Consider the following 72,089-nt stretch of genomic DNA (forward strand, 5'->3'; position numbering starts at 1 on the left):
ATTTTACTCATATTGATAAAATACCCTTAGACTGTAGTGCCTGTATAGTCTATAATTTTTAAATGCAATTATATAGCATACCAATGGTGACTTGATAGTAGGAAGCTAGTTAATTTTACAGCCCCTTAAAAATCTAAATAATGTTTGCAAAGTAGATACAACAATATTTAAATAAATTTACCTCAAGTTTCTTTGCAATAAAAGTCCAAATTTAAGTCTCTTTAAAAAATTATTCTTAGAAAATTTTGTTTTGAATGGTTATGTCTACGTGATGCACTGTTATTTCCAAGAGCTGTCTACTTGACACCCAATATTTCTGGTCACAGGTGTGTATGGATTAAAAGCTTTCAGGTAAGGCTTCTCAGTATATAATAGGATCTTAACCATGTCCTAACTTACCAGGTAAGAGAAGAACCCAAAGTAAATGGGATTCAGCAGTAAACAGGTTGGGTCGTAACTCTGGCTTCTGCCTCGGCCCTAACCCTCTTGTTTCCCCATATGGTAAAATCAGAATAATTATACTGACCTGAGCTGATTATTAAGCCACTCTCTCGGTTCCAAACCCACCTTTTCGTTCGCCGCTGCGTCGTGTATGACGGGATTCTGCAAACCGCATTTCCGCTTTAGCAACAGGGGGCGCTGAAGGGCACCGGAAAACTAGAGGAGGGAGAAGGGGCTTGCTCCTTCCTGTTTGCTTCCGGTTTCTGTAAGTATCACCTTGCCAGTGATTCTTATCACTGACTTGTGGCTATTGGATTGCAGTTCTCAGGATTCACCCCTGCTCCGACCTCAACCTCCCAGGCCCAGCCTAGTGTGTCCCCTCACAGATACCAGCACCAAGCCAGAGCCACCTCCTCAGAGGTCCGGGTCCAGCATCAAGAGGCCGTAATCTAAGTTCCTGGGGCATCCGCACCAGTCAAGCCCTTTCCCTCCTCAAGATCTGACCGACCCTTTCTCTGAGCTTCTGAGGCAGCAGCTTCTAGATTTTAAATACCACCCCCACCCCTTCCCCTCATTGCCTCTGCCCTAGGAATGCTAGCTATGTCTTGCAGTTTTTATCTTGGTGTTAGCTCGGTGTTGCTTTTTTTTGCCTTTTTCAGTTCCTTATATACCAATGCTTTATAATAAATTCTCTTAAAGAAAAAAGCTGGTCCGGTTACTGTTTTCCTGACTGGTCCCTGACCAATACCAGCTGACTCCCAAGAAACAGAATCTCAAGGTGAGAGTCTGATCACACTCTGTCCTTCAACACAGCGCTGATCCCTAGGTAATCAGGTAATCATCTGTGATTGATTACAATGAGGTACCTAGCGAAGCAAGTGGCTTCTGGGACCCCCTGGCTGTTGCGTTTAACCATCGAGACTGCAAGGATATGGGATGGGATGATTACAGGACAAAAATAATCACCTCATCCAAGAACCACTTGATAAAGAACCAAAGAACTTCAAAGGCCGTTCTAAAACAATCTCTTAATTCTTATGACTGCTCTATGTAGGATGCGTCATTACAATGCAAGTTGAATTCACAGGATTGCTCAGTCTCTACAGTGAGAGCTAGGGCATTGATTGGAAAGGAATGAGACCCTGTGGTTTGGAATGAGGACACCTGGGTGGACCAAACAGAAAATCTTGTGCTGCCTAGTCCAAGCTTCTGTATTCTAGCAACTCCAACCTTTGCTCTTTATCCTCCAGCCCTAAGGGAGAGAACTATTTCCTGCGCTCTCGCTTAGGGGTCTTCTTTTGCATGCTCACTTCTGATAGCTGTTCAACAAATAATATCTTTGGTAAAACAAACAAACAAAAATGGTCTGATTTTTGTTTTTCTGACTGGATCCTAAGGGATACACTGCCCCACAGGGTTATTTTGAGGATGAGATCAAGTGGCACATAGATCCGTACACACTATGTAGAAGACTCTAAACAGATAGCACCCTTTTCCTGCTGACCACATCTCTTCTCTACTCTATTATGCTACTTTGAGTTGGATAGGTCATAACTTCTCTCTGAACTTGAACATCAAACTTATGAAGAAATAATTACTCTCCTCCTACTTACCTCTCACAGGGGCTCATAAATACTGAAGCCACCATCTGATGCTAGCAATAAGGAAGGCCTGCTGCTCACTGTTGCTGAGTCTAACAACACTGTCTGAAGGAAAACATAGTTATTGTCTGTTATGGGACATTCTTAGGATAATGTTCTAAATGGGGCCTGAGACCACTGGCATCACAAAGAATTGTTTAAGTTCATAGGAACTGATGGGACTCATAGATTGTGTTGATCCGAACTAAAAAATACTGAGTCGGGGCCATTCTTGATAACAGTGTGATCATAACACTGAGGATAGAAAAAAAAAGAAACCCCTGCAAACCCCATGCTTTACCCCTCTGATATATATCTATGAACCCCCAGGGTCGAGGACTCACCAAATAGTCATCAAAATAGCCCACTTTCAGCAGTGTGGCATTGTTTGTGAGAGAAAGAAAGAGGAAGGACACCTTTGATTTGTCCTACTTAATATCCTCCTATTTCTCATGGCAATCAAGAGAATCAACATGTGGTTCAGCCTAGGACAGGCAAGTGTTTATACACTTTGTGTACACACATGTACATATACTGGGTTATATATACACATGCATACATACATGGTCTTTTCTCACAAAATAAACTTTCAGCAAACAAGTTATAATTAAAATATACTTTTAAGGATACAGCATACATGGGAAAAGTTCCTGTGAAAATCCTAATCCAAAGATATTAATTTTTAAAATAGAACAGAAGTATCAAGCTGTATTTTTCATTTTATACCTCTAAATCCCATTTAGGATTTTGAAGTCACGTTATAGCACCCAAGTCAAAATAGGTCGCATTCATCTAGTTAGGTTTTTTTTCCCAATGAAGGAAGTAATGAAAGGACTGGAATATGTACCTAGCAAAGAGTTTTTACTAAATTAAGATAGTAGTACTTAGAATACATAGCAATATAGCAGGTACTGTATACCATACAACTTCTAGACATATACCATTTATTACTTATTGTGTGAAATAGCAATATATTATTTAGGCATTACTCTGTATAGCTTAAGTTGTTGCCATAGTGACTTTTCAAGGTTACATTTATATATTTTTTTCAAAAGACTGAGTTCAGTTTTAAGTTTTAATTATTTCAGAAGCATAAATGCTATGAACTTATATCCAAGTTTCAAATAAACTTTAAAGTTTAATGATTTACATTTACTGTACATTTGTGTAACTCTCCTAATTTTGAAAAATTTTTTAGTCATTTTTAAAAAGATTTTTTTTTTAGACAAAGGGAAAGAGAGGGAGAGAAACATCAAGATGTGGTTGCCACTCCCGGACCCCTAGTGGGGACCTGGCCTGCAACCCAGGCATGTGCCCTGATTGGGAATCAAACTGGTGACCCTTTGGTTCACAGGCTGGCACTCAATCCACTGAGCCACACCAGCCAGGGGTAATGTTTCAGCCCTTTTGGTTGAAGATGGAGAATATTAGCTGAAACAAAAAATTAATTCTTTTGGGACAACCTGTTTTCATTTTGTGCTTATTGAAATAGTTAATAAATAACTTCAGGACTGTGGCTATGGCCATTACCAAGTTTGAAAGAAGAAAAAAGATTTGAAAGAAAAATACATTGCAGTTCTAAAAAATTTATTTTTAATTTATTTAATTACAAATTTATAGAGAAGTTAGAATTACAGTAAAAATATGTATTTTTTCTGCATCAGTAATATTAAGCAGTTACACGCAATGCCCCATTCACCCCTTAATTGTATTTCCCACAACAGGGGTTTTTTTTCCTACATACATACAACATAAACATCAAAGTGAGGAAATTTACATTGATACATTTGTAGTACCTAATTCTCAAACTCCATTTTAATTTTTCCAATTGTCCCAATAATGTCCTTTACAGCAAAAGAATCCAGTTCGGAATTGCTACATTTTGTCATCACGTATCTTTAATCTCTTCAGTCTAAAAGTGTCTTCCATCTTTCCTTGACTTTCATGACTCTGACACTTTCGAAGAACATTTTTGTGTCACATAACTCAAGTTTGTCTGATGCTTCCTCATGATTAGATTCATGTTATGCAGACTTGTCAGGGATATAACAAAAGTGATGCTGTATTTCTGTCATTTCACTTTACTAAACGGAACAAATTCTTTACTTATCCCACTGTGATGATATTCACATTGAGCTTTTGATTAAGATGATGTCTCCCCAGTTTTCCACTGTAAATTGCTTTCCCTTTGCAATCTATTAGTATTTTGAGGAAAGTTACGTTGCAATTATACATGTATCCTTTTCCTCACCAAAATTTTAATTTATTCATTATTTAGACATATAAGTATAGACTCAGCAACCCCTATTTTATTGCATTACTGCCTTTTTTTTATTACGATGCTCAAATTTTCCCAGATTTGACTGAGGGGCCCTTTAAGCAGGTTTTTGTGCCCTTTGATATGTTCCCATCATTCTTTGAGAAATTCCTTGTCTTTTACAAAAAAGATATCCCATCTCACATTGTTCCTCTCCTGTCCCACCCCTGAAATCATCCATTTCCCTAAGAGACCCTGGTTCTTTTATTTTTTAGATTTTTTTTTTTTTTGAGAGATAGGAAGGGAGGGAGAAAGATAGGAAGGGAGGGGTAAAGAGGGGGAGAGAAACATTGATGCAAAAGAGAAACATCTACCAGTTGCCTCTTGCACATGCTGGGACCAGAGACCAAACCCACAACCCAGGCATGTTTCCTGACTGGGAATCAAACCAGCAACCATTCATTTTGTGGGATGACGCCCAACAAACTGAGCCATACTGGTTAGGGTAGAACCCTGATTCTTTTAGCAGAACATGGCATTCAGAAGCCAAGACCTGGATACTAACTGTGCTTGTTGTTATTAGCATGTTACTACTCTCAGGTTCTCTCAGTTGAAAACCTAGGGTCTATATCTAATATCTATCTATCTATCCATCCATATATGTAACTATTACTACATATGTATCTATATAGAGAAAGAGCAAGATATGTCTACAAACACATTTACACCTACATGTGTAATCTATCCATATATTGAGAACTATGAGACCTGTTCACATCAATACCTTCAATTCTAATCCAAAAACAAAGGGTTCATTCTAGTGTTTTTCCCTGTGAATATCTGCATCTTTCTTCTCCAATAGTAAGAAACCTGGATCCTATTATCACATATTTTCTTACTTGACTTATAACCCTGTGGTATCCAAGCTCCCATCCCGCCTCTCCCCCACGCCATGCAGATGCCCTCCTCACACTCCTCATGCTCCCCAGGCTCTGATATTTCATGCTGGGCCACACACCCCTGGTCTAGACCTCCTCTTTATCCACTAGAACTTGTCCCCATTCTCGCCCTGTTTGGGCTTTCACTGCTCATGTCGATGGCGCCCCTGTATAGATGTCCTCCTTAACCTGTTTGGCTCCTACCCTTCATGTCATAAACCCCCTCTGCACACTGTGTGGTCACCCAACTCACTCTTCCCAGGCTCTGACACCCTGTACCAAGCTGCTCCTACTATGCGGACTCCCTCTTTGCCTCATGCAAGCCCTCACACCTCATTCCAGGCCACGGGCCAGCACGGCTCCCCCTTGGCTCCCACTGGTGTAGGAACCTACCTTGCTCTGCCTCACCTTCATGACTGACCACTTTATGAAAAGAAGGGAAGAGGAAGAGCCCAAATGACTCCTAAATATGTGTGTTGTGAAGACTATCTTTGCTGAATTTTGTTGAATTAGAGAGATCAGACTGAAGACAATATAATATGGTTTCACATGCTGCTGACTATGTTATATAACTCTGCATGTGGGGAGGCAGTTATATGTAGTTGTGAGGCCCCTTAAGACTTTGCTTGCAACACTATAACCCGCTAAAGTTTGGCTGGAACAAAGACAGCATTTACTGAGGTGAACAGTAAAAGTTACCAAGTAGATCTCCCTTTTAAATCTTACCTTATTTTGCCTCTTCATCTGTTCCTCAGAATAATTTGCTGCACCGTTCAGCCCCAGGGTTCTAAATTAGAGGATCTCAAGACTTCAAGAATAAGGCGTTTGTTCTTTCACTTAAAGTCAATAATGTTAAGTCACTCAATGTGTTTGAGCAGAAAAGCATGAGATTGTGAGGAAACTTTAATTTCTAATTACCAAATTAAAAAAAATCATGAGTACATCATGCATATCTTTAACTCTTCTTAGAATGAACAGCATAAAGAAAAATTGTTTTATGGTTGGGATCCTAATATATAAGCTGGCTTCTTAGTTATTAAAGCACTTACACCATTTATTCAAATCTGCCTCTGTATCACTCTCTGACTTACTGCCCTCACAGTAATCAATTAATAATTACTTCTTTTTATGTTAAGTATAAAGTACAATATAATAAATGTTTTTCTTGTCTGGAGTAACTGGCTTTATCCAAACCAGAAAAGAATGTACATTATTCAAACTTCCTTTTCATATTTAGAGGAAGGACTATTAAGCAAATATTTGAGCATTTGATTTTGGATAAACACTTTCAGCACTGTTTAGTTACTACAGAGCTAAGATATAATGGGACTTTAATTTTCAAATGATGGTCTGGAAAGCCCTGCCAATATACTTCTCAGGAGGTTCAGGCAGTGCTTGGCGTCACCCAACAATAGGCACCAGAGCCTGCTGGGGTCCCAGGTGTCAGCCTTCAACTGCCTCTGGAGGAATGAGAACACAATAGGGTGGGAAGACCAAGGATAGAGGACATGGACACCAGGCAGAGGTCACTGGAAACAGAGAGGGAAGATGGGAGCCCAAAGGAGAAAGGGAGGAGATGGAAGTGAAGGAGGGGACGAAGAGAAAGGAAAGCACTGGAGTTGTCATCTGACATGGTTATCAAAAGATGAGACCGATAATCAGAATACAGGAAATATAAAAAGAATGTTTAAGAAAACATAGGAAGATCTCTAGTGCACAACGATTTGAAGACAAGGGGATATTTTATTGCTTAAATTTTAAATTTCTAAATTTAAAGAAAAAACTTTCTGACCTGTGCCCCAAGGTCAAATCTGAGTAGACTGTGCTTTGTTTTGTCCCATGGCCAAATCTCACACACTACCACTCACATTCAGGGAGCACTTCATGTGAAGCGAATATGAAAGTGAACTTTTATAGAAATTTTAATTTGTGGTTCCATTAAATTATACAAGAAATAGGCAGGGGGGAAACCTTAGGTCACATTGTCTTGAGCTCATATAACATATTTAAAGGCCTTGAATCGACATATTCCTTAGTCTTTACATTATTGTTCTGAGGTAGATAGGAGATGTGTAGTTTAATTCCCATTCTACAAAACCAAAATCAAAATTAAAACAGAATTAAATCATGCATGCACAAACTCTAGAGTAGAATGATTTGCCTCAGCTGTCCTATTTAATCAGGTGTGATAAGATTAAGCTAATTCCATACATTGTTACTGATGAAAATGTTTAAAGTTGTCCAAACTACAAGCAAGTTCCATTTGGCCAAATGCAACCACATTTCAAACTTAATCCCGAGTGCAAAGCTGTAAAGATTATGCCGTTTAGTTCCATTTCTCTTTATTTAACCATCTCCTTTTATGCTGAAGATTACCCCATAACTGCTACTGTCTGTTGACATCATTATTTTTGCTCATAAACTTTGGCTAAAAGGCTGTCCATTCCCATAAGCGAATAGTCAAGAGCTGCAAGGCCAGGGGGCGAAAGACAAATACCATATGATCTCACCTATAAGCGGAACCTAACCAACAATGCAAAGATGCAAGGAAAATATGACCAGCAACACTGAAAGGAAAAGAAATCAACAGAGACAAGAGAGAAGGCGGGGGGCAGGGAAAGGGAAGGGAAGGGGAAAGTCAAGGAACATATAGCAAGGACTCATGGACAAAACCAAAGGGGAAGAGCTGAGGGAGGAAAGGTGGGAGGGGGCAAGGGAAAGAGGTGGGGGGGAGGCAGAGACAAATGTATTTAAAAAGTGAAAAAAAAAAAAAAAAAAAAAAAGAGCTGCAAAGCAGAGCCCTCCTCTCCAGTTTGGCCTCCGCAACGGCAAGCCTAAAGGCACTTCGCAGATCCTGCCCTACTGGGTCTTCTAGTGACATCATACAATTCAGCAGCCAGTAAAGCCTTAGGCACTCTGGGGAGAGAAATATGCAAAAGACACACTTCTTGCCTTTAGGGCACTTCACATGGCTGATAAAATCGTCTGGTTCCTTCTTTTTAAAACTTGCTCGTTAGCTTTTCTGTGGGAATATTATTCTTCTGGTTTGTTTCTTTACACAGTTGTGTTATTTCCTCACTTTTCATTTAAAAGTTGAACAAACTAAACTCTAGAGTATTGCAGATCTGTATTTCCCTCAGAAAAGAATGTGCTCATTTAGCCAATTATTTACTATTCCACTGGCCTTCACAACAGAATAAGCAAGACAAGACTTTCTAAGGTAAATTTTTTACAAGTTATTTAAAGTGATTCTCTGTTTAATAGCCCAACTTGCAGTGAAATCTTCCCCAGAAGTACAGCAGTTTGGCAAAATCCTCAGCCATCACTGAGCCACAGAGCTAACATGACAACATGGGAGGAACAGGACTCTGAGTAGTATGTGTGACTGAAATACAAATAACAAAACATGTGGTTTCCTAGTCTCACAAAGTATTAGAAGACAAAAATGTCAGCAAACTACTTTATAATATGCAAGAGGAATGCCAAAAGTGGCCACTGAATTATGTGTTTTTCCGTAGCCATGCAGCTATCCTGGCACTTTGGTTTTTGTTTTTCAGATTTTCATTCTTTATTGTCTGTAATTTGGCATGAACTGCGAGCTTCTGGTGCTCCTCCAACATGGGATTGAAAAACTGCTGCAGCTGAAAGGACAAAGAGATGGTCAGGGCGATCTAAGTTCTTATTTAGATAAAACAAGACAGAGTTCATGCCAAGTTGCAACATGATTTTGCAAAAGGCCAATGATAGTCAGAATGGATAGGAATATGTGAAGATCACCTACCCTGAAGAATCAGATGTAGACTGGAAGCTTCATGAAGTGGGAAATTCATCTATTTTATTCACTGTTTTAGTCCCCAAGCACCTAGTAGGTGCTCAATTAAAATTTACTAAATGTATATTAGATATTAGACAAGATTTGTGGACAGAGATTCAGTGAGATCTTTACTTGTCTCAAAAGAAACTTTGCAATGTTCAAAGCTCAAAACTGGTATGCAACATTTGTGTCTTTACAAATATTATCCTTAATTTAAGAATATTTAGACAGTGGATTTAGCCAGCGGATTTAGCCTTCATTGTGTCAAGCATTCAGCTATAGGAACATATGCAATATTACGTATAAGCCAGACACCAACTGATTAATTAGTTATATTCCAAGTCTATTTCTCCATCAATGAATTAGAACACAGAACATGAGAGATGACAGTGTAACATGCCAGCTCACAAAATATCACTTAAGCACTACTGCACTTGAAATTGAGTAGTAATAGGGCTATCAAGGTTAATTACAATGTAAAAGAAGAGGAAGGTTCTAGGAAAAAGTAGGTTAAGGAACCAGAACAAACCTCCCGCCCTCTCTCACACCTGCCTACACCTGCCAAGCAGTGGGAGCCACGTGTCCACAGCCCCACAGGATTGTGCACCTGCAGTGGGTGGGCAGGGAGTGAGGGTCTGTGGTGTTGTAGGTGGGGTTTTCTGAGAGGCCAAGTGAGAGCCAGGCTCCCGCAGGGCAGAGTATAAGGAACAGAACAAAAGCAGCAAAGAGTGTACAGAAACTGTGCTGGCAGGGAAGGAGAAGGGACTCAAGTGACTTTCTTTTCATCCTCTTTTTAGTAATTATTTTTGATATTATCATGTGAATTAATACATTATAGTAGGACTGTTGGGCATCAATAGGTTTTTGACAAGGATATTCATAATAGCCAACTTACTTGTTTTTAAAATTGCAAAAATTTAATCACTGCTAAATCCACTTTTGCATTTTTTAAAAATAAACTATCAGTGACTATAGTGTTTTGGAACTTTGAGAACTGTTAAATTTACATGACCTTCATGCATTCATTAAACAACAACAAAACTTGGTTCTGTGGAAACAAAGAGAAACTGATGCACATTAGAAGACACTCACACAAACTCAGTCTTGATTCTAGAAGCTTCCTTTCCAGCATTGCTGGGTGTGCCCTGCACTCTCTTGTCCAGGAAGTCCCTGATAATCAGGTCCTGGCAGTTCAGCCTCAGGCAAGCCCAAATGAAACAAAGATAATTCCTTCAGGAATTAGCAGTTCTTCCTCTTTCTCATAATAACTACATAACTGACTGATTCTCTTTTTCTTGTTCAGGATCAAATTTCTGGCCTTTACAACCTACACATTCATTTGTTTACTCGCTGGGGTAGGGAAGTTGATTTTCCTTTCTTATTTACACAAGCCCTTTCTATTTTTATTAATGTAGTTCCAGGCCACGGTTAATTTGTACTCTTGCATTTTTTAAAAATTTGTAATCGGCTTTATTGAGATAAAACTTATGTCGAATAAACCATTCACTGAAAGTGTACAAGTTTGTATACACCTGAGAAACCATAGCAACAATCAAGATACAGCCCATCAGCATCACCCGCAAAGGTTTCTTCAGGCTCTCTCAGGCCTTCCCTCCCTCCATCCCAGGCAACCACTGATAGAGCTTGTGTTACTACAGATTAGTTTGTATTTCCCAGGAAGCGCCTGGTTTCTTTTACTCAGCATAATTATCTTGAGATTCATGCATGTTGCTACACACTCTTGGTTCCTTTTTTTTTTTTTTTTTTTAATTGTGGGGCAGTATTCCATTGTGTGGATATATTACATTTTCCTTGTTAATCCATCTATTGATGGACATTTGGATGGTTTCCAGTTTTTGGCTAATGTGAATAAAGCAAGCTATGAACATTCCTGTACAAATATTTGTGCGAACATAGGTTTCCATTTCTTTTGAGTAAAACCCTAAAAGTGGAATTGTTGGGTCACGTGTATCTAATTAACATTTTAAAATATCGCCTGTTTTCCAAAGTAGTTATACCATGTTACTTACATTCCTACCAGTAGGGTAAGAGAGTTTCAGTTGCTTTACATCTTTGCTAACCTTTGGTATTGTAAATGATTCTAATTTTACCTATGCTACTGGGTGTGTAAAGGATGCATGTATATTTTATTCTTGTTTTATTTTGTGTGTGGCTTTTTATAGACATTAGGTTTTGCCCCTCAGTTTACCTTGGTTATAGGATTCCCCTTTTCTTTCCAAAACTACCCCTCTCCTATCCCAGTGCCTGTCGTTTGGGTGGGGCTGGTTCCAAATGTGGACACATGACCCAGGCTAGGCCAGAGTATTTCATTCCCCCTGGACCCTGCTATTCCTGCATGGGATCCAAGCAGGGCCAACCAAAGCACTTCCCTCAGGGCTCAAACTTGCAGATGGGTGAGGAAGCATTCCTCCTTCTACTACTGAGGGTGCTAAGAGTCAGGAGCCTGGAGCTATGCTTGCCTCCATGTGGAGAATGCCTGCCTAAGAAGAAACTCAGCCCTAGGAAAGAAGAGCAAGCCCCATATTAGGTTCTAGAACACAGATAAAATTAAAATATGGCTCAGTCTTCAGGGAGCTCATTTTAGTCTGATGGAGTAGACACATTTACACACTGTTTACTGTAAACGTGTGGTAAGTGCTATGATGAAAATATCGATAGGGTACTTTGGGAGTATGGAGGAAGAAAGGGTATAACTTGGTTCATAAAAATGTCTAGAATAGGTGGTTGGAACAGGGTCTTAAAGAATGATTAGGATTGTCCAGTAAAAGATAGGGTTGGGACAAGCACCCCAGGTGGAAGGTAGAGTGTTTCTGAAATCTAGAAAATGTAAAACAACATGAAATCTTTTAAGTGGTAGAGTACAGCTAGAGGAAAAGTATTTGGAGGTGTCTGTCTCTCCTGCTTTCTGAGACTCAGTGGTGAGGCGGGCAAAAATGAAGCCAGGGAGTACGGTAGGGGCCAGGATAGTAAGGGCTTCCTGTGCTAATGAAAAAATTTAAAAAGTTCCTAAAACTGAAAAGGTACTAAAGCTTTGGGAGCAGAGCAATGACCGGCAGCAATGTGGAGAATGGATGGTGCAAGACCAGCCTGGGGCAGGGAGCCTGAGCCAGAATCTACTGCAGTAATTTAGGTGAAAAGGAATGATATCCAACCTTCGAGAGCAAGATAGAATTAAAAAACATCTCACGCACAGTTATAATAGCACCAAGGGAAGCACAGAATGTAATAATTCAGATAAGCATATTATTTTTAATGTTAGTAACTCCAAATGACATTAAAAAAGTGGCTTCCAAATTATTATAATTCACAATATCTAAAGTACTTACCTCCATCATCTGTAAGTCTGTATTTATGGTTCTCCCTATTATATACATTAGAGTAACCAATGACTGTGTTCCATACCTGCAAACAAGATGCTAATCAGGGTTGGGAAATGTATTGCAAGACAAAGCTATGTTTTATTTGCCAGATAAACGCTAAGTCCATAGCCCCTTTTAATTTTTACCTCCCAAATCTAAGAGAAAACATGTATGAACTAGTTTACCTTCATTTTTTAGTAGAAAATCTATTAGTACTAAATAGTATTTATAGTTAAATACTGATTTGTATAACACAGTTTATAGTTTACTTAAATGTAAAAAGCTCTTCTTAAAAACAATAACACCAATAACTGTTTTTATCTTTTTAAATGAAGTGGTTAGAATAGATGTCACATAACCCAAACTAAGAAAATTTGTAAGGGAGTAAATAAATATGCAAATTGTGCCCCTTAAAAAAACAGTAGTTAATGTAGGATCAATTTCAGAAACTCTGACTAAAATACCCTGAAAGCTCATTTAAAATTTTGTATTTGCATATGCTTTTTTGGAGAGAGGATACATATCATCTGCGATTCTCCAAATGCTGGTGATCATTCAAATCTAAGTTCCTGGCTCTTCTCTGCTTATGCTCCCTCAGACAAGTGTGGTCATGGAAACTTCCTCCTTGGTTTAGTGTCCTTGAATACCCAAGGAAAATCATCTTTTAAAAAGCCACAAAGTGTTGCTACAGAGAAAGCAGATACATACCTGCCCAAAGTGGTGTGGTAGCTAAAAAAGTAAATAAAGACTTTTGGATGCATTAAGAAAGACAGAAAATTAAAATAGGGTCAATATGGACAGAACAAGAAATGGTTGAAATGTCTTCATAGTTAATACACACAATTGATTTATTTAAAATATGTATACTTGAAATTAAAAATAGTAAGAGTTAATGTTGGCATAATACACAAACAAGGGTGGGAGAAAACAGTGCCTTTGTTCTTTTTAAGTTCCCAGCTATAATGTAAACCATGTCTACTTAAGCAAAGTGGAGGATGAGAGGCAATCTACATGTAATTCAGACAAGCAAACTTGTTTCTATGGGGAAAATGGGAATATTTCTTAGTTCTTCATTTTTATTGGCCAGATATAAAAAGCCTAGGAGATGACTCAAGAAACTTGGCAAACTTTGCAAAGAAACCAAGTTTCTAACCTTTTAAAAAAAAAGTGGAAAACTACCTAAGGTGATAAAAGTGTGATTTTCTACCAGATCCAGGAGAAAAATTACCCCAGGAGGCAGGGCTCAATTTGAAGTTACCTTGGGCAACTTACAAACTGTAAAAATGGGGAATAACATATAGTTAGATGCATTGTTCTGGAGAGTAAGCAAGATAAAATATGTTGAGGCATCTATCAGAGTCCCTGGCGCATCTCATTCTTTCCTGGTCTTGCAAGCTTCAGTAGGAGATATTTTTTAGACAGTGAGGATTTGTCACTCTTGTGGAGAAGACAATCTTTTTGAAATATTACCGAACAACAATATACACTTTACAAATAGTTTATCTCACCAGTAGTCAAATGCATTCTAATTATTACAAAGACAAAAGCCAGTGGGTGTCAGCATAGTTACCCTTTTAAACATATTGATAGCATTCAATGCCAGGGTGGACACAGTGATTTGGGTACTCTAGTCTGGCTCACCTTCTGCCTCTCTGCTTTTTCACATTTCCCCTCCCCTCCTCTCCCTCTTCTCGCCCTGCCTGACTTCCTGTGGCAAGTATGGGAGCACCAAGGCACCCAGCCAATCCAATGACAGGCGGTGGAAATGGGCCCACTCCAACATCTCAACTTGCTCAGTTCTCTTGTGCTCCTATTTAACCCTTTCAGCTCTGTTCCTTATCATAAAATGCAACAGAATGGAAGTGAAAATAAGTACAGGTTTCAAGCTTAGGACTTTAGGCAATATAATAATATTTGGAGAAGAAATCAAGTGTTCGGTTAAAGAAAAGAGTAAGATTCACTTCAGATCAGTTGAGTTTGAAACTCAATATATATTATATATTCAAATAAAGCTAGGTTTTTCCTTGTAGGCTGTGAAATCTGCATTGATTTAAGAAAGCCAAAAACAACTTAACAAGGATGATAAGGGCACAAATATAATTTCTACCACATTCATTAAAAAATCCTATCGTTCCATCTCTATTCATACATTCTTAGAATCTACCCACATCTACATGTACATATTGATTTTCATGTAGCCTGAGAGATGTCTTTACAGTCAGTGAAGGTTCCTTCATTTAGATCAGCGCTCAAAGGATCATCTTTGGTCCAACAGTTAGCTAATTACTCCTCACCAGCCAGTGCAGTGCCTGCACATGGGGGTGAAGGCAGGACCAAGCTAAAGGTGTTCTATTCAATCAAATACTCCAAAATAAATGTTCAGATTAGGCTTCCTGAGATTTCTGGGCCTGGTTGAAGGGGGCTGATGTTCCTGAACGGCTTATTGGCAGTGTGCTCAACTTTACCCCTTGACCAGCCCTGTCTCCTCCTTTCCAGTGCCCTAAGCTCCAGCCAGTGATTGTGACTAGTGTACCAAGTGAGTCTTTCAGACCTTCCATGTGGAAGGTGACTTCTTCCAGCTCTACCTGTTCAAATCTCACTAGTTCCCTTTCTTCCTTTTGAATCCCCAAAGCCTTCTCCATCTCGATCTCCACATTCTAATAGCTTTATATCCCCAACAACAGCTTAAACTAACTGTGCCTTGGCATAGAAAAACAAAATATTTTATTACTGGAAAGAACTTTAATCAAATACACATCTTTCATTTTACAGAAGAGGAAACCAAGGCCTAAGTGTTCACAGGCAAATGATAAATAAATGTTGTTCCAGTCCCACTTCCAAATGAGAGGGTTGGAGGACGTTCTCATCTGCCTTTCTCTTGATACAACTGATCTACTAGCAAAATGACATTTTGTTTACATTAGCACATACAGCACGTAGCAGGATTACAGATGTAAGATGCTAGGTAAAGTATATGGAAAACTCCACATTTCCTCCCACAGGGCTTGTTGGAGCCTTTACGATGCTAAGATATACTGTGAATGTGAAAAAGCGGAGTTTAACACTGATAGTTTCCAAACTGATTGGGCTATCGTCTTCTTGTTAACAGAAGGCTTATCAACATCTTCCATGCATGATGCTCAGTGGAACATACTGCAGAAATGCTAATTTCAGTACCAACTGACAAGTGATCAGTCACATTTTAGCAAATTTAAAATAAATGCTTTCTACATTATTAATATAAAACTTAACTTGTCATAAGCATTTGTTTACTTATACTTTTATACTACCTTTATCATTATATGAAGACAGGTGTCATGCATATATTCATGTCAAGTGTAACTGTTTAATAAATGATAGTCTGATGTACAAAGAATTAAGCATTTTTCTGCCATTTTTAGTGTATCACATTTTAATTATTAATTTTTAATCTGCTATATATTTCCCTCTAACAATTCATAAATATTATTGCTGACTATTTAAACAAAATCCTTTGTAAAATTCAGCAAGATCAGTGAATATAAATTGAACTGTAAAAATAAGTGTTATTAGATGTAGAAAACACATTTATTTGAGTGTGAAAGACCTTTTGTACCAAACATTAGTGTACAAGAAAAGGAAACTGAGATAAATCTGCCATAAACAAAATAGACATCTATTTTATGAGCATAGCATTTTTGTCTATAAAAGGAAAATATTCAAGCCATGGTTAAAAGTTCTTGCACTTATACTTCTATGAACTTCTTTGGGGATAAGGATAATAGCCATTTAAAGTTTAAAAAAAAATTTCTACTCTTATTTAATAGAGTTATGTAGATCATTTAAATAAATTGCTACACAGTGGATTTTTCGGAGAGTGCTGCCAACGTGTTCTTGTTCTCTAAATGCAGAAAAAAATGTTCTTCTGAGGAATAAAACTTAAAACACACTAAGGCCCTTAAATTAAGCGCAGTGTTTCCATGGGTTGCTCAAAACCATCTAGGGGGGAGGCCTTGATTGGCATATGCGCTGTCTATGGTATAAGAAGAGGGGAAAAACTGAACGGAGGGCTTGTTTACCCTTGAGAACAATGCTGTCCGGTTGAACTTCCAGCAATGATGGAAATGTTTGATATCTGAGCTCTCTAATATGTAGCTACTGGCCATATTGAACACTTAAAATAGGACTAGTGCAACAAAGGAACTGAATTTTAAATTGTATTTAACTTTAATTAATTTAAATTTAAATATCCACATGTTAGCTAGTGGTTACCACATTGAGTGATGTAGCCTCAGATAGTTTTTAAACCTAGTGTCATCTGGTTCCATGTTAAAGTATACTGGAGACCCCTGGAAAGCGAGCAAAAGGTACACATTCCCCGCAATATTTGGGCAGATTACTATTTTAAAAGGTTAGGTGGGTTTTGGTAGTCTTAGGTTACTTAGCCTCTCCAGGTGATTCTGAAGCTCTGCCACATTAGAAAGTGTCTGGTTTGTGCTTGGTATGAATATGGCCTGTGGCTGACAGGCACCATGTCACCTTGAGCCACAACAATATATAACAATCCTTGACACTTAGAGAGCACCCCAAGTGCCAGGCACTAGTGAATACTAAGCCTGGGAGTAACTGTGAACCTGTGTTTGCCGCAGAGTCCAGCAGTACTTCCAAAGGAATGGAGAATGTGACAGCCTGTGGTCATTACAAGGCCCTCAGGCACACCATGTCATATCTCTTTGTTGCTTTTTTGGGGGTATGTGTGGCATATTTCTTAAAGAGAATGTTTGCTCAACATTTTAATTCCAAAATCACTACGGGGTTGTTCAGCAGAATGTTCTGGAAGAAAATAGTCAAGGACGGTAGCTGTGGGGAATGACCTTAGGCAGCAAAAGGGCAGATGGCTTCATAGACCTGGCAAAGCCAGGCATTTCAGACCTAGAGTGAGCCTACGGATGGGGCTTTTGTTCCAAGCTCCAGGGGGAGAGAACAGAAACTAACACACAACCCCCATGAGTTGGCATCTCTGAAACCTCATGGAACAAGGGGACCTGTAGAAATAATTCTCATTTATATCCCAAGTCCCAAATTCCCAGTGAGAAGTGGTACCTAGGAAGGAGAGGATTACCTTTAAAAATTTTAAGCAAAAATGGAAATACCATTTACCCTCAAGGTCTTAGGGATCCCAGGAATCTTAAGGATTTTGTAAGGCCCTCTGAAGCAATAAACCTAAAATGATGAATAATTTAAAACAGGAGGTAGAGACAATTTTCTCAATATGTGAGTAGTCTATGTGTATTTTACTGATGAGCCAGTAAATGGTAGTGTACAAATAAGCTTTTATCTACATGTTTTAAATTTCTGATTTAAAACCACATTATTTGGTTTTGTAAAGGTGATCAACAAATGTCCACACAAAAACAAACCAAAACACTGTATCCCACTTCATTATTTTGCTCTTTTAGAGAGCCATATTCACATTCTAAAATATTTTTTATTCTAAATATATTTTGTTTCAACAGAACCTATTTACAAAAAGTATCTTCCAACTTTACAGGTGTTTGGACCTGAACTGTTACCTACTTTGTATCTGTTAATGCTATGGTATGTGATCATTAGGGATGTATGACTAAATAATGTTCTAGAAAGACCAGCTATCAAGGGCATGCTGTCTGGTATTTGCATGTCAATATATATTTTACCCAAAAGAAGGGCTAGGAAGCAAGCAAATTAATCTTTAATGATGAGAAATATAAAAAAGCTCAAGAACATGGAGTTTAGATGTATAAAGGGAATGTGACAAATAAAACACATGAACAACATCCACGCTGAAGTAATAATGGGTATTGTTGTTTCTTAAAGATACAGTGACATCATAAAATATGGCCTATAATGGTACTTCATAAAATAGATGAATGGATGATATGCATGTATACCAAAAAAACAAGACTTGCTCTGATCTGTGTTTCAAACTTCATAGGGGCACAGTGGGGAAATTGTGGTGTAAAACTATCCCATGCAAATCTGTTTTCATACAGAAAGCCAAAACTGAGGATAAGTGACCTTCTCTTCCATAACACAGCCAGTTTGTAGTGAGACTGAGTGTAAGAAAACATCATCACTTTTCTAGTCAGTGCAAAGGACTTTTGTGACCTAGCCAGACTTCTAGCACCAAACCTGAGACCTAAATGAAAGCGTGATCTCACATTTTCTTCTTACCTTTCACTCACAGCTTGCCAATTGCTGACTAAAAAGTCTTTTGCAACATAACGGCCCACTTCAGATGCTGCCACAACTTCAATTATATTTGTGTAATTAAAATTGAATAGAGATGTAGAGATGGCGTATTCCATAAATCTGAAAAAATACATTTGCAAAAAATAAATATGTAAAAATCATCTAATATAAAAAGTTAATTTAAAAGAATGGAATCAAAATCCCAAATGATTCTGTTAATGATGCACAGTTCTCCCTTCGGTTTATTAATTGCATTCTTCTGCCAGGAACTTTTTTTTCTTAATCTTCATCCAAGGATATGTTTGTATTGATTTTAGAGAGAGAGAAATATCGATTGGTTGCCTCCCCTACACTCCCCAACCAGGAACTGAACCCACAACCTAGGTATGTGTCCTGACCAGGAATTGAACTAGCAACCTTTTGGTGTATGGGATGGCTCTCCAACCAACTGAGCCACCATGCCAGGGCCCATCAGGAACTTTCAAGGTAAGTTGACCATAGTCACCTGTTAAGTATCCATGGATCTTTACTGCAGCTCATTGCATAAATAAGTTGAAGCCTTTCTTCTTCCTTTGTGTTATTGGTGTAGATATTTAACAAAAAGTCCCATTCTTTATCACTTCCCAAGGCGATGCCATAACATAAAATCACAGTTTTTATGGGATAAGGTATTCTGTAAAGTATAATATGCAATTATATTTCTCATAGTAGTTATGTTTGTCTAGAACTATATACCTAGAAAAAAATGTTGAGATCTCAGATATAAAAATCAAAAGGAGAGATCTAGAAAGGCAACTGCAGAAACTGTCATTAGTATTCCTATCACAAAACAAGATCATCAAATTAGTTTAGAAACTAATGGTTTTAAGGAAGAACTAAATTAGAATAGTACAAACAGTACTGTATGCTGATAATGTTTGGTCTTATATCACATTATCACATTTCCTAACAGTCTGAGTGATATTCTAGAGGTAATATAATACAATCAAAATAACAGAGTCTTAGTCTCAACTCTCAGAGAGGGAGCAAACTCACAGAGAAAAACCACTGGCAAGACAGGAATACACTGGCAATGACAGGTCCTGGGTGACATCACAGTCTAAATTCTCATCTACTTTTATGCATAGACCTACATTAGATAACTTTAAAAAAAAAAGATACTTGAAAAAAATTGGAGGAGAGAGAGAGATTAACCAAGTGAAAACAAAAACAATCACTCCCAGAGTGAAAGCATCAAAAAGGTAGAGAAATTGACGGTGTTGAAACAGGAGAAAAACAAGGGCAATTATGGTATTACTCTTACTCATTCTCTGGGTGGATCATCCAGTTTTTGAAGAGTTCTCTTGACAGCTGAAGACAGTCTTCAAGGCCCAAGAAACATATAGCTCCAAAAAGGTTTTCCAGTGATATTCTTGAAGGAAAAGTAAAAAAAAAAAAAAATCATTTTATTTTATATTACTACATTATTTTTCTGTCTCCAAGAATATGTTTCATAAAACTGGATATTTTAAAATATCCTCCCATAACATTGGATTTGCTTAAAAAAAAAAAAAAAACCAGCTTCGTGGATAACAAATGTGTTTAAGATTCAGAGAAATGTTTGCTGAGAGGCTCTCAGGCACCAAATAAGCTCCTAAGGTGGTATTTTTTGAAAAGTTAGAAATAAATTACTGCCATCCTTCATCTCCCTCAATCATACTCAGTGTACACACACTCCACATCTGTTATCAATTTATTTTTTCTCCTTTTTACAATTATTGCCTTGTGGATAAAAAAAAAATCACTTCAGAGTTTTTGATCTAATACTCTTAAAAACAAAGTTTTTTATACATGGAAAGGAAAGGGAATGGTTTATTTCTCTCCTTTAACAATGTGCTTTTCCTTGCTTAAGCTTCTTTTTCTTCTTCAACTCCTCCTGGCTATTATATTTATGGCCAGAAAGAAAATAGAGGTTTTCATAGCTGAGAAGGGGTACACATTATGCCTCAAAATGAAGTAAGTTCAAAAGACTACAGTGAAGAACAATAATAAATCCAGGTAAGCGGTGCCTGAGGTGTGTCTTCCTATACTCCCCAACTTAGGAGTCACAGGCAAAGGAATTCAAACTGTCCGTAAGTTTCCAGAAAATGCAAGAGCCACATCTTTATTGCTCCACCCTCTAGTTTCAACCCAGCTTGACCTGACCTTCTGATAAGCAGAGGTGGAATGTCCAAGCGGGGAGGCCCTCTGAGAAACAGCTCTGAGCATTCCCGTACACACACATACTCCCTCTCCCTACCCATCCCAAGCTGGCTGCGGCAAGACTGCTCCAAAGAGAACTGGTCTTGGGATGCTACAAAAAGCAGATTACCTCACTGTAACCAGTTCAAGAATATGGCTAGTTAACAGGTGTGCTGCCTGACTGCGCACACTTTTGCCTTCCCGTTTATTTGCACATGCCTACACACTTACTACCCCAGGTAGTCTTCCCTGTCTTCCATCTACTTGTCTATTCAAGCCTGTGACTGGCAGGACAATCGCAGGCCAGTCACAGGCTTGAATAAAAAGTAGATTTCCTCGTCTCTCAGAAGGATACTCAGAAGAGATATTTGCATTTTGTGTACCCTGTATTTCTTGGATGGTCTAATTGATTTCAGCTTGATTTGACTAGTACCGTAAATACAATCCCTATACCAGTGTTGATTATAAACTCCCTCCCTAAATCTAGAAGCCCACCATACACACACAAACCTTGGGTCCCAGGGAGACTGGTGATACCACAACTGTATTTTAACTTTCACTCCCTTCCCAGACTATCACAACCACATGCTTACTTCCCTCACCAAACCAATGATGTGAAAATCATTTGCAACATTAGGATCACACACAATGACTGATATATTTCACTGTCAACTTCTCTCATCTGATTTGCACAATGGTAGAATTTCTGTCATCAATAATATACAGAGGGAACTCTTTTCCCCTGTGGTCTTTGCATGCCCTTCAGTTAATTGGTACAGGCTGACTTTGCTTAGCACAAAACCCTTCACCAATAGTACGACACTCTTAACAGTTTCAACCAGTAGCGTAAGATTTGAGAATATAGAGCTATAAATTCCTCTGTATACACATATGCACTTTTCAGGTAAATGAAGATTGCAAACTATTATTTCCTATTAGAATACATATTGCTTACCAATCTCAAGCTACTGTTCTAAAAATCACATTAAAAATCTCTCAGTGAATCATAGTTATTAAGATCTTATGTAAATTTGAAAGCCTATTTATTAATATGAATCATTATACACAAGTATCACTGTTCAAAAAATACTTACAGAGCTAAATAGTCATCTTGCAATGCTGCCACATTTTCGCGAATTATAGTTGAATAAATATTCCATACTGAGATAAATCTCTTTAATAGATACTTCTATAAACAATAAAGAAAATACACTGTTAGTTTTGGCTCAAAACACTGAATTTGCACTGTATTTCTCTTTATCTGAAAAGACATTAATAGTGACAGATAGTTCTTCAAAAATGATCTTTATGTGTTAGTAATGTGTAGCTAGTTTATTTTTTAACCTCCCTAGATTCAGTTTTCTCATACAAAAAAATGGGGTTTACAGTAATACCAAGTTTTGGGGAGACTAAACAATGTATGTAATATTGTGCCATACTGCCTGGCACATAAATAAATAAATTTTAGCTATTGTTATCATTTAATATCACCCCACCTATTTCTGGTTGTCTTCAAAAATGTAAAAATTCAAAACTATTTAACTTTCTACCTTAAAACACCCATGTTTAATATATATACTGCCAAGAAAATAAGGAAAACTGATTTATGCCTTAGACAAGTTTAAGCCCTAAATCTGAAATAAAGTTTCTTCAATTGAGCTAACAGCTGGTAAATAATAAAATTATAAATATATATTTACAATACATGCCTGAGAATAAATTAGATGATATTCACTGAAATTCTTTAATAGGTAGTTACAGAATAGCCATGGGGATGTAAAGCGCAGTACAGGGGAGTAGCCAAAGAGCGTATACACAGGACCCATGGACAGGAACAATGGCAGGGGCACTGCCTGAGGGAGTGGGGGGGTGCTGGGTGGAGGGGGGCAAAGCGGGGAAAACCAGGGCAACTCTAATAGTATGATCAATAAAATATAATTTAAAAACAGATACTTAGTTTTCACTTATTTACCCAAAACCAGTCATCAGGTATTATCAGTGAACCACCTCAAGCCCACAAATATTTAAGTGCCCTCTATTGGTACCATCCTCACATTCAAGTAAGTTCCCATGAGCACTTTGAACAGTGGGGAAAAAAAGTCTGGAACCCTGAGGTATTTGCAATCTTGCCCTCAAACTGCCCCAGAAACTCACTCATAATCACCACCACCTAACTTACTTTCTGGTTTGTTTGTGTCTCTTAGCTCTCTGAAGAGCTACTCCCTAACTTTTGTTTTGATTTTACCTGTGCTGTCTTTTTTATGATCACTGTTTAAAACCCAAGAATGGAACTTTTCTCCTGTTATATTGTTTATGATGGCATGTTATTTCTTCTTTCGTTAATTCTAATTTCCCCCTCTCTCTCTCTTTGGAACTTCAAAAACAGTTTTGAAACTTTTGTTTTTTCTGGAATACACCTCTCTGGTGTTAAGTGCTGGCCCTGTAAATCAGAGTATTTGAATTGTGAACATAGGATTGTTAAAAGTCATCCTGTTGAACAACAATCTTTCAGCCCTGGCTGGTGTGGCTCAGTGAATTGAGCACTGGCCTACAAACCAAAGAGTCACCAGTTCAATTCCCAGTCAGGGCACATGCCTGGGTTGTGGGTCAGGTCCCCAGTTGAGGGCACAAGAAGCAAATACACATTGATGTTTCTTTCCCTTTTTTCCTCCCTCCCTTCCCCTCTCTCTAGAAATAAATAAGTAAAATCTTTTTTAAAAAATCTCTCAGGAAAAATAGTTGCTAATACATACTATTCTTTTCTGTAAGAAAAAAAAAGGCATATCATTTCTATCCACTGCTGGTTTCTTAGGGTTAGGGTTAGGACATACCACTTCAGTAAGAATTAAGTACCTTTCCAAACTTCTTTTTTTTAAAAGATTTTATTTATATTTTTTAGAAAGAGGGGTCAGGAGGGAGAAAGAGAAACATCAGTCGGTTGCCTCTCCACATACCCCCAACTGGGGACCTTGCCCGCAACCCAGGCATGTACCCTGACTGGGAATTAAACTGGCAACCTTTTGGCTCACAGGCCAGTGCTCAATCCACTGAGCCACACCAGCCAGGGCTCCAAGCTTTTAGCATACTCATATCTTAGACCAGGTTTATGACTAAGGTATTTTTTTAGAAAGAATAATCAGTCATTCCTAAAAAAAAAAAGAATATATGTATGGAATTAATATAATAGACTATTACTTTTGAAAAGGACTGTTTCACAGATGCTCTTTAGAATATAGAAGGAGGAAGAATGAATTTTTTTAAACCACATAACAAAGAATGAAATTACCTTTAATAATGGGTATATATCATAGTTGCTCACATCAGAAACAAAATTCCTGGGTAGCAGGTTCATCAAGACTGCATGCCATACTATGATTTCATCTTCTTCAGCAAGGTACTTGGTTAAATCAAGTGCTGTTTCAATCTCAATATAATTGTTTCTGTTCGGTTTAAAAACAAAAACTAAAAAACCTTCACTTGCTAAATAATTTGTACACTTTCCATATTTGTTCCATGCTTCAAGGCCTGACTTCAATAAGGTATGTGGAATCAGGAAGCTGGGGGGTAAAAGTCCTTTCTCCTTGATAAGATGGGAACCAAGCAACATTGAAAGACACTTCATTTCAATTTGGCAAAGGAATATTTGTGCATTTAGTATGCATTCTTATGAGTATAATTTCCAATCAACAAGTATTAATTAAAAGTAATTCTCTAGCTAATGTTCTATAAGCAAAAACTAGAATATAGGATGTTATTTTTACCTACCACTGAGGAGCTTATTTGTTCAGTGAGGAGCTGAGATTTACACATAAGCAGCTGTTAATAAAAGGTCCTAAAAAAAGCAATGAATACAATAAAGTAGCAAAGAAGGAAACCATATGCATGTGATGAAAAAGTCAGTGAAGTCCTACTGGAGGAAGAATTTGAGAACAATGAAAGATGGGTAGGATTGAAATGGGTGATGAAAAAGAAGAAGACAACTTAGGACAAAGAAGATAAAGTGGGAATTAATATGATGGGCAGGCCAAGATAATTGAAGGAGAGGATTTATTTTGTGTATAGTTGAGAGGCAGGGCCTAAATAGGAAAGGTGGATTAAAACTGTGGAGAGCCATGAATGTTGGGATGAAGAGTTTACATGTGGTGATAAGGTATTTAGGCAACTGAGTAACACCATGAAATTGATGCCTAAAAAACATTATTGCACTTGTGCTGAAGAAGATAGAATGTAATTCAAAGGAACTATAGGCTAGAAGCTAATACAATAGGCCAAGCAAAAGACCATGAAAGCTTGGCTTAGTTTGGAAGCAGTGAAGGTAGTAAGGTGGGAATCCAAGACTTTCCCAAGAACAAATTGATAAGAAGATGTGACTACTTGGGAAATGTAGAGGAGTTCAGGATATCTCTGATGTTTTAAGTTTGGGTGATGGGAATAATAGTGGTACCTTTGACACAGAGAAAAAAATGATAGTAGGAACAATTTAGAGACAGAAAAAGTTCGGTATCTTGGGTGCTAAATTTAAGCAACCGCAGGCTAAACAGACGACATGAAGAGACAAGTAGATACGTAGATTTAGAAGTCATCAACTATCTTCCACAAACAGTTATTGAGTACTTTATATCTTCTAGGCACCGTACATGTACGTAATAGAACAATCACTGAATTAAAAAATGCCCGAGTTATCCACAGGAAAGTAGAAGAAAATAGCGGAGCCATCACTGGTCTTGAGGATGCTCCCAGCAGCAAGAAGAGGAGAAGTCAGATACAGGAGGAGAATTGTTTTTGTATATTGGAGTCTCAGGAAGCCAAAAATGAAGTTTCCAGGAGGATGTAGTCAACAGTATCAAAGTCATAGTAATCTTAGAGAGGAGTTTCAACAAAAGTAGTGAACAAGGAAGTGTGCCACAGGTCACAGGGGGGAAAAAATAGTTAAGAAATGAGGGATGAAATAAGCAGACATTCATTTAGGAAATATGACAAGCTTAAGAAAGAGAGAACACACTAGATAATTTATCATGTATATTTTCCTTAATTTTATTGTCTGAAAATTTAAATTCTGAACATATATTGATTTACCTGGCTAAGTACTTACCAGCATTTCATATTTCATATTTCAATATGAACTTCAAAATTTCATATTGAAGAAATATGTTATAAATAAAATCAATAATTTTTAATATGTTAAAATACAGGCCATATCTCATTAAAATTATACCTACAGCCATCACTTTTGGGTAACATAAATCACTTCAAAATCTCAGGTTATGGTCTATTTATTTCCAGCAACTCTTTTTTTAAAGTGTGAGCTATCTTATTTCCTTAACCCTCAATATCACAGAAAAATATGAAGACATCTACAATCTTCCTAAATTTATCCATTCACTAGAGTTTACAACATTTATAAAATAAATGTATAACATTTACTAGAGTTTACAAAGGCAAGCCTGAATCGCTTGTAGTTTCGCTAAATTTTTATTCCTGATTGATAGTTTAAAAATAATGATTCTCATACTTTTTGTAATAATCCTGTAAATATTTAAACACTATTATCTTGTTTCTATTTATATCTCCTCTATTACATCCTTTTCAAACTTTTCCTTTAAAGCATTCCTTTTAAAACACTGAATCATCTTTGCTGATCTTTTAAGACCCTTTAAAAAAATTCTCCATAATCATTTTTAAATCTTATTGCACCAAAGTCAATTTCATTTTGAAAATATATAGGACTTTGATATAATTAACTGCCATGTTTTGACTTGAGAAAGAACATATTCTTCCTCTCAAATTGTTGGCAAAAGAATTGCTTTCTAATTGTAATAGACATTAGTGCTCTTTCCTGATAGGACTTTTTAAATTGTGTTTTTTCTTTTTTATTGTGGAAAAATACACATAACAAATTTAACATTGTAACTGTTTTTAAGAGTAAAGTTCAGTGGTATTAAACACATTCATAATGTTGTGCAACCATCACCGCCATCATCTCCTTAGCTCTTTTCATTTGTAAAACTGAAATTCTCTATCCATTAAATAGTATCTCCCCCTTTCTTGTTTCCCCTAGCCCCTGAGAACCACCATCTGACTTTCTGTGTTTATAATTTGACGACTCTAATGACCTCATATAAGTGGAATCATACAGTATTTGTCTTTTCGTGACTGGCTTATTTCACTTAGCATAATGCCCTCAAGTTTCACCCATGTTGTTGCATATTCCAGGAAGTTTTATGTAATAAAATTCCACTACAACCACAGAATTTGATGCTAATCTTGATAAATTAGAGCCTGGATATAATAAAGAACCAAATTCATAGTGATGAAGTTCATAATGATAAAGTCCTCAAGGCACAATCTGAAACCATGAGAGAAGAAAATATACTCACTTAGACAAGGAAAAGGCATCATCAATCAACTGTAGTCTGTGAATAACAGGAATAGCCTACAAATTAGATCCCAGTATGTGCAGAAAAAGATAAGAACTTTTTTTAGTAAAAAAGTAATTTTCAAAAGAATAACAACATTGAAAGATCATTGCTACTTACAAAGCACTTCCACGTGAATTGTCTCATGGGCAGAGAAATGATCATTACTGAGGGTAGTCCCCATAATTTCTTTATTATACATCTGTTTTTGATAAATGATCCCTCTAGACATGAATCATAAAGCTTAAATAAAGCTGAGAGTTTTGCCAAAATACTCCCTGAAAACAGCATGTTAAAAAAATAAAACAGGAAGCCAAGTTTAAAAGACCCCTCCAGAACAGAAAGTATACATGAAATTGTATTACAATGCCCAAATTATTGTCAGGGGAATTTTTTGGCATAGGAGACCTTAAATAAATATTATTTAGTACTATTTTGGTAATCTTGAAGTACTCTTTAAAAGATCTCTCTTTTCTCAAGTTTTTACTACTTTGACACAACACTACCAACAGAGCCCTTTGAATCAGGGAAAGGCAGGGGTAAATTGCCGACCTAACTCCTAAGGCTTTGGTCTGAGCTCCTTGGCATTGCCAGGCCACAGGACTCTGTCTCTGCGTTAGCGTCCTAAGGATGCACAGAGCCTCCCACGGTATTCCTTCAACAGCTCCCAGCATTTTTGTATATGTATCCTAGAAAATGTATCTTCACTCCATCCCTTTCAACATGTGAGCAAGCCAAGCTTAATTCTTTCCTTGGTAGTAAACTCATTTCTTTCCTGGCAAGTACTCATTTTATAGATTTAGAATTGAAAATTTTTTTTATTTTCTCATCAATTATGTTGTAGGAATAACTGCCCTCAGTGTTAAAGTAAGTAAATCTACAGTGGTTTCAAGAAATCATTGCTACAATGACGTGACCTAGTGCTTCCATAGCCAAGAGTGCTCTTAGAAATTAACAGGAATTTAGCTACTCTGAAAAAGATTTTAGAACAAAATATCTTCATAAGTGGTTTTTGTAGCTTTATTCAAAAGTGCAACAATAATTTTTAAAAATTACTGAACATGTTCTGAATGCCTGAATTGTCAGTCCTTTGTTAAACATAACACATGCAACACTTTATTTAGTCTTTGCAACAACCCTTTAAGGTTGGTCTGTTATACCCATTATGATACAGATAAAGAAACTGAAGCATGACTGGCCAAATAAGAGGCCTAAGGTCACACACCTGGTAGATGATGAACAAAAATATAAACACAAATCTACCTGACCCAAAAACCCAAGGTCTGGACCAGTGTTCTTTATTGTCTCTTCTGGTAGAGAGGAGGCTGCATGCGTATCTCAGAGAACTTTCAAAGAGGGAGACACCTAAGATTTTTTTTTTAGTTCAAAAGTCTAGTTTTACAAATGGAGTCTCAACGAACTGCCCAAGTTTCAGAGCTGGGCCCGCTTTGTAGACTTCTAAGCCAGCATCCATCTCCCTCAATGGAAATTTGGTTTAATTCAACCAATTAAAATCTTACCAATTGGAGCTAGCCAACATTTTAATATTTACATATTGAGTAAAGACTTAGAGTTGTTTCACAATTTAAAGTATTATTAGATTGTTATTGATAGTTTGTGGATTAAATTTACCCCTTTTTAAAGAGTAAGAGCATAATTTGTATAAAATTAACATTTTCTAGCATATACTGCACATCTATAATGGGCTTAGAAATTTTAAGTGTATGCTTACCTCCTACTTGTCTCTAATCCTCATGACAAATAAGAAAGATATATTATTTCCATTTTAAAGTGAAGAAATGAAAGTAGAACACTTAAGTAACTTGCCTAACATCATAAAATTAAAGGTTAATAGGAAAATGTGTTCTTGATTTTACCTAGAAAGGTAAAATTGTAGAAAGGCGACATTGATGTTCAAAAACACAATACATTCAACCAAAATCTCCCTTTTCTAAGAATAGGAAATGAGGGGAATGTCTCTTCCCAACCAGACAGGTTTATAAAAGCTCAACTCTGAAAGACTAGAGAGTGCAATGTTAATGATATTTACTTAATAAAAGGTATAAAAATAATCTTACCTTAGGATCTTTTTCAAGCTGTTGATTTAATTTCTTCCAACCTAATTTGTCATAGTTAACTCTGTAATATCCAGTCATATTCACATTTAAAATCACCCAGTCATGATCAGAATCTGAAACTTGCATTTCAGGGAATAATTCTACAAAGGAATATGTGAAACGTTTGAAATGGTACATTTGAAAAATATTTCAATATTTGTCTATGTGATATCCTCCTAATTCTAAACATTTAACCCAATGAAACAAAAATTAAAGGAATTCTAAAATATATATAGTGGTCTTACCATACAATTATATTTTTATTTATAATTATATTTTATAATTATATATATAATTAAATTTTCTCACATTAATAGCTTTAGTTTTGAAACTTTTCTTTGGATCTGTGTGTTCAGCTAGAATAATGTAATACTTTAGTTTTAAACAAGATAGTTTTTCAAAAGCTAAATATTTCAACTTTTTATAATATATATTTATGAAGATATTTTTAAAATGTGTTACTTACTGGTGCTTTTATCTAGCCAGACTAAAGACTGTGTAGTTCCATTTTTCATCCAAAGAATAGGTACAATCCATGTGTTACTTATTGGGAAAAAATTTTAAATTCAGTTAATTTTCACATATAAGAATGTAAACACTGAGCCAATTTTAAATGAGATGATAAAATAACAGACAGAACTCAAAACCTTCAGTCATTCCCTCTGGATGTTTAGGACTTCACTCTTATGATTATTTACTGTTGATTTTTACAAGCCAGTTTTGCTTTCGCTTTTTGTTTACTCTCTCATTATATCTTACAGATTTACTTCTTATAATTTAAGGTAGCTACTAAAGCTGTCTTCTATCTGAAACTTTAAAGGCCTGTTTACAATAAATTATAGCCACCTGGCCTTTTCAGAAGTGGTTCAAGTGCTGCAGACAAAACCAAGTCCATCCTTGCTAAAAGAGGTAAAGAGCAATTTAAGAAGAAAAAGTTTGGCTTCCTGGCTGGTGTGGCTCAGTGGAATGAACACTGGCCTGTGAACCAAAAGGCTGCGAGTTAGATTCCCTGCCAGGGCACAGGCCTGGGTTGCTGGCCAGGTCCCCAACTTGGGGTGAGTGTGAGGCAACCAACTGATGTTTCTCTCCTTCTCTTTCTCCCTCCTTTCGCCTCTCTCTAAAAATAAATAAAATATTTAAGAAAAAAAAAGGTTGGCAAACATTTCAAAATGTTTTTTTGGCATCAAGCTTTCTCCCCATCTGAAAAATGTTCAGCATGAATCAGCCAGATTATTCGTATTTACTGAATGCTGACATTCTTCCCGAGTTGGTGATCATGACCGGGATGAAGGAGCTGACCACAGGGCAGACATTAGTCACCTGAAGGAACATGCTACTTGGAGTTTGGGCAAAATTTCCAGCCTTGCTCAAATGTTCACAAGTCTGGGTTCTTAAAAACAATAAACTGAAGGTCTGTGTTTCGCCTGATAGCTAAGCATACCTCTTCTCAAAAGACACAGTGAGAAGAGACCGTTAGGTCTCTTGTTCCTCTTCCATGGGGTTTTGAAAAAAAGAGTAGGTCAACCTGAAAATTATGGGGGTGGTATTTGAAAACTGATTACTCATTGGTGGTAATGCAGCAATGAGTTGTAAGGATAAAAACTGTATGAAAAACAGTTGAAAATTATCTAACAAATTAAGACACAGAGGGGAAGGGAAGGAGAAAATGACGAATGCTAAGCCACTTTATACTCATCATTTCATTTTTACAACTATTTCCTGGGATACATGTTATTACACTTACTTTATTGATAAGGCAACTGAAACACAGAGATTTTAAATAAGACTTACCTAAGGTTTGAATTTTGGTGAAGTCAATATTTGAACCCAGTATCTAAAGGCCATGATTCTAATAATTCTAATATTATAGGTATGACTACAAATACATACACATATGCATGTGCGGACATGCACAGAACTATTCCTCAAGGACATAGTTACCGTTCAGTGCCATTTCTAGGGAAGAGAAGACAACCTTGCAATGGGATCTCCTTTTCCCTTAACTAGCATGAGGTCATGCACAGGTCTATCATATTGCCTATCACCCAGAACCCTTAGTAATTCATTATTTCTGTCTGAAGGACAAAAAAGAATACATAACACCCAAAAGCTTTGGGGCACTGGCGTGGGGGAGGGGTGCTGCCTTGAATCCTTAAAGGCAGGTCTCTGGCCTGGCCCTGGACATCAGGGGCTTTCCCTCACGCAGTGCCCCAGTAACATCCTGCATGGAGTCCTCAATCCCCATTCCAGGGTCACTCCGCGAAAGGGTGTGTAGCCAGCAGGGCTTAGGCTTCCTCACCCACAGGCTGGCTTCCATTTGATCAGAACTCAAGCCCAAGGAAGGTAAAGACAGAGGAGCAAAACCACCTACTTGTGGGTTAGAAGAGTCTGATTTTTAACTTTTCCAAGATAAAATGGCTCCTGTTTCATGATGCCAGTAGATACGTTTAAGGTGATAACTGGAAAACCACTCTGGTGTGTCCAACTGTCCATTATGCTTTTTACTGTTGCTGGCAAAACAATTTTTCTCTGGTCATCTATCGCCTATTTTTAAAAATCATCAGAAAAGCAGATATTTGTCATCGAAACTTTTTGAGGTAGCAATCTCCTAAAAGAAAGTATATAGCAATTATACAGTAATTCCCAGTGGGTGATACTCTGAACCAAATTCAGAACTCTGTTCAACTCTGTATCCGAATGGCTCCTTAGTTCATTCATTCATTCACTCACTGAACACGTATTATTAGATCTAATATGTGCAGGCTCTATTCTAGGCACTGGGAATAGAGTGGTGAACATTATAGAAACAGCCCTGACCTAAAGGAGTTTCACAGACAAAACTGTTCTGTGGCATTGCCGTTCATGCATGGCCACCCTGTCTTGTTGAACTCTATAACACAAGTCAGCAAAAACATGTCAGGAAGTAGGACAATACCATTTGAAAATGTCTCCATAGATCATCTTGCTCAGCATTTGAGTAAGAAAATTTCTCCAAATACGACTGTAAAAACAGAAAAATTAAGGTTAAAATAAATCACATCCTAAAGCAATTTATGTTTACTGCCTTCTAGATAACAATTTTGTAAACTCACCTTAAGTGCGCTAATAAATACACTCTCGTTCAGGAAACTAGAAAGCATGCGGGCCATCGATGCTCCCTAAGACATAAGAAGAAGTCCATGATTTGAACAAAATTCAGTATCTAAATACTGACACATTCCATTTTGATTAACATTATTCTGGGCGGTGCTCCTGATGGCATTGTGCGCTTTAGTTGAATGTTTCAGTTATTCCAAAACATTTTAATGAAATAGTAAACTGTCATTAATTGATAGGTAGAAGAAGAATTAATGTCCTACATATAGAGAGTTCAGGGTACACAAAATCTTTTAAATTAGTATATTTCCACAGCAAGAATAAATTTGCACCAAGCAGAAGCATTTACCTTAAAAATAGCAAGTGTCTAAGTCTATTTATAATAGTAGATGGTACTGAGCACCTAATATCAGCTTGATTAATATTTACTAGATTAAAAATATTTACTAGGTAAGAATTGACTTAACATTTTCTGAAATGTATCTACTGAATAAAATTAAGGTTATTTGGATCAAAAGTTGTACAGGAGCATATACGTCTATGACTCTTAGAATCCATTTTATACAACTTTCTGCAAGAGTACAGAACAAAAGGAAATATATGACCGATTTTACCTTATTGTAAGTAAATGAGTCAAAGAGCTCATTTATTTCATTAGTTTCTGTGAAATTTTCCACCTTCAGTGATACAGCTCTAGACACCAGGGCATGGTCTTCTCTGAGAACATCATGTAAAATGTTAGAAAAAAATACCTCATTCTAAAAGGAAAAATATTGAGCCACATTAAGTTCTGAAGTACCACAGAAACACAAAATTCAATGTTGTCAAAATACTTTCAAAAACTGACACTGAAGAGGGGACAAACAAAATAATAATTGAAAAGTGCTGTGTGAGCTGCAATATGCCAAATGAGTCAGGATTCCATGAATAACCAAATGCTAGGGCTTCTTCCTTCCTATTTGGTGTCCATTTGTATTTCAATTTTTTAAAAAATCAAATACAAAAGTTAATGTGTTTTCCAAGAGATCTAACCACATGCCCTAACGAGGTCCCTGGGGAAACAGCATCTCTTGGTGATTTTAATCCTCTAGAATTTTACAGATAATTTTATTAGTAACCCCTTAAAAATTAATTAATCTCTCTTATGTGGCCATTTATAAACTAAAAGCATGCCATATTTATACATTTGCAAAGATGCAGATGTCATAATTTGAAATTGGAAATAAATCCACAGACAGGACGCAACAGTTTATAGCTCATGCATTAAAAGAAGGCAATTTGTTATATTTTAATGAAAAGTATGGAACTCCCCAAAAGATTAGATCTCTCTGACACCTGACAAGGGCTGTTTCTTTCAGAACGAAAGCTAGGAAGATAACTAAAGTGCAGACAGGAGGTCCGTGGGATGGACGAGCCACAGAAAGGGCAGTGGAGGAGCTGCAGGGACAGCTCACTCACTCTGGAGAGCTGCAAGAGCCCCTGGTAACCCACATTAAGCCTCTCTCAGGGGTCCCCTTGTTGCCTTTCTCACCCCTGCATGTTGTCAAATAAACTTTAAAATCCTGCTCCCATTAGCCAATGTTCCAAACAACCCTCTCCTACCAGCACATTGTTTTTATTTAGATTTATTAATACCACTGATTAGGCTATTATGAAACTCTGAGAAAGCCTATCATTTAGGGCAATACATGTCAATAAAGACAATCTCTAATATCAATAAATAACTAGGGATTTTGTCAAACTCATATTCTAATTCAGTTGGTCCATTTGGGGGCTTGTATTTTTACTAAACTACCAGATGATGCTGATATTGCTAGTTCAAGAATCACACTTTGAGTAGCAAAAATTTACGGGAGACATCTGCATAAGTCTGATTTTATTAAGTACAAGTTTTATTAATTTAACACTAAAGAGTTCTGTTTCTGCATATGGTTCTCTGGTTTTCTTACTCAATTTCAATCTAGTGACTAGATTAAAGGTCCATGATCTTTTAAAGATCATTGAAACAAGGCCTTAAGCTTTTAAAACACAAAGCTTGTGGCAATTTTCTCAAGTGCCAGGAGCTGATGCTCTTCCCGCAAGGTTTATATTCACTCAGCTCCATAAGCAATTGAGAAATGTAAACACAGAAAAAAGTGATTAAGAACCAATGATGGAAAAAAAGTAACTAAGCAGCCCAAAAAAGCTTATCTTACCATCTGAGCTTCATAAACACCAGTAATATGTTTTCATCAAGTTTTACCAGGTATGACAATACCTTAGCCATTTTAGTTGCATTTAGAGGTACTGACTGATGTTAGTATATTCAATTAAGAACACAAGAGGGTAAAGTTTTAAAATGGGTATAAAATAGGTGGAAAACTTCTCCAAAGAGGACATCCAGATGGCCAAGAGAAATATGAAAACATGCTCAACATCATTAGTCATCAGAGAAATGCAAACCACAATGAGGTATCATTATCACCTCACACCTGTCAGAATGGCCATCATCATCATCAAGTTAAGTGTTGGTGAGGATGTAGAGAAAAGGGAATCCTAGTGCACTGTTGGTGAGAAAGCAGATTGGTGCAGCCACTGTGGAAAGCAGTATGGAGGGTCCTCAATAATTAAAAATGGTACTACCTTACGACCCAGCGATTTCACTTCTGGGATATCTTACCGAGAATTATAAGGAATTTCCTTATAAGGAAATACATTCCTTATTTCATTCTTCTGACCTATACAGTGATGTCCGGTCCAGGCGAGGAAGAGCAGAGGCGCCCCGGAGCAGCCAGACTGCAGGGTGGCGGCATTTTATAGGATGTCTGCAAACATGACGGGGGGGGGGGGGGCACCGCACAGGGGCACTCAGAGGCTGCTCTATCAGTGCTTCCCAGGAACTGTGATTTCACAGATTAAAAAAAATTTTAAGTTTCTGTGGGCACAAGGTAGGTTTGTCAACTTTTTATTCTGCCAATTTTTTAAACAGAAACCAAATACCATCTATCTACTATCCTTTCAATCCTAGGAAAGGATCCTAGCATCCTTTCATAAAAGAAGAAAAATGGGAAATTTTACTACCTATATAATAAAACATAATCTTACAGTTTCCTTCAAAGTAAATAAATTTAGCCTGTAAGGGAGATCTGGCTAGTGGAGATGTGCTGCTTTAAACTTTAGGCTAGGTAGGAATATGTGAAAATAACCTAAGCTCTAACAGTACCTTATAAGGTAATATGATAAAGTATTAGGCAACCCATAAAAATAAAAAATAATTAATGATTTGTGGAAATGCTTTTGATAGAATATGAAGTAGAAAAGGCATTATTCTTTTTTGTGTGATTCCCACTTTTATGAATACTTACAAAAAGCATGGAAAAAGAAAACACATTAAAAAGATAAGTCTCTGATATTACAGGTAATGTACTATCCTTGTATTTTTCTGTATTTTATACATTTTCAACAATGAATATGCATTACTTTTACAAGTAGGAAAAAAATATTAATAAATTTAACAGACATACTTACTCCTGGGAGTTTAGGATTGAAGTAGTTAATTATTCCAAGCTCAAAATAAGATGCAAAACCTTCATTGAGCCAGATATTGTTCCACCAACTCATGGTAACCAAGTTTCCAAACCACTTTTGGAGACGAAAGGAGAAAGAGCTTTCTCAAATTTAATTTAAGTAATACTTATTGTAATTGCACATTAAATAAATATAGGGTTAGAGACATAATTAAACTTTATTTGTTTATCATTAAAACAGGACTCAAAAGAGCACATTGTTTTAACATGAAGAGATATCAGTCATACAAGTCTCTGAAATAGTTATTTCACATTCAATGATAGAAAGCAATTTTTCTTTTAAAACTGTGATGTTCAAAAATAATGAAAGCTAGAGTAGCATTTCTTAAACTGTCCACTTTGCCCATAAGTAAAACAAAGTAGTTCTAAATGTTCACTTAATACCTAATTACAGCTTCTTATGCTCTAAGTAGACTACGTCAGGATTTTGCTATAAGCAGTTACTATGTTTTAAAAATATGATTTGATCTGTGCCATATACAAATCACTCAAGTAATCATGTTCTGCAAAATGGCTCAGATATAATTATTTTTTGTATGAGCTTAACAGAAAGAAAGTGTCAAACAGATGATGAATAGAATTAGAAAAGAAAAACACAATCATTTCCAAAACTAACAAATCCACACTCTGGTATTTTACCAAATTCTTGTAACAGCTGTGATGTACTCATAGTTATCAGCCTGTGTTCCAAAACACTGTGTCACTTAGGATATAATAAAACATGACAATTTGGGTGACTGATCAAAACTTGTGGAAGTGTTTGTTGACTGTGTAACATGGTGTTATTAAAGCCTAGGAAACCACTCTTTCCCCAAATTTCTTAGGGATCCATGTAACGAGATGGTTTCTTTTTTGATAGGCTTATATTAATGGAGTCAAGGTCAGAAGGCATAAGTGAGGATTTCCATCAAATCAAATAACTAAACTTCTAAAATCACAACATGAAATGATATAGTTCTAATGAAATGAATCTTTGTTTCTACCTCCTTCAGGGATGCCGCTCACGGGTTCATCACCACTCATCTCACTGATACTAACATGCTGCCTACGGCCCTTTAACCTCTCTGTCAAAAAATTTAAAAAGTTTGTAACAATGTACTGATGAAATGGGGATATCCTTCAGTGACCTTTTACAATGTACCTTATTTTCAGATGGCAAGAAAACAAATAATCATAGCTCTGCTTGGCTTATTTTTCCTGAAGAAGATGATGGGTGGTATAAGGAAACTAAATGATAATGGAAAAAATACAATAAAGATTAAAAATTAAATAAGTAAACATTTAAAGAAAGAAGACTTTGTGGAGCAAAGTTAATCTTTGGATGTAAATACCTGACCCTCCAATGGACTGTAAGATCACATCAGTATGATCCATCACCAATTGTTCAAATCTACACAGGATCTGATTACACACAGCTCCTTATTTTTCTCTTTGTCCCATTTTTTGAATAATTTTTTTAAAATTTGGTATGCAGCAGTAGGTTTTCTGTTTTTTACAGGGTTTTTTTTTTTTTTGTTTTTGTGGGGGTGGGGGTTTGCTATTTTTGGTAGAGCACCTGGAGAATATCTTCATGTGAAATAAGAAAAAAACATTTTACCACATGCCTGATGTCCGATCTCATGGGAGACAATGTGAGAGATCATTGTCTTTTTTTCTGTTAGTTGGTCATCTGGTTGCAGCAACAATAATGACTCATCAAATATCAATAGTCCCCAATTTTCCATTGCACGGTTGTCAAAAGTAGGCAAGGCAATTATATCTAAGTTAATTTAAATGGAGGGAAAAATAGAAAGAAAATACAAGTGTGTATGAATAATCAGAGAAGACTTTAAAGACAAACACCAAAGACAGAAGCCAGACAATAAATTTCAGCTACATAAAAATCAATAATTTGGATAAAGGACTTGATCCAAAACATACAAAGATCTCTTAAAAGTCAACAATAAACAAATAAACAACTTCATAAATTTGGCAAAAGGCCAATATAGACACTTCACTAAAGAAGATATATAAATGAAAAATAAGCATATCAAAATGATGCTCAACACCTTATGTTACTCGGAAGTTTCAAATTAAAACAATAATGAAACAAAAACAATGAGATACCACTACACACCCATTAGGATGGCTAAAATCCAGAACACAACACCAAATGCAGGAGAAGATTTGGAGTAACAGGAATGCTCATTCATTGCTAGTGAGAATGCAAAATGGTACAGCCACTCTGGAAGAAAGTTTGGCTGTTTCTCATGAAGCTAAACATAGGCTGGCCATACAGTCCGGCACTTGAGCTCTTAGGTATTTACCCAAATTTATGTCCATACAAAAACTTGCACACAAATGTTTATTGCTTCTTTATTTGTAATTGCCAAAAATGGGAAGCAATCAAGATGTCCTTCAATGGGTGAATGGATAAACAAACTGTGGGACATCCATACAATACTGTATTGTTAAGTGATAAAAAGAAATGATTAGCTTTTCAAGCTATGAAAGGTTATGGAGAAACCTTAAATGTACATTACTAAGTGAAAGAAGCCAGTCTAAAACAGCTTCACATGGTATAATTCCAACTATACATCATTATAGAAAAGGCAAAACTATAGACAGTAGAAAGATCAGTGGTTTTCAGGGACTTGGGGGAGCAGGCAGGATGAATAGGTAGGGCACAGTGGATTTTTATGGTAGTGAAACTATTCTGTATGATGTTATAATGGTGTATACATGTATTATACATTCATCAAAACTCATAGAACTGTACAATGTAAAGTGAACCTTAATGTAAACTATGGACTTGAGTTAATAATAATGTATCGATATTGCTTTTTCATCAATTATAATAAATGTACCACACTAACGCAAGATGTTAGTAGCATAAACTGGAGGCAGGACAGGGGGACAGAGGAAGAGGCATATGGGAACTCTCTAAAAATAAAATATACTTAAAAATAAATATCTTAGTTTCCTAAAAGACACCATAAACAAATTTGAAAGGCAAACCACAAACTGGGATAAGTATTTGTAGCATACAAGGGGGGACCCAAAAAAACCCAGAATTTTCTGGAGGGCGGGCCCCTTGTGGTACAGGCTCCCCCTGCTGTGATCCAGGAATCCATCTGTATCAGTGCACCAGCTGTTGTTGTTGTGAGAGGCTGCATTCAGCTTCAGTAAATTTTTTTAAAGACCCTTTCAACGCATTTGCCCATTTCATGATGGGTGATTTATGAGCACACCTGCCCACACTGTGCTGCGTGTTCAGCAGTTTTTGACCAAAAACAGCATGTCTCCCATGCCCCACCTTCCTATTCACCTAATCTCGCCCCATGAGACTTTTTCTTTTTTATTTCTCCAGATGAAAAAAAATCCTCAAAGGGAAACATTTCGTCAGTGTGGAAGAGGTGAAACAAAAACTGGCAAAAACACTAACAGGCATCAAAATCAACAAGATCAAAAACTGTTTTGAGCAGTGGAAAAAATGTCTTGACAGGTATACTGCATCAAATGGAGAGTTCTTGAAGGTAACTGAAGTTTAAACATGTTAGAATAAATACACAATTTTTTATAAATAAATTCTGGGTTTTTGGGGTCCCCCCATCTATCAAAACCAGACAATATTTTTTTTCAGTAAAGGACTCTGACAAGTCAAAAAAACATATGAACAATTCATGCAAGAAATAAAATTTAAGCAGCTCAAAATCGTATTTAAGATGTTCAACTTCTTTACTTATCAAAAAGTAAAACAATGGTATATCTTAATCTTTCAAATGTATGAAAAGCTTAATAATTAGTAGGGCTTAGCATTAGTATTAACAATTAGTTATAAGAAAACTGACACATGACCTGCTGGTAAGGGTGTGAACTGGTACAGTTTTTCTGGAGCAATCTAACAGAATGCTTTATAATCTTTAGAAATGTTCCTACCCTTTGGTTAAATCACTCAACTTTTGGAATTTATATTCAGGCAAATAGCACAGGTATTTGTAAACATTTCCTTACAACGGTTTTCTTTAATGTTCTGAAAGTAGCCTCCCCCCTAAAAGTGGTAGAAGTCCTAATATTCAACCACTGAGGAGTAAATAAAGTATTTTGTCAAACTGATATGTAGGTATTCTATGTCTTAAAAATGACAATAAACAGAATATTTAGCTAACTAGATCACATCGCTACATATAAAAGAACAGTGTCAACTCCATGTTGTCATCTTTGTTAAAAATAAAGAAGCAAATATAGAGAAAGACAGAGATCTAGACTAAGACAAGCACTGGGACAGACAACAAGGTCAGCCACGGTTATATCTGTGTGGCGCATACAGGGGATTGTCCTTCTCTTTTTGTGCTTTTCCCCATTTTTCCAAATTTTCTACAGTGTGATCATTTATTATCTTTATAACTAGAACAAGAAAAGTTTTTGAATTTCTTTTGCTAATAGAAGAAATATTATAAGCCATGCTACATAGAACATTTGCCTGGTGAATGTTCTATGTTGTGCTATGCTCAATAATTTAAGTTGACTTTACGCAGGGTTGAAGTTGACAGTGTGTAGTAAAGAGTGTACCCAGGTCCTTACAGAGCTTCCATAGATAGTGCTCTATCATCTTGGGACAAACTTAGTTGCCTTAGCCTAGGTTTCCCATTCTTCTAACCTTTCTTTTCCTCCACGCACTCCCATCCCACCCACTGACTCATGTCATTGGAACAAAATACATTTACATGATACCCTCGCATTAGAGAGAAAAAACATTGAACAACTTTCTGAGCTGAATGGCTCACACAATTTTAAGAACATACTGCTTAGATCTGTAAGAGATAAATGTTTACATATTTCCTCAAGGATCATGTTATACTCACATATGATTCCAATTTTATATAACAAAAATTCACAGATGGGATCCTGAAGTCCTAATCTAGTGACGCACAGCTAAAGAATATTTTTTAAAAACCAACAAAGCCTTACCAAAGGGAACTGGACTAACTCCCACAGGCCTGCTAAAAGGATCCGGAATGCTGCCCTGCACACTCACATGATGACAGAAAGGGACAGGATGCAAGAGAGAAGGCAGGGTCTGGAGGGTATGAGGCTGCTCGTGAGTACCCAGCAGGGAGCTTTCTGAATACCTGCTGGGCACATGGGGCACCACACAAAGGCAGAGTGGACAGGATCCTATGTGTTCAGAAGGGGATGGAAGTAACTCCAAAATAGCAGCTAAATGGAGAGAATGTGTCCTTGGAGGCTCATCTGTATACACTTAACCTCAATTCAGAGCCCCCATGATAGGGAATCAACTCCATTGGAAGGGAAGGTGACTTACCTGTTTTTGGAAGAGGATAACTAATATTAAATAAATCTTCCAGAAAAGAGAAGATGGGACCTGTGATGTTCAAAGCAAAGTCTGCATTTCCACTAGCAATGGCATCTTTCCGGGCCCAGATGCGTATCTAAATCAAAACAATTAAGCAGTGATTAGGAAAAGCAGCCTGCTCGCTCCGATTCTCTGATACTCTAGAGCCAAAGTCACACTTTTTCAGAAGAAGCTACATAACAAAATGTTTAAGGGGATGTATGCATTAAGAAAAACCCAGAAGTCTCTTCACTAAGTCGTGAACAGTGGCTCCTCCAGGAAGTGTGTTATTTCAATCTTTGGCAATAACTATTGTATAATTATTGTAATCCAAAAGCAATATGTCTATCCTCACAGAAAATGTAGATTCTATGTCAAAGTAGATGGGCACGTTGGGCTCTTACTTCCCTATTCTGGACATATTTCCAATGTTCCACAATAGAGCTGTACAGTTAGTGAAGGTTATACAGTAAGGTACATATTAAACAATTTTGAATCATGACAATTTAAAATGGTTTGTTAATGAAAACATTAATATTCCCATCTTATTTTCAAAATTTGGAATACAGTTAATTTGCCTAATTTTAAAAAGTTCATCAAAAGTCTTACGATTTTACACTTATTGAAGCAAGTAAATTCTATTCTCTGTTTATGAGGTTTCCACTCTAGTAGGTCAAAAGAAATCCCTACATTAAACTAATGCTGTTGTTTGGGCTCTTGGAAGTTATTTGCATGATTTTGGTGACTTCTGTAATTTGCTGTTGCTTTTTCATTATTACTTTAATATGAATTATTTTATACTCCCAAACAATGCCTTCTAAGCATTTGTAATGGAGTTGCTAGTGTTAATGCTAAAGAACATGCATGAAACTCAATAACCCTGGAAGGGAAGTTAGAGGGAGATATTGGAATTAAAATAATTGCCCTGAAGTGAGTACAGTAAATTTGAGAAAGAGCTCTCTGCAAAACATTACAGAAAATGCTAAGGAAATGAAAAACAGCACAACAATATTTGCAGGCTGTTGCACTTCAAGAACATAGTCACCTTATTTTGCTTCCATTTCTGCTAGAAAAGGTGGTCTTGAATTATGTGAATTTTGAATTATGTGAAGTCTTCAGAAATGCTCCTCTTTCACAAAATGCAACCACCTGTTTTTGAAGCCTCCCGAGTTGATCCCCTCATTCCTTCTTCCAACCTTCCCTGTGCTGCAGAGGCCTCATTACCCTGGGAAAGAGGGGCCCAGGCCCCAGCCCCACACCCACAATACAATTACCTTCCCCAACTCTACTTCTAATTTCTGAGGTGACAGGAAGGCTGCTAAAACAAAGCCCACACTACTGAATGGAAAGAATAGGCTCCTTTCCCCACACTTGAGATATCAATGCATTTTAATTCACTTGATTATTTGAAAAATAAAGGCAATAACAAAGTCTGCATGTCAAGTTCCAATTTATAAAGCTCCTCCCATAAACTACTCTTCTATAAACCAAAATGCAGGCAAATAATGGAGATTTCAAGTTGGGTGGAAGGGGTGGGTGGCCCCTACTAGGGCAGCAAGGAGCATTTGGAGGTGCGGCCATGAAGCTCCTTCAAACCCACACCCAGCCCGCCAGTGTGCTCCTGTGCTCCTCCTGAGACACAGCTGACCTCAACATCTAAAAGAGAGGAATATCTACACACATACCCATGTGTGCTAAATTCTACACAAATATGTTATTTCCAACCTTAGTTTTGTGTTTCCTATGTTTATCCTCATGCCACACATTAATCGCATTTCACTAAATTTTCTCCTACTTAATGAGCAATTTTTATATAGTCTGGATGTTATTCCAAGAGTGCATTCTAGTTCCCCTGTAGAGTATACGGTGGACTCCTTCATTTTGTAGAGCTGAGCCTTAGCCAAATGCAACATTCCACTGATAAACTAATCCCATCTCAATTTTCTGGCTAACAGCATTACTTTCTTAGGCATCTTCCATTGCCCTTCTGCTTTTATAACAGTTGGCTTTCTTTTCAGGGTGATCTTTCACTGAGAAACATATTTGATCTTTTTACAAGAATTGTTCATGTGCAGTAGTCTTGATAGCAACAAGCCACTTGAGATGTGGATGTTGACGGATCACCTTGGGTCACTCATGAACTCTGCGGCCCACTTCTTCATGCCAGGCACAATGCATGTGCTTTCAAACCATGCCTGAGTATATTTATCAATATACAGGGTCTGGCAGAAGTAACGCCTGCTGAAGTATGGTTGGTAGGATAATAATATGGGTGTAATAATTTATAGTTTTAATTTGAACATGTCACCTAAAATGTCATACAGTGTGCTTAAGTGTGATAGTTATGTTACAGAATTACATGCTTATGATTTTGTAACAAAAGATTTTGTAATAAAAGAGGGGTGTTGTTTGTGCAGGACCCTGTATATGTCATGAATGTTTGACTTGGCCATTGTTACATCTGTGAATATCACGGATTTACTAGTGATTATTCAATGAGGAAAAACAGGCTGGAGCCAACAGCTAAGGAAGATAACGAGCCACTGTTTGCATCCAGCACAGTATTTTTAATTCATCATTAGGTCAGGAGTTCAGGAAGAGTAACTTTGTGTGATTCTCCCCAATGGCAGACTTGGCTCATCCACAGCTTCCTTGTCTCCACAAGTAGAAGACAAAGTAAGAGCCTAGAGGATCTTGGGCCCAAGAGAGAGCCTCAGCCAGCTGTAGAATCTAATCTCCCTCAGCCCTGTGAAGTCAACCTGACCAGAAAGAGCTGGGACTACAGCAGTGGCCTGCCTATATCCACACCCTAGCATAGGGAGTGAGCCAGCATACAAAGTACTGGCACAATCATCTGGATATTTTCCTAAAGGATTTCTATGTAATGAGGATATAATTGGGTGAAAACTAGGTTTTTCAGGGCAGAGCACCTGCTTTATGCAAGTCTGGGGAAGTGCTGCATGCCCCAGAGCCAAGGAACCCAGTGGCCCTGCTTCTCAGTAGGGATGATATTTAACCTGTCCCACTTCAGCCACAGCACTTGTTCCTTGCTGGTGTTTGTTTTGGTTGTCTGGTGCTCACGCCACACTGGTTCCTAGACATTTTGAGTGCCATCCAGCTTCAAGGCTGCATTAACATTGCAGGTGAAGTAAACAACAGGCAGACCGCAGCTTCAAGGTGCTAGGTGCACATCAGCTTTCCCCCTTCTCTTTTGTCGTCTGAAAGGCAGCAACAGCCTGGGAAGAGGGGGCTCAGAAGCTGCCTTGAGCAGGCTTAATGTGTGGCCTCCCGTGGAAACCCCTCCCCAAAGCTACAGAACTTGTGTCTCATTCCTCAAAGCCGCATGAAGAGCTTTAAAGGGTCTTGGAGAAGGTCAGAGTGAGAACCAGGAGATGATGGCGGGATAGGTAGCCATAATCCCTGGACACAGAAAGCGTGGATGAACAATCTGCAGCCAGTACAAATGTACCCTTACCTGGAGAATCTTCCTTACTCACCTCCTTGCCCCTTTCAGTTCTGTTGACATGGTCATAGTCACATATAACAAATGCGGCTAAATAAGTTGGCATGTGGGGTGTGGTGTAAAAGGTGGTAACAGTCCATTTGTTTCCATTCACATCTTCTTTTTCTGACTGACCTGGAGAAATTTACTTTAGTCCAAATCACTATAAACCTAAGCAATAATATCTACCTTTAAATTAATTTGTCAATTTGATTGTCACCCGGCTACTTCTTCCTAGCTATTCCCCATAGTCTAGCAGTTTGGATTTCTCTACCCCTAAGCTATCAAAACCACATTAGGAAGATCTAAGGACAGTGTCTTGGTCCTGAAGTACTATGAGCAACACAGTCTTAACCGAGGGCCACATCCATGAGCACTGTCAGTTAGGCCCATGCTCTGCCTCCTCTCTTTTCCGTCCATTTCTACTGTTTCCTGGTCCAGCTCATTTCTCAGAACACTTAATCTAGAGCTTCCCAGGCCCATGGTAGGTCAACAAGATACAATTCTGCCCATCTCAGGTTTCAACTAGGTCTTCAGTGGAGACAGGCTGGGGTCTTTAACCTGAGATCACAAATTCAAATGCCTGCAAGGGCCAGGTAAACACCTGATGTGAAAATGGTCACTGTGCACTAACAGGGACTGGCCGGATCATGGCAGGCTAGGGAACACAGGCCCGGTCCTCAGGTGGCAGCCTTTTTTCCCAGCTGTAACTATTGCTGTTATAAGGACCACAGGTCCATTGTTGTTAGATCTCTTAAGTTTTCAAGGAAGGAAGAATTTTGATTTTTATGAGAAATCTCTGGATTTTTAAAAGTTAGATCCTAATTCAATCAAAAGAAGAGAGTCCTGGGAGCCAAAGAAAACATCTTTTTTGCACCAGATTCAGGCTAAGACCACTAGCTTATTATCACTTATGATTAGTAGTTGAAGCCCAAACTAATGCGCAGACAGGCTGCCAATATATAAGAACAGTATAATGTTCCCAGCTTCTACTACAAAAAGAAACAGGAATCAAGACAGGGAAACAACCTAGGTATCCTTCAACGGATGACTGGATAAAGAAGATGTGGTACATATCTACATGATAGAATACTACTCAGCCATGAAAAATGGTGAAATATTGCCATTTGATACAACATGGATGGATCTTGAGAGTACCATACTAAGTGAAATAAGTCAGACAGAAAAGGACAAGAACCATATGATTTTACTTATATGTGGGATAGAAAATGGAAAGCAGCAAACAAACTCATACACATAGGCAACAGTATGGTGGTTACCAGAGGGGAGGCAGGTATGAAAAGGACGAAGAGGGTAAAGGGGGTCAAATATATAGTGACACAAGTAGACTAGACTTTGGGTGGTGAGCACACAATGCAATAAATAGATGATGTATCATAAAACTGTATATGTTATTAACCAATGTTATCCCACTAAATTTAACTTTATAAAAAGGAACAGGATTTATCACCTCAAAGATTTGGTGCTGCCACATACCCCATGTGACTGCTCTCCCTAATTATAATACACTATCAACACATTTCTTAGAAAAGCTATTGATCTAGAGATTATTACACAGTTAAATATAGGTCTGTCCAGGAGGTATCCAGCCATATAATATGAAAAATAAACACTTATTGAATAAGATAAGAGATATAAGAAACATTGTATATATGACAATGATGCCCCAGTCCCCTGCAAAATAGGCACTTTGGGATCTCATGTAGTTCTCCCAATCGTCATCAGCTGCCTCATTGTATTTTCCTGAATCTCACTGATGGTCTGAAATCTCTTCCCCTTTGAAGGTGATTTTAGTTTCAGAAAAAGCCAAAAGTTGCAGGATGCCAAATCTGGGCTGTAAAGGGGACTGAGTCACCTGGGTGATTTGATGTTTCCCAAAAGAACTCTGTAGGAGACATGATGCATGAGCAGCCGCATTGTCACGATGAAGGTGCCAATCACCAGTTGCCCAGAGCTGCAGCCCTCTGAATCAACCTAATAGTTTCCCTGGAGGAATGTTCAAGCTTAATGCAAAATTTGATGCAGATTCGTTGCTCTACTTACTCAGTCATTTTCAATATGACGGCCACATGGTACACATGCCCACTCAACATCATCTACCGCCCCCACTAACTAGTACAGTGAAGTTGTCATTGTTCACACATGCGAATTCTAGTCCACTCTCCTTGGCTGCCAGGTTACATCGATGTCATGCAAACCGTTCTTGTTATATTAACTATAGCTGGACTTCTTCTGGACAGGCTTCATATAAACACATATGAAATTAATATATGTATATACAGATATATATGTGATGACAGAAAACATTACTTACGTAGCTTTGGCATGTTGGAAAGAGCCACATAACGTGGATGATGAATAATTGTAATATTAAAAGTTGCCTTCAGAGCTGGTTCATCAAAGCAAGGGAAAACATTCCTGGCAAATGTTGGTTCCATCTGAGATGCTAACAGGGCCCTAAAATACATTTTTGGGAAAAATCTATTTATTTTTATCTCAAACCAGTGGAAGAAAAAAAATACTGAGGGATTATGACTTATAATTACATGCAGGAAGGAGCTAGAATGGTTTCCCCTCGTCTTCCTTGCTGCCCTCCCCATAACAAACACACACAGTCCAATTCTCACAAGACCTAAAATACAACAGAACTATTTAATTTTCAACCACAAAATAATATTTACTTCATTACATCATGTGCCTTTAAAACCTTTTGCAAACAAAATAGGAACAAATGTAAACGATATGCAATGCCAGGCTTTTAAAAACCAAGTATTTTTAAAAATAAGATTACTACTTCAGGAATAATCTGTTGCTTTTATCTTCCATCAAAATGCAAGTCAGATGAAGAATCTCTACATTTTTATCTTTTGCTCATATATTCCCTCTTCTTCGTGGTTGACACAAAATGTTTTATTTTTCACATTATTAGGGGGTAAACAAAGTGGGTGAATGCCACTGAACAAAACAGGTTTTATTTTACTTCTTGAATTGCCTTATATATGGGTAGATTTATCGAATCCCTGCTGCTTCTTCCTCCAACCTCCATGGAAAAATACAAAAAGTGACATTATCCCACTGTGTACTGGTGATTTTTAGGAAAAGCTTAGGGACAAGAGAAGCTTGAGCAAACAAGGAGATGGTCAGGTTCACCCTCTGTAAAAACTGCCTGAGTCTCACAAGAGATGGGTCCTAGCAAACAACTTTGTCCTCAAAGTAAACTTGTAGTCTCCTTATCCCATTTTCCAAGACTCCTTGACTTGGGAACCTGCTTTTAGATGACAATCGTGGCGGCTAAATTCCTTTGGTTCCCCTCAGAGCCTGAGACTTAACCTCTCTGATGTGTTTACTCTTGCTTCAGTCCCAGTTCTTAAATAAAGGGAAGGTGAATTCAACAAAGATACCTTTAGAGAGCACCGCCTCTCCATTACCTGTGGCTGTGGGTTCCCCCTCTGCCAGGACAAGGCCCCTGCTCACAGAGAAACTCACACAGCTTTAGGAAGGACACACAGAACAGTTGGCATGTTCAAAAACTGCTCACAGTCAGCTCATTTGATGTGTTCATAACCTACGACAAAAACACAATTTTCAACAGCCTACCTTGCCCTATTTGCTTTTTCCCACTTTATTATACTCCTGCTCACATGGACTGGAATTAGGCCTACAGACTCTGACACTAGCAACTTTAGCTGCAAGTCTCTGCTCCATTTGCTATCAACTGAGCAATCCTGAACAAGTCACATATTCTTGCTGAGGCTCAGTTTCCCTATTTAAAAAAATAATGACACTACCTACCTTTTATTGTTGTTTGAGTTTTTATATTATTAGTAACTAAACTTACCAACAAATGACCTTTGAATTATTTTATATTCCTTTCAATCTCATAAATTGTTTTTGATATAAATGAACTACAGAAGAATTCAATGAGGAATAAGTTATAGGATAGAGGTGGAAGGCTGAAAATCACCAATTACAAATGCATTTTCAAAGGTTCCAGAGGTCACAGTTGATCACAAGCTGATTATGAACCATGTCTGTCTCCCCAATAAATTTTAAACTATGAGAAATTAGGGGTTAAGTATTTTTCCTTCTGTGTTATTTATAATACTTAGCAAAAATATGAGTTCATAGCAATTGAATAAGTATTTTCTCAGCTTTGGAGGTACTATAAAATAAAGGCAGCTTGATATTCATATGTACAAAGACTATAAAGTATTTCTGCAGAGTCTGTGACAGTGGCATTTGTTTGTTTTGTAGCATTGGTTGCTATCTTTAAAAGGGATGGGATAAAGTAGAGAAGATTCAAGCAACTGAAAATCTAGTGGAAGAATATCGAGCAGGGAATTCAGAGACCTGAGCCCTGGCTCAGGGTCTGGAATGTAAATGCAGTGGTGTAACTGTGGGGAAGTTGCTTAAACTCTTTGGGCATCCATTTCTATAAAATGCACAGATGGGACTAGATGATCTCTAAGTCCATTTAGAGCTTGAAAACGGATTCTCACAGGGTTCAAGACATCCAACAGGATGGAAAAAGAGGCCGTCTAGGGCAGGGAGAAACTGCCCAAGGCAAGCTCATGCATGCGCTTCAGGGGATCTCTGAGTTCCCTGAAACTGTGGGACATTTTGTACCAAGAGCGATATATTAGCATGAAAAGGAATAATGTAGAGTGAAAAAACACACCCAGTTATATAATACATACTCATATATTTCGAAAGCCAAAAAAAGCCTATTGTTTGTGTAGCAGAAACTATAGGAAGTAAAGCTTGATAACATCTTCTCTGCTGCCATGACTTTGGGAAACACATAAATCTCAAGGAGGTTCAAGGTGGGGAGGAGGGAGAAAATCAGACTCTCTGAGGAGATGGGAAACTTTTATGCTCATCAAAATGGGTTACAGGTTCAAAAAGGCTGAGGAGATGCCAGCTGAGAGTCACTACTTTAACAAATCAAACATCAAGCAAGTGCCTTTCAATTTCATGGTTCAGATCTCCAGGGAACTGAAATTAAAGAAATCCACTTGGATTTCACTAACAATTTCCCTCCCTGGTTTTATACAAACAAAATGGGAAAAAAAAATCCCTACAATACTGAGTCTTTCTGGCTCTCAATCATAACTTCAAAGGTCAGAGCCAACCAGCAACACATACGAATTTGTTATGCCACATCTGGGGACCAAAGACTGGTATTTAGTTCCCTTCTTTGGACTCAAGCAATCCTGCAAAGATATCCTGACCTCAGAAAATAGAACCATCCACCACCCTCTCCTCCCTTGAAACCTCACTGAAACATGCTATTATGGTGCCCATGAAGTCTGGGTTTAGAGTGCTCAGCTGGTGAGGGAGTTAATTTGGGAGAATTTGTCTCCAAACAGCTCAGTATTGCAAAGCCACTGTCTTTCCTGCCCTCTTGTACAGCCAGAGAATCACGGACTCACCACTTTCTTGTGCTAGAAGAGGTCTTGGTGGTCAAGGCCACTGGATGCCATGGGTGTAAATCTACTACCATATAAAAAAATATCCACTCAGTAAGGTATTCTATTCCAAATTATTTTATGAACTCCGTATGTCTACAGCTCTAGTTTATAAGTGCCAAATAACAGTTGGTGAAAGATTAAATATGACTCTTTGCAGAGTTGTCCCCAATTTTTTTTTTTACATGACACACTCAGAAATCAAAATATTTAGTAAAGGCAAATGTTATGCCACTGGACTGTGGCTCAAGGATTGGCCCATGAATCATGTTTGTTTATAACTTGTGTAATAAGATCTGAAAACTGAAGTTTCCACCAGGCAACAAAACATAATAGATGTAAAATTCCAAAGAAAAGTGCCAAACCATGTTATGAAGATTTTCAAAGTAAATAGTCTCAAGAACCTGTGGGCTCCTCTTGGACTTCTCAGCTACATCAAGGACAGAAAAGAGCTGTCAGGAAATGGAGATCAAAAAGATTAGAGAGGAGATTTCTTGAGGGGGAGGTGGCTGCTATTTTCCCAAGCCTTCCGGCTTTCAGGTTGTTGAAAGGAGATGCAACACTCCAACCCCGTGCTAAGGGGACAAGATTCCTTGGAGAGTAGTAGATGTGTTTTCTGAGACTGAGACTTAGAGGCTGATGCCCAACTGAGTCTCAAGAAAGTTGAATTTGACAATGGCCAGAGTCTGACTGCTACCACCTGGGAATCTGAAAGGTAAGAGAACTGACTGCTTTGGAAGCAGAACCAAAACTCACTGCCCTGCAACCCGTGTCAGTTCTGGGCAAGGGATGCATGAATGTTCCTTGGAAGAGCTGCGGGCCCTGAAACACAAAATGACAAAATTAACCATTATGGGAACTTTCTTAAGTTCTGTCCAATAGAGCCACCTGGAGGAGCTTGGATAGGCACTATTCAATGTCTAGGGGTTGAGGAAGGAGTCACAAGTGACCATCAGAACAGAAAAATAAGAAAAACATCAAGTAGGGTCAAGGGAATTGTAGGAGAAAGAAAAACAGTGAGAAAACCCTGAAGAGTCTGGGAAAATAATATCTCAAGGGAAAAAGGAATCTATTAGACCCAAGTGAGATTAAATGGCAAGAGTACTGGTTTAAGGAAAAACTACCCTGTGTGTTACCCCTCCCTTTTTCCCCCAGTCCCACTGGACCTGGGGGAGGTTGAGACAGCAGCTCTCAGGATGGAAGTGGAGGACTAGAAACATGAGGTGGAGAAATGGAAGGACCACTGCCCACGACCTTACTATAGGTTTCCACCTAAAGCTAGCCCAAACTGGGAGAAGTGAGGGTGTGCAGTCAAAGAAGGAGCTTTAAAGGTAAATTAAGTTCAAAGTATCAGGCAGGACTGGATTTTCTAATTTCTGCACCTGGACAATGTTTGTGACTTAGTGACCTCAGATCATCTGCCACCTAAGAATGAGCAGGAAATTACAGATCAATAGAGTATTCATGCAGGATTACCCTGGCCACTAATTGTAAAAGGACAGTGGAACAAACACAGCAATATTGTCTACTGAACCATGAGGTGTGCTTTTTCAATATGCTGGTTACACTGGTTTTCAAAAGATATAGAATCTAAATCTTTGATGAGAAAACTGCTCAGCCACATGAAGTGTGTGGGTTCAACACCTCTTTAGAACATTGAAATAACCTCTTTTCTCTGTGACACCAACAATATCATGTGCCTGGCCCTTGAGTGTGCAGACCTTGTTTTGAGATTTCTCAATTCTTTCCTAATATTACTCAAATTTCTCTCTTGTGAGTCATACCATGAGGTCTGTGCCAGATTTCCTAGCATAAACAGCGACTGGAAGGAAGTCTTTCAATTTGCTGTACACTCTTTCTACACCTGCATGGATTGATTGATTTTGATCATACTGCTCTCACCTTAATTTGTCCAAAATAAAGATCCCAGTTTTCTCCAGCCATTTCACACTAGCAAGCTGCTCCTGCTCCTTTGCTCCTGCTCCTTTGCTCCTGATGGGGACAATTTTGAGGTGTGGCTCAAGCTCTGTTCAGAACCTTCCTCCATGGGACTTTGACTGATCTCACAGCCTGGCTTGGCCTCCTTCATTCCCCTGTCATACTTCCCCATTTTCCAGTTGGTTTTCCCTGGGAACACTTCCTAAGAAATTACTGTTACAAGAAAATTTGTCTCAGAGTCACATCCTGTCAGAAGAAGGAAAAGTGAAAAGTAAAAACACTTGTTTTGTCCTTCTCTCACTCTTCTCAGTCTTTCTCCCCACATTGGAAGGGGTTTATACTCCTCTCCTTTACAATGTAGCAACTGCTCTTATCAAAAACTGAGGGTATACAAAAGCTGATTCAGTATTCAAAAATCAGTTAATGCAATATACCATATTAACAGGCAATAGAAGAAAAATCACAAGATCATATATCAACTGATGCAGAAAAAGTGTTTGAAAAAACTAATATCCATTCATCATGAAAAAATTCTCAGAAATAGTATAAATAGATGGCAGATTCCTCAACTTGGTAAAGAATATATACAAAAACTTACACCTAACATCGTATTTATCAGTGAATAGCTAAAAAATTTCCCCCTAAGATGTAAAAATCCTCAACAAAATATTAGCAAATTCATTTTAACAACTCATAAAAAGAATTATATACCACAACCAAGATGGATTTATCCCAGATATGCAAGACTGTTTCAGTATTTCAAAAATCAATTAATGTAATCTATCACATCAACAGACTAAATAAGAAAAATCACATCACCATATCAATAGATGCAGAAAAAATTTTACCAAAATCTAAAAACCATTCATGATAAAAAAGAAAAAACTTCAGTAAAATAGGAATAGACAAAAACAGACAAATAGATTAATGGAACAGAATAAAGAGCCCAGAAATATACCCATATAAATATAGTCAGCTGATCTTTGACAAAGGAGCAAAGGCAATACATTAGAATAAATATAGTCTCTGCAACAAACGTTGCTGAAACAACTGGGCATCCCCATGGAGGGAAAAAAAAACAAATATAGACACAGACCTTACCCCCTTAATAAAAATTAATTTATAATGGGTCATTGACATAAATGTGAAATCAAGATTCTAAAACTCCTACAAGATAGAAAAGAAAACCTAAATAACCTTGGGTATGGTGATGTCGTTTTGGATACTACACCAAAGACATGATCCATGAAAGAAACATGATAAGCTGGACTTCATTAAAATTATAAACTTCTGCTCTGCAAAAGACAATGTAAAGAAGGAGAAGACAAACTACAGACTGGGGGAAATATTTGCAAAAGACACATCTCATAAAGGACTGCTATCTGAAATGTGCGAAGACCTCAACAGACACCTCACCAAAGAAACAGATCGCAAATAAACACATGAAAAGATGCTCTACATTATATGCCATCAGGGAAGTGGAAATTAAAACAACAATGGAATACCACTACACAACTATTAGAATGGCCAAAATCTGGAACACTTGGACCAAATGCTAATACGGACAAGGAGTAACAGGAACTCTCATTCATTGCTGGTGGGAATGTAAAGTGGAATAGCCACTTTGGAAGACAGTTTGGTGATTACAGTTATAAAACTAAACATGCTTTTATCATACAATCCAGTAATTCTGCTCCTTGGTACTCACCTAAAGGAATTAAAAGTGTATGTCTACACAAAAACTTTCATACAGAGTGTATAGCAGCTTCCACATAATTGCCAAAAATTGGAAGCAACCAAGATATCATTTAGTACGTAAATGAATAAACTGTGGAAAATTATGCAATGTTAAAAACAAATGAGTTATCAAGCCATGAAAAAGATAAACATTAATTGTATATCACCAAGTGAAATAAAGCCAATCTGAAAAGGTTATATATTGAATATATAATATATAAAATTATATATATCTATAATGGATTGCAACTATATGACCTTCTGGAGAAGACAAAACTATGGAGACAAAAAAAAAAAAAAAAAAAGACCAGTGGCTGGGGAGTGACACATAGGCAGATAACAGAGGATTTTGAGGGAAGTGAATATATTCAGTACGATTTTATAATGATGGACATATGTCATTATACATTTTTTTCAAACTTATAGAATGTACAACACCAACAGGAAACCCTAAGGTAAACTACAGACTTCAGGTGAATGATGTGTCAGTAAAGGGTCATCTTTGATATTTAAAAAAAAACATTCTGATAAGTTGCATTGATAGTAACGGACGACATGCATGTGTAGGGGCAGGGGCTATATGGGAAATCTCTGTATTTCCCTTTCAACTTTGTTTAAACCTGAAACTGCTCTAAAAAAAATAGAGCCATAAAAATAGAATTCTTAGACATGACACTAAAAGCAAGACCTATAAAAAACTGATAAATTGGACTTTGTTAAAATTAAAAACTTTGGTCTCTGAAAGACATTATTAACAAACAAAATAAAAAGACAAACTACAGACTGAGAGAACATATTTGTAAACCTTATAGCTCACAACAGACTAAGATATAAAATATATAAAGAACTACCAGAACTTAACAGTAAAAAAATAATTGAATGAGAAAATGGGTAAAAGAGATGAATAACAGTTTCATTGAAGGTAAATAATATACAGATGGCAAATAAGTATGAAAAGATGTTCAACATCATTAGCCATTAGATAAATGCAAATTAAAATTACAATAGATATCTCTATATGCCTATCAGGACAGCTGGAAAAAAAAAAACAGTTCAGCAGTTTCTTAAAACCAAAACATGCAACTACCATATGACTCAACAATTGCACTCCTGGTCCTTTATTCTGGAAAAATAAAAACTCATGATCACACAAACACTTATACACAATTGGTCATAGAAGTTTTATTTATAATAGCCAAAAACTGTAAGCCAAAATGTTCCTTATTAAACAACTCCCCACTCTCCCAATGCTTAAGCAACCACAAGCCTACTTTCTGCTTCTATGAATTTGACTACCCTAGGGACCTTATATAATGCCCTCGAGGTTCATCCATGTGGTAGCATATTTCAGAATTTTCTTCCTTTTAAAGACTGAATAATACATTCTCTATTGTATGTATATATCACATTTTGTTTATCCATCTATTCATCAGTGGGCACTTGCTTTGCTTCTACCTTGCGTCTATGCTGTTATGAGTATACTGACCTGGAATTTTTGAGGATGTGCTCCAGGAATCTACATGTTTAATAAGCTCCTCTGATGGTTCTGATGCACATTAAAAGTTTGTAAACCACTACTCTAATGCAGGATTTTCCAAGGCATAGAGAAAGATTTGTGGTAGCCCTCCAATATTCTATCATATAGACTTGACTTACACATGAGAAAGTCTTTTAACAATTTTATGAATCATTTTGATTAGGTCAAGAGAAAGTCTTGGTTTGGTGTTATTTATCTTACATATCTAATTCTAATTTTCTTTTTTAACAAAGAGAGAGCAGCCCTCAGATTCAGATCCTTCAGATCCTTCAGTAGGCAATAATACTAATACTAATTAGCATGGTTTTATTGTATTAGTATGTGTCATTACAGTTGATAAATTGCAAATGGTTTCCCACTTCTGATAATGGTATAGAGTTGCTTTTCAATAAATTTACTTCATATTTTTGTTTAATCAAGTAACTTTTTTAGCATATAATATGTCTGGAGACATTTAATATGACACAACATGAAATAGTGATATGCCAATGGATGAAGTTGGGAAATACTGCTTTGAGGGACGTTAGCATTACGATCTTGTTCTCACCTTTCTACACATGGAAGGAAGGAACCAAGCACTGACACACAGAAGCACATGTCCAAGGCATCCAGGAGGTGGCCCCCCAGGGCAGAAATGTGATGGCCCCTGCCAACTGGAGAAGGGCCAAGAACAGGTGGGAAGCATCCTCAGAAACCTCTGAAGGTAGAAAATCATAACCTAACCATTAGAAGGGGGAGGCAGTGATGCTCTTTGAAAACATTTTCTGGAATAATTTTCTTTCTCTTTTACCTTAGTGTTGAGTACAATTATTTAAAAATATTAGCCTGTCCAGACTGTAATAAAGGGTCACCAAAGAAGAGAGGTAAACATGTTCTGACTACTGCATCTGAAATTATAGACACTCGAAGACAATGTGGAATCAGTAAGCAGTTTCTTCCCATAAGGGAATCTTCTCCTTAAACTCATACCTACCAGGAATTTGGCAGGTTCCATGTTTAGATTACAGGAGGATGTTCCTAACAATACTACTCTGAGCTAATGGGTTGTCAGTCACCGTCTCCCTCTTTCTCGTTTAATTTTCACAGCACTCCAGTGGTTGACACTTACCGACTGTATTCCATGAACAGACTCCGAGAGACTGGTTCACGTCACATGGCTCAGGTTCAAACTCAGGCCTATCATACCACATCATCACTTTGTCTAGGTTCTTTGTGACCTTGGCTTCAAGTCAGTCTTTTTCCTTTTAGGAATCATTTTGATTGGGACAAGAGAAAAATTCTTGCTTTGGTGTTCTCTCAAACATCTAACTCTAATTTCCCTTTTTAACAAAGACAGAGTTACCCTCAGAATCAGAGGTTTCTTTTCCTTGTGGCTTAAGAAACAGAGACCCCCCAAAGAACAATTTTGAGGCAACAGCTCCTTTAAGATGCCACAGTTCTGGAGCTCCACCTTACTCTATGAACATCTGCAAAACTTTATTAAGATTTCTGCCTGTTTGAATTTTAATGTTCTCAAGATATGGTTTCTAGTTACCACTAGAGTTGGCAGCACAATAGAAAAAGACTTTCCCATGTTTGCTAGAGCAGTTTATCTGAGCCACAGCCCCATTAAAACTTCCCATTAAGGAAGAAGAAAGAGTTGGGTGAACAGATGATTTACTTACTGACAGCAGGAAACGCTATCAGATATGTATGCACAGAGTGAGCATTTTTTAACTCGGAAAAACCTTGCACCCTGAACTACACACAGTTATTTCAAAAGGTTTCCAGTGCTTATAGTCCAGTTACATATCATCCTTACATGAAACTTTTCAGCAACAATTTTTCAAGCATCGACGCATTTTTGAAAAAGAAAAACCATGCATAATGTCCTTAAAAACAAAAGTTACAGATTACACATTCACTAAGGCAGCTTATTAAACTTATTTTAAAACCCCTGAAGTTTTGAAAATAGCACAGGAGATGATTTAGGGGGTAATTTAGTGGGTTTCTTTCTCATAGAGAACATCTGAGAACATTTTCTCTAATAATAAAGGGTAAAGTACATGCAGTTGTGTAAACCGCAAATGTTCCTCCAGTGCGTGAGTGAAGGGGATCGCCAGTTTGAAAAACCTTTATATGTGTAATCTAATGAACAAAGTAAACAGGAAAAAATAGAAACAGAGGCATTGATACATGGAACAGACTGGCAACTGTCAGAGTGGAGACAGGTTGGGGGACTGGATGAAAAAAGGTGAAGGGATTAAGCCAAAAAAAAAAAACAACCCACCACAAACAACAAACCCAAAAACAAAGACAAAAACAAAAAACAAAAAAAACCCACCCCACATATACAAAACACAGACACAGCAGTGTGGTGATAGCCAGGGGAAGGGGGTGGGGTGGAAGGCTGGGTGGAGGTGGGCAAAGGGAGGGGGTGGAATGGGGACGGAAAGAGACTTTGCTTGGGGTGACAGGCGCATGGTGCAGAGTGCAGATGATGTTTTAGTGAGTTGTTCGCTTGAACCTGTATGGTTTTGCAAACCAGTGTCACCCCAATAAATTCAGTTTAAAATAAAAAAAAGGAAAGGAAAGGAAAAGACCTTTTTGGTATCTTGCACCTAAACCATGGATCCCCCGATGCTGGCCGAAGGTCAAGTAATGTGGTCGCAGACCGTGGCAAAAGGCAATTCTTGAACTGGAAATATTCCGTGTGGGAGACATTATCTCAAATGAATATAAAGAGAGCCTATGTACACTACGTGAGTTTGCAAACTCAGAGGGGCGGTCTGTCATCGCTTTTATTTATTTTTCCAGCCGAAGAATCCCAAAAGCGCCGCGCGGACACTCCGCAGAGCTGGTTCAAAGAGCTGGGTGGGGTAGGGGATGCGGCTGCTTACCAGCAAAACCAGATGCAGGCCCCAGGCAGGGAGTAGGAGGGGATGGATTAAAGGGGATTCCGAAGGTTTGGAGAACTTGAAGCAAAAAGAAGAACTGCGAGAGCAAACAGCCCCGACGGGAATCCATTTGTTGTAAGAGCAGCAGTTACAGAGCGCGGAGGAAAAAAAGAGGTAGAGCAGGGAAGCTGAGCGCCGAGGGGCGCCCCGGGAGGGAGCAGCGGGGAGGTCAAGGGTGCGATGGCCCCGCGCGTCTCCAACATTAGGCCCGGAAAATCACCTGCGGATCTCTTTACAATGCAAGTCCTGATCCCTCTACCCCCCAAGTATTACAGCTGTTGCTGGTCCGCGGACCAAACGTTGGGTACCAAAGGATTTGTTTACTGCGGTGAAGAAATTGTGGGTTAGAGGAAACGGGGACTTTCTGAAGAGAACGACTAACTTCTGAGGGTAGCAGCGACCTTAAAAGGGACAACAAGAGAAACACACTGGATGAGCAGGCATGGGAATGAAAAGTGGCCAAGCTCTCGAAGCCTTTATTCCGAGCTGGATCTCTGGAAGGAAGAGGAAGAAGGAGGCGCTCTCCCGCTGGCTTGGGAAGGGCAGGATACACGCGCGCTTGGAAGCAGGTGAGCAGCTAAACAGACGGACGCGGGGACCGAGGAGGCCGGGGCTGGCTTGCCCTTACCTGCGCTCACCCTGGTCCGTGTAGACATTGAGGAAGAGTCCCTCCCTAGTGTTCGGGTACACCGGGCCGGAAAAGCTGAGCTGCAGCTCATACAGGCTCCCGGGCTGCAGGGCCTCGCGGAGCTCCAGCACCATGTACTGCATGTCCAACGCGAACCACAGGTTGTCCACCGGCACGTGGCCCACGGTGGCGTCTCCAGTGCCCGGGGACAAAGGACCCCGCAACTCAGCTCTGTCACAGTCCAGGAAGAGGCTATGCAGCAGCAGCAGCGCGGTAGCCACCGCGCAGCGCAGAGTGATGTTCACGCGGCCGGTGAAGTGTAGCGCAGGTGGTGAGAGCTCGTCAGGCCGCAGCCGGGGCCACAGTTCCAGCTCGTAGTGCAGCGGCACGAGCCAGGAAGGCAGGCGCAGCTGGTCCCAGGGCCCCGAGGGTCGCCACTTGTCCGGCGTGACCGCCACCGCCGGCTCACGAGTGGGGCCGGGCTTCCGGGTGGGCGGCAACTCCCCCGGCTCCTCCGGCCGAGATGGCCCAGCGTCCGGGACCCCGCAGTCGCGAAGCTCCGACGGCGCGCTGCGCGTGCAGTGGCCGTACAGGGCAGAGAGCACAGCCAACGCCAGAAAAAGCGCGGCTGCCAGCCCCGCCAGCAGGAGGGCTACTGAGCGGCTCACGTAGAAGCCGGAGCTGGAACGGGGTCCCATGGCCGGGACCTCTGGCGGGGGCGAGGTGAGAGCCTGGAGACGGCGGCAGCAGCTCGGAACCCCGGGCCGAGTGCGCAGGGGTAGGACCCCCCTCTCTTGTACCGTCCCTCCTCCTCCTCCCGGAGGAGCTGGGAGACAGGAGAGGGCGATTGGGACCACAGCTTCCCCCTCCCACCTAATCAGATCCAGGTTCCTGCCTATCCACCCCTCCCGCAAGAGCCCAGGGAAGAGGCGGACCCGGCAAAGCCACGCGCGCGCCCCTTCGGGTCCGAAGGGAAAAACCTTGCAGAAGAGGCTTCCAGAGTCGGTGCGAGGAGGGGACAGTCGGAACAAACTCGAATTTGAACACCTCCGACGGGGATCTTTGGATTCATGGGATTTGTTGGGTGTGCCGCAGTGCAGTCCAGGTGTGGTCGGGAGAGAGAGGCAGGCTCAAAGCGCCTTCAGCTCCTTGACTGTGGTGACGAGCAGCCGGTGGCCCACCTGCTGGCCACCACCGGATTTTCCTGCGCCAGGGGCGGGGGTGGAGGTTTTAAAGCCCTGCACTTCTGAGCGTGCTTTCTGAAATGACCCCGCGAGGGACAACCGTGCGGTCAGAACTAACTTCCCGAGCCTAATCTTTGGCGCGAAATTTCGCCTCCTGAATAAACTCGGGACTCGAGCAGCGTAGGCTGCGAGTGCTGTGAAGGAAACAAGGTCTGGCGTCCTGGAGCCTTTCCGTAAGGAGGGCTGAAGGAGGGGCGGAAAAAACCCCGAGGAGCGAGGAGTCGTCTTCTCCCAGGTGGAGGAGCGGGGAGGGCCGCTGTACCCCCGGGCAGGACGGGGCGAGAAGCGCCACTTGGCTCTGCAAAGGCCAGGGACTGGGTGTCCAGTCTTGGGGCCCGGGCTGGCTCTCCGCTCCCCTGCCCGGAGAAAGGGGAATCCTGTTCTCAAAGCCAGCTTTTTTTTCAAGCAAAGAGAATAAAAGAATCCAGCAGCCAACTTTTCCACTCGGAAACAACTGAGCTGGAACATGTCTCGCAGGCGGTGCCCTGGTCGGCTAGGCCTTAGGCATGCGGGCATCTGTTTGCAATTTAGCGATGCTCTTGGGAGAGTCCCCGGCCTTTGAGCGAAGTTCCGAGTCTGCACGCGCTCTCAGCTGAATTGGGAATGGGTTGCAAGTGCTAACTAAGGAGGCGCTGCGGACGAGGGAGGTGACGGTGGATTAAGATCCTGTTCCTGGCTGAAGATTTATTTGAGTGTATTCCGTCGTTAGAGTCCTTCAGTTATTTCAGAACGAAGGGAATTTTTCCGTTACAGCCACAGAATTGTCTTCACTTTACTTGTTTGAACTGTCTCTCCCTTCTAATGAGAAAACCCTCCCACCTGAGAAGAGACGGTAAACCCAGGTGATTCTTTGGGATATGTGATCTTCTCTGCCCCCGAAACTAAAATTAATCACATTAACAACAACAGCAACAATCTCTCTCTCTCTCTCACTTTCCAGGATAAGGTGGAGAAGGGAGACTTAACACCAAGTTCACACAAATAGTTGTGGACCAGTCTCCTGATTCCAGGTTTGATTGCACTCTCAGAAACAAAGCAATCATGCTTAAAAATAATTATGACCACGTGCATCACTGCAGAAGATCCTGGCAGAGCTTGGTAAAGATGCTCCTTCTATTTCCCTCTGCAAAACCGGTCCCAAATCAGGCTGCCAGAATTGTGAACTACTGAGCTAGCAGGGGGCCCTGGTTTTAGGCCATTGTCTGATGGGACTTTCACAGATGCAGTGCTAATTAATTATTGTCCTTATGGCCTCCTGGCCAATTTCTTGAAGGATTTTGAAGGATTCCAGACTCTCAGGGAAAGGTTAAAAAAAAAAAAAAAACAAGAAAAGGAATAACAAAATTATTTCAAATTCATGTTAAAGGTATGCCTCCCCTCAGTTTTATGTAAGAAACTATTAAAAAGTGAGGACATGGACATGAGTATTTAATTACATTTCTCTAATATCATTAAAGAAATAAAGATCGTCTACCACACAAAATGTCTCCAAGTAATAAAATTGCACCAAAGATTCAACTATTTAAAAACTTATCAAGAGGGAAAATATTTCTGATAAATCATTAATGTCAGACAAAAAGTTACAAAATAATATACCGGCTTAGTTGTGCTTATGTTAATAATCAAAAAGGAACTGGAAAATACTATTATATGAAATATTTGAAAGTACTGTTATATGAAATGTTTAACATCTCAGTGAAAGAGTCATTCTGGGGCATAGATCAATTGACAGAGAAAAAGTGACTAAAAAGTTTTAAAAAACTTTTTAACGAGCTGCTCAGAAAACCAACTTATTATTCACATCAGCTAAAGGAGTGATTCTCAACTGGGATCACTCCTTTTTTTTGGTGTCCTCCTCCTCTGGACATCTGGCAATATTTCAAGGCATTTCTGGTTGTTACAACTTTGTGGGGATTGCTCCTGCTACTGGGCAGAGGCTAAGGATAGTGCTGAACGTCCTACTTGGCATAGGACACCCACAACAAAGAAATCTCCTGCCCAAAATGTGACCAGTGCTGCTATTTAGAAATGTTAAGCTAAAGCCATTATTTAAGGCTTTTATAGGTTACCCAAGTGAAACTTCACTTTTGTATCTTGTGTCACTACTTACTTTGGCTGTTTGTTTATGCTTTGGCATGTCTATGGTTTTTCCATCTTTATTTCTTGGTACTTATAATGAACTTCTATAATACTTTATTACTCTTCCTGGGCTACATGACAATTTTCCTTCATTTATTTGAAAATATAATTTTTCGAATGAGTAATATTCATAAGGCTCAAAATCAAATCATGAAATTTTTAGGTCAAAACATGAAAATGTATAGGTTAAGTTATCTTGCTTCCACCACTTACATAGTTAATAATTTTAACAGTTTTTTGTGTATCATTTCAGTATTATGTAAATCAAGTAAATATAATTATATACCTTTGCATTTCTCTCCTTACATACAAAATAATACATTAAAATGTAATTCTGTACCTTGCATTTTATTTAACATATCCTGAATATCTGTCCATGTCATTTCACAGATATATTTCATGTTCTTTTCTACAGCTGCACAGTACTGCGTTGTACGGACATATCATTGCAAAAATTTTCCCAGTTTGGTTATTTGAAAGGATTCACCAAATTCCATAGAGTATCCATAGCCTTAATTTAAAGGAAAAGGATATGGTGCAGCAAGAGAAAGAATACAGGCAAGTATTGGAGGACAGAGAGACATCCCATGTGCAAGCTCCCCAAGGGCCCTTATTTACATAAATGGACCATGTTCTGTCATCAGCTTCAATCACCAAGGTCTGTGAGTGGAATCTTGTTTATAGAAAGCTCAGAGGAGAAGCCCTTCCAGAGGCCATCCAAATAATCAAGCCAAGTTTGTCAGACCCATAAATCTAGTTGCAAATCATCACTAAAGAAACTAACTCTACGGGATATCCAGGGAGAATTTCAGACCTAAATGAGCACATCATTAATTGCTTAAGCATCAAAAACCAGATATTCAGGCCTAGCTGGGTTGCTCAGTTGGTTGGAGTGTCATCCCATACACCAAAAGTTTGCAAGTTTGATTCCTAGTCAGGGGCACATACCTAGTTTGCAGTTCAATCTCCAGTCAAGGCATGTATAGGAGGCAACCAATTGATGTTTCTCACTCCCATCTCCATCTCTCTCTCTCCCCCTTCCTCTCTCTCTAAATTCATTAAACATATCCGTGGGTGAGGATTAAAAGAAACAAAACTGATATCCAGGAGAAAGAGAGAGTAAACACCACTGAAAATCCTTTCCTCCATAAAAGCAATGTGAATGCTGGAAAAATGGTCAGAATTAACTATATGAGAACTCTGAACAGTGACCAAAAGTTTAGTGATCCAGGAAGTGTTTATTCAAGAATTACAGCCAAATCTTAGTAAAACAAACAAAAACCACATGGATCTTTATAGCATTTTTTTAAAAATCCTCACTGAGGAGATATATATTTTAGAGAGAGAAGGAGAGAGAGAGAGAGAAACATTGGTTGGTTGGATCAGTTGCCGCCCATATGCATCCCTGACAGGGAGTCCCTGATTGGGAATGTAATCCACAGTCTTTTGGTATAGAGGACGGCACTCCAAACAACTGAGTCACCCAGCCACGGCTGAGCTTTATGACATTTTAACTTGCTTTAATTCTTGTTGCTCTCTTCTTAGCTCTGCAATAGCCTTAAAAATCAAGAGCTTGCTAGCATGGTGAAAAATAGCAACCTGGCAACCACTGGAAGGAGCATAAAAGTGTTAAAGTCTCTTTAAAGCCTCATTCTCAGATTATTATAATCATTTGAACTATTTGGTGATTCCCAGAAGACTATACTCTCAAGGCTTTCTTTATTTGACCTGATTCAGAGTTCACCAAGTGTGAACAGCCTTTCCCCAGGAGCACTGGTTGAAAACAACCATAGGCAATTGTTTAATATTGCAACTTGCCTGAGGTAAGCAAAAAATAGAGGCAAATTCTAAGCTCATCATAAATCTAAACATGAAAAACTCATGAATTAGATGTCTATAGCAGGCTTTGAAAAGCTCCAACATATTCCTGAAAATCTAGAAGGACACATGCATGCCTAGGCAATGCATATGACTAATGCCATAAATATCTCAGAAAAGACCTAAGAAGGCCCTAAGCTCTCACATCTAGCATTGCTCAGCTGGAAAGATCTTAATAGGGGAAGTCAAGAGCTAAAGATTTTACTCTTCAGGTCCATACATGCTGTTGTGAAAGGTAGGAGTTCTTTCTTTCTGCTGTGTAGTATTCCGTTGTGTAAATATACCACTGGTTTTTTTATCCACTCATTTACTGATGGGCACTTAGTTGTTCCCAGCACTTAGTTATTGTAAATAACACAGCTATGAACATAGGAGTGCATAGATTCTTTTGAATTGGTGTTTCAGGATTCTTAGGGTATAATCAAAACAGTGGAATCAGTTTTTTTAGGAAATCCCACAGTGAAGGCAGTTCCTTCAGTTCTTTTAGGAAATCCCACACTGTTTTCCATGTTAGTTTACCAGTCTGCATTTCCCCTAACAGTGCACTAGAGTTCCCTTTTCTCCACGTCCTTGCCAGCACTTGTTATTTGTTGATTTGTTAATGATGGCCCTTCTGACCATCATTACTCATTGTGGTTTTAATTTACATCTCTCTGATGGTTAGTGATGTTGAACATCCTTTCATGGGCCTATGGGCCCTCTGCGTGTCCTTGATGAAGAAATGTCTGTTCAGTCCCTTTGCCCATTTTTTAATTGGATTTTTTTTCTTCCCAGTGTTGAGTAATATGGGTTCTTGATATATTTTGGAGATCAAACCCTTGTCTGAGGTGTCATTAACAAACATGTTTTCCTATATGGTTGGTTCTCTTTCCATTTTGTTGATGTTTTATTTAGCTGTGGAGAAGCTTTTTGATTTGATGTGGTCCCATTTGTTTATTTTTTTTTCTTTATTTCCCTTGCCCTAGAGGATATATTAGTGAAAATATTGCTATATGGGATATCTGAAATTTTACTGCCTATGTTTTCCTCTAGGACTTTAATGTCATGCCTTATGTTTAAGTCTTTTATCTCTTTTGAGTTTATTCTGGTATATGGTATAAGTCAGTGGTCTAGTTTCATTTTTTTGCAGGTACCGTTCCAGTTTTCCCAACACCATTTGTTGAAGAGGCTATTTTTACTCCATTTTACACCCCTGCCCCCTTCGTCAAATATTAATTGACCATAGAGACATGAGTTTATTTCTGCGCTCTCTATTCTGTTCCATTGATCTATGTGTCTGTTCTTATGCCAGTACCACTGTTTTGATTACAGAAGCCTTGTAATATTGTTTGATGTCAGGTATTGTGATCTCTCCTACTTTGTTCTTCTTTCTCAAGATTGCTGAGGTTATCTGGGGTCATTTTTGGTTCCATTTAAATTTTTGAAATATTTGTTCTAAATTCACATGTGAAATATGTCATTTGTATTTTAATAGGGGTTGCATTGAATCTATAGATTGCTTTGGGTAATATGGACATTTTAATGATGTTAATTCTTCCAATCCATGAGTATATGCTTCCATTTATTTGTATATTCCTTAATTTCTTTCTTCATTGTACTGTAGTTTTCTGAGTCTAGGTCTTTTACCTCCTTAAGTTTATTCCTAGGTACTTTATTTTTCATGTTGTTATAATAAATGGGATTTTTTCCTTGTTTCTGTTATTTTGTTGTTGGTGTACAAAAATGCCTTCAATTTCTTAAATAAGCCAGGTACAAAAGACAAATACCATATTATCTCAGGTATAAGGGAAACCTAATGAAAAAAACAAACAAATGAGCAAAATAGAACCAGAGGTACAGAAACAAGGAACAGACTGACAGTGACCAGAGGGATGGCGGTAGGGGGGAGGGAGATAAGGGCGGAAAGAAGGGGAACAGTTTAGTCAAGGACCGGTATAAATGACCCATGGACATTGACAACAGGGTGGGGATTGACTGGGGGATGGGGAGTGGGAGCAGAGGAGAGCAATGGAGGAAAATTGGGAAAACTGTCATAGAACAGCAATTTTAAAAACCTGTAAAAAAAGAGTTAATGATTTAACTTGGTGTATAGCTGACAGGCTTAAGTGATTAATGTATGTGGAAAGCTGTTATTCCAGGAACTGGAATGCATGACCTACAGTGAGCCCAGGTCAACAAGCGATTCCACCTTCATGCCCCAGGGGGTCTGTAAATGATAAGATTGTGGGAGCCATTGCATTCCATTGAGATGCAGATAAAGAATTGTTGTTGAGCAGGTAGAGAAATATTAGGAAAATCACTGCTGGACTACAACATTTATCTAATTAACTTTTTTTTTTAAACCCCTTACCTATACTTTTCTCCTGATAAAAAGGTTTGCTTCAGATGAATATTAAGATAGCTTTTTGGGGTACATAACCTGCTGTCTTCTCAGATTGCTGGCATTATAGCACCCATAAAGATTCAATCTTTGTCTCTACTCATTAATTCAGGTAGAGAAAGGCAGGATGAATGTAAACTTTTCCAGTTTTGATCTCAAATCAATAACATAACTTTATATCTTAAGAATTATAAGAAGAAAAGCAAACTAAACTCAACAATAGGGAATAATAAAGATTAAAGTAGAGATACACAAAATAGAGAACAGAAGAACAATAGGGAAAATCAATGAAACCAAAAGTTGGTTCTTGGAAAAGAACAACAAAATTAACAATTCTTTAGGTAGATCAACAAAGAAAAAAAGAGAAAAGACACAAATAACTTAAATCAGAAATGAAAGTGAAGACATTACTATCAATCTTACAAAGAGAAAAGAGTCATAAAATAATATAAACAGTTACATGCCAACAAATCAGTTAACCCTCCAAAATTGACAAGTTTCCTGAAACATGCAAATTATCTAAACTAATTCAAGAAGAAATAGAAAATCTCAACAGACCTATAACAAGTAAAAAGATTGAATTAGTAACAATAACTTCCCCCAGAACAAAAGTCCTAGGCCAGATGGTTTGATCAATGAATTATATTAAACATGTAAGGAAAAATTAAAAGAAATACTTCTTAGCTCTTCCCCAAAATTAGAGACCATACCAAGACACATCATAATAAAAATGGCAAAGGTAAAACACCAAGGAAAATCTTAAAGGCAGCAAGAGAAAGACAGTTGCCTACAAGGGAGCCTCTCTTAAGACTACCAACAGATTTCTCAATAGAAACATTTCAGCCAACAGGCATAAACATGAAATATTGAAAGTGATGAAGAGCAAGGACCTACAACTAAGACTCTTTTACCAGCAAAGCAATCATTTAAAACTGAGGGAGAAATAAAGAGCTTCTCAGATAAGAAAAAGTTAACAAAGTTTGTTACCACCAAATCAATATCATAAGAAATGTTAAAGGGCCTGCTTTAAGTAGAAGGAGGAAGAGGAGGAGAGATAAGAAAGGAATATAGTTAAAAGAATAAATGACAATAAATATGTTCCTATCAATAATTACTGTAAATGCAAATGGCTTAATTGCTCCAATCAAAAGACTCAGGGTAGATGAGTAGAAAAACAAGCCCCACATATATGCTGTCTACAGGAGACCCATATCAAAATGAAAGATACATACAGACTAAAAGTAAAAGGATAAAAAAAGATATTGTATGCAAACGGAAATGAAAAAAGGCTGGGGTAGCAATAGATTTAAACCAAAGACTATAGTAAGAAACAAAGAAGGGCTATGTAATAACAAAGGGAGCAATCCAACAGAGGGAGTATACCACTTGTAAAGATTTTTGCACCCAACATGGGAGCACCTAAATAGATAAAGAAAATCTCGATGGATATCAAGGGAGAGATCAACAGCAATACAGTCTTAGCAGGTGATCTTAATACCATAGACATCAATGGATAGATATTTCAGACAGAAAAATCAACAGGAAAACAACATCCTTAAATGATGCACTAGGTCAAATGTATTTAATAGATACATTCAGAGCATTTCACCCCTAAATGAGCAGTATATACATTCTTTTCAAGTGCACATGGAACATTTTCTAGGATAGACCACATAGTAGGACACAGAGCAAGTCTCAATAAATTTCAGATTAAAATCATGCTAAGCATTTTCTCTGACCATTATGGTATGAAACTAGAAATTAATCATGAGAAAAATGCTGAAGAACACACAAAAAATAACATTTTACTAAACAATGAATGGGTTAACAATGAGATAAAGGAAGAAATCAAACATACATTGAAACAAATGAAAATGAGAACATAACAACCCAAAATCTATGGAACACAACAAAAGCAGCCCTCAGAGGAAAATTCATCGCATTAGAGGCCTATCTCCAGAAACTAGAAAAAGCTAAAATAAACAATCTAACTTTACACTTAAAAGAACTTGAAAAAGACAACAAAGAAAGACCAAAGTGAGTAGAAGTAAGGAAATAATAAAGATCAGATCAGAAATAAACAAAATGGAGTCTCAAAAAACAATACAAAAGATCAGTTAATCCAAAGCTGGTTCTTTGAAAAGATAAAAAAGATAGACAAACCGTTAACCAGACTCATCAAGAAAGAAAGAGAGAAGACCCAAATAAATAAAATCAGAAATGAAAGAGGAGCAGTAACAACTGACACCAAAGAAATACAAAGGACTGTAAGAAAATATTACAACAGCTATATGGACTCTCTGGAAGAAATGGGTAAATTCCTTGAAACTTACAATCTTTCAAAACCAAATCAGGAAGAATCTGAATAGAAAGATTACAACTAGAGAAGTTGAAGCAGTAATCAATAAACTCTCAATAAAAAAAAAAACTTCTGGATCAGGTTGCGTCACAGATGAATTTTACCAAATAATCAAAGAAGAACTAACACCTATCCTTCTCAAACAATTCCAAAAACTTCAAGAGGAGGGAAGACTCCCAAAGCTCATTTTACGAGGCCAGCATTATCCTAATTCCTAAACCAGATAAAGACACTACAAAGAAAGAAAAATATAGGCCAATATCCCTGATGAATATTGATGCTAAAATCCTCAACAACATATTAGCAAGCCCAATCTAGCAATACATTAAAAGATCATACACCATGATCAAGTAGATTTATTTTGGATGCAAGATTGGTACAATACCCACAAATCAATAAATGTGATACACCACATAAACAAAATGATAAAAACCACATGATCATATCAATACATGCAGAAAAAGCATTTGATAAAATCCAGCACCCATTTATGATAATAACTGTCAGCAAAATGGGAATAGAGGAGACATACTTCAATATCATAAAGGCCATATATGACAAACTCACAGCTAACATCATACTCAATGGGTAAAAGTTAGAAGCATTTTCCTTAAGAATGGGAACACTGTAGGAATATCCGCTTTCACCACTCTTATTCAACTTAGTACTGGAAGTCCTAGCCACAGCAATCAACAAGAACAAGAAATAAGAGTGAATGAAGATGGTGGAGGAGTGAGTGGAAGTCACACTGACCTCCTCCCAGGACCAACCTGGAATTACGACTAAATTGTGGAGAAATCACCTGGAACAAACAACTGAACAATAGTGAGAGAGGAGCTTTGTAACCTCAGAGACAGAAGAATTGGCTTTAGCGCAATCTAACTGCTAAGGAGTGCAGTACAGACCTGAGAAGGCGGGCGGGGAGCCAACAGGTGGCAGCACCAAAAGGATATTGAAACAGCCAGTTGAACCCCCTTGAGAAGAGCAGGATCTAAAACAAAAGTGGGGATCTCTAGCTGACAGCACCAGAGCCCAGAAAGTACACAGAAAGCAGCCAGCTGCAAAAAATGGCTGGGTTGCTCTCTGCCAGAGACAGGTGGCTGGAGATCAAAGAACTGTTTAAAGGGCCAAAGCATAAATTTTTATTTGCAGCCACCTACCTTGGTCTCTGGCAAAGGCAGGGGCAGAGGGGACTAGAGACACCTGAGGAGAGACTGGGGAAGGAGGCTTTGGGGAGACAGTAGCCGGCGGGATCTCGGTGCTGACTCATCCCGCATGCAGCAGCAGCAGCCATCTTGCTCAGACAGAGACAACTTCCCCTGAGCAGCACCAGCATCAAAGGACACAATAGCCCCGCCCCTAGGTGGGATTCCACCCCGCTCAGTGCTATCTAAACTGCCTGCTGAGCACAGAGTGGCAGCCACAGATACTAGATCCCTGGCTAAAGGAGGTGCAGAGAGGTATCGTGACACTTGAGCAGAGACTGGGGATGGAGGCTTTGAGGAGAGAATGGAGAGAGTAGCCAGCGGGATCCTAGTGTGGACTCCTCCCCCATATGGCAGCAGTGTGAGAGGACCCAATAACCCCGCCCCCAGGAGGAACTCCGCCCACCCCAAGCTATCTAAGGTGGCCTTCTGAGTGCAGAGTGAATTGATTAACAGCTGAAGGAGGCAGCCACAGATAGTAGATTACTGGAAGTCTCGAACACACTGCTTAAGGTCAGACAGGGTTAAATCTGACATCATCTGAGGCAGATCCAGGAGGTAAAAACAGCTGTCTCCTACCATAGAAGTTCACACAACAAAGCCAGGAAATCAAGACAGATCAACTTAAGGAGAAGCAAAAGAGAAGAGTCTCACAAATGATGCGAAGACAAAGAAATACCCCCCACTCAAAGGGAAAGGAGGAATCCCCACAAAGAGAACTACATGAAATAGAGGCAAGTCAACTATCAGATATTGAATTCCAAACAACGGTTCTAAGGAAGCTCAGTGAGCTCAGAGAGAATTACAAAAAACTACAGGGAAACTATGAAGAACTTACTGCAAACTATATCAGCATGAAAAAGGACACAGAAACTATCAATAAGAGACAAGAGGAAATGAAGAATATAATTTCTGAATTGAAGAACACACTAGAAGGAATCAAAAGCAGGTGAGATGAAGCTGAGGACCAAATCAGCGAGCTGGCGGACAAGGTAGAAAAAAAGCTCCCAGAAAGAGCTAGAAAACGAACAAAGACTCAAAAAGAATGAAGAGGCATTTAGGGAAATACAGGGCAACTTGAAACATAATAATATCCGTATAATAGGGATACCAGAAGGAGAAGAGGAGGAGGAAGGGATAGAGAACCTGTTTGAAAAAGTAATGATGGAAAAGTTCCCTAATTGGAGGAGAGAAAAAGTCACACAAGTCCAGGAAGCACAGAGGATCCCACTCAAGAGGAACCCAATGAGGCCCACTCCAAGACACATCATCATTAAAATGGCACATATCAAAGACAGAGAATCCTAAAGGCAGCAAGGGAGAAAGAGGTAGTAACATATAAGGGAGCCCCAATACAGCTAGCAGCTGACTTCTCAACAGAAACACCACAAGCCAGAAGAGAATGGCAAGGAATATTCCAAGTCATGAAAAGCAAACACCTGCAACTAAGACTGCTCTACTCAGCAAGGCTCTCAATTAAAATGGAAGGTGAAATAAGTTTTGCAGACAAAAGAAGGCTAAAAGAATACACTCTCATCAAACCAGCACTGCAAAATATGCTAACGGGACTGCTTTAAGATGAAGAAAAAGAGTATGAATACCCAGTTCCTTTCACCATTGCCAGTACTTGATGTCACCAGTATTTTTTAATATGTATTAATCTGATTGTGACAATGATGTGTTATTT

The 72,089-nt window shown here is 38.4% G+C and overlaps 1 protein-coding gene across 1 annotated transcript; it reads right to left on the bottom strand.

Moving 5' to 3' along the window:
* Positions 1-8,086: 8,086 nt before the first annotated feature.
* LVRN (laeverin) lies at positions 8,087-60,036 on the bottom strand. The gene is made up of 20 exons (XM_054589936.1): positions 59,198-60,036; positions 47,268-47,410; positions 44,928-45,067; positions 41,401-41,527; positions 37,700-37,854; positions 36,037-36,150; positions 33,144-33,287; positions 32,526-32,591; positions 32,369-32,434; positions 31,805-31,977; positions 29,900-29,976; positions 29,395-29,534; positions 27,278-27,333; positions 24,187-24,340; positions 21,995-22,089; positions 19,984-20,091; positions 19,186-19,353; positions 18,663-18,800; positions 12,438-12,513; positions 8,087-8,917 (listed from the first exon to the last, which is right to left on the bottom strand). Exons 1-20 carry the CDS (start codon positions 59,893-59,895, stop codon positions 8,777-8,779), a joined length of 2,979 nt encoding a protein of 992 aa, XP_054445911.1. The 5' UTR covers positions 59,896-60,036; the 3' UTR covers positions 8,087-8,776.
* Between the last annotated feature and the right edge of the window lie 12,053 nt (positions 60,037-72,089).

This window comes from Pteronotus mesoamericanus, unplaced genomic scaffold, assembly GCF_021234165.1.
Source record: "Pteronotus mesoamericanus isolate MK-2021 breed Mesoamerican mustached bat unplaced genomic scaffold, CSHL_Meso_final scaffold_167, whole genome shotgun sequence".
Classification (NCBI taxonomy): Eukaryota; Metazoa; Chordata; class Mammalia; order Chiroptera; family Mormoopidae; genus Pteronotus; species Pteronotus mesoamericanus.

What these genes read in the sequence shown, in the direction of transcription:
- LVRN (XM_054589936.1), bottom strand. Translation starts at nt 59,895, where the DNA reads ATGGGACCCCGTTCCAGCTCCGGCTTCTACGTGAGCCGCTCAGTAGCC. An exon ending in TTCCAACATGCCAAAGCTAC is followed by an intron (nt 45,068 to 47,267) that starts GTAAGTAATGTT and finishes AAATTTCTCCAG; the next exon opens with GTCAGTCAGAAAAAGAAGAT. An exon ending in AGCTTGAAAAAGATCCTAAG is followed by an intron (nt 27,334 to 29,394) that starts GTAAGATTATTT and finishes TCTAATTTGTAG; the next exon opens with GCTATTCCTGTTATTCACAG.